At 50.5% G+C, this 58,121-nt stretch overlaps 1 protein-coding gene across 1 annotated transcript; it reads left to right on the top strand.

The window, feature by feature from the left end:
* Positions 1–20,067: 20,067 nt before the first annotated feature.
* LOC146349081 (bactericidal permeability-increasing protein-like) lies at positions 20,068–48,276 on the top strand. Its single transcript, XM_084851830.1, has 15 exons — positions 20,068–20,109; positions 20,405–20,567; positions 24,125–24,295; positions 25,790–25,904; positions 28,192–28,320; positions 28,840–29,020; positions 34,865–34,928; positions 36,866–36,962; positions 38,871–39,068; positions 39,853–39,904; positions 41,455–41,619; positions 42,112–42,282; positions 43,067–43,130; positions 47,648–47,751; positions 48,145–48,276. The coding sequence occupies exons 1-15, from the start codon at positions 20,068–20,070 to the stop codon at positions 48,274–48,276; spliced, it is 1,848 nt and encodes a 615-aa protein (XP_084707956.1).
* The last annotated feature ends 9,845 nt before the right edge of the window (positions 48,277–58,121 follow it).

Below are 58,121 nucleotides of genomic sequence, written 5' to 3'. Positions count from 1 at the left end.
AGGTGGCCCAGGCAGGAGCATCCCTTGCTGCTCCAACTGAGAGGTCAAGGCAAAGCGTGTGGGACGTGGATGGCTTTGCTGGGAAGGATGTGGAGGTAGTTCTACTAGCTCCTCTGTTTGCTGGATCGAATCCTTTCTATCTGTAATGAGGCAGAGCGAGGCGGTTTTTCTAACCACCAAGGTTTCCAGTCCCACACACTCCCTTTCCAAACAGCTGCTAATGATCTCTGCACCCCTCAGTTTCTCTTTCTCTCTTTCTCTTTCAGTGCCAAGCTTTTGTTCCCTCCGCTGGAGATGAGGAGGGCTCTTCTTCTCCTTCTCCGTGAGAAACAGAATCTTCCCTACAGACAGACTGGGAAGTGGGAACATTGGCAGGCTACAGCGCTGTTGGTCTGATACCCACGCAGTGAGACCTTGTGGTGTCACTACTGGGCCAAGACCTCTGGAGCTGTGCAAAACGCAAAGAAGAAAAAGTCCACAGCACCGCTCTACACAAATTGGGGCTGAAGCAAGCCAAATAAAGACCCAGGCAAGATATGCCTGCAGGAGCCAAAACGATACCTTTCACTGGTCAACGACAGTCTGCAAGTTGATGGGTTCCACAAGGTGCTTTGCTAGGAATGGTCAGCAGACCATTCACGTCTAATGCATATAAGTGAATGTGAGCCTATGCACTGCTAATATTTTGTCCAGGATGAAATTAGTAGTATCTATCTACAAATTCCATCCCAGAGGAATTCCATTTTTTCTTGTACTGACTTCTTAAATGGCTCAACATTTGGCCACGATGGGTAAGTCAAAACACAACAAAGCAAATGACTTTGGGAAAGATGCTTTGAGTCACTTATAACCCACTGTGCTGCAAACAGGGCTGAAGCTTTGCTACCACTCCTTTCTGCCTGATGAAGAGTATTGGGAATCCACAAGGCTACCTACAGTTATACCATCTTACCGATATCAAATTCTCTATCCTTTGGAACTACCACTTTACTCAAGTAGACCAGAGGTGAGACTATACTTGTCAACATGCATCCTCGGGGACATCCCTGGTCTGAAGCTCATTTTTTTTAAAGCTCCCTATCATTTCAGTGTCTTCAGTTTCCAGGGTAGGTTCCTTCATATTTGGCCTTTCCTTGCAGCTGCATTTAATAGCTGCTAGAAAACCAATGAAATACCCTCTCTGACTACAATAATAGCACACCTTCCCACACCTTCCGCTCTCCTATCCTTTTAAGGAGTGTATGGTTCTTAGGAAACCTGAACCTTGTTGCGGGGGGGGGGGTGTTCTATAGGACAAACACCCACAGTACTGCAAAGCTCCCAACATCTCAGAGAAAATGGACGTTCTGTTAGAAGCTCCAGTCCTCATCCTACACTAAGACGGACAGTTTGCTCTAACTTATTGCCTTGTTCCATTTTTCCTTTTTTTATTTTCCTTTTCATGGGGGGGGGGGTAAAGAAGAAAGCAGGAAGTCCACATCAGACGTCTCCCTCATTCTCAGGTGCCTTGTCCTGGGCTGCCCCACATTCGGCTGCAGAATCCAGGGCCTGAGCCATCCAGTTTGTCAACAGAGATCTGAAAGAGGGAGAGCGTACAGCGTGGCAGAGGCACAAGACAGGTACAAAATCATTCGTATTACCATGGTTCCCTCTGGAGTGACGCTGGAGAGGGCAGAGAAGCAAGGGGGGCTCTACGCCGCTCCCCTCCACAAGCAAACACCCCTTTTCTCTCCTTGGTGATCACTTGTGGGCAGACTTTCTCTTCCTGCTCCTGGATCTCCCATCACGCTGCTTCCCGGCCATTGGGACAGATGTGCTTTTCTTCTCTGCGGTGGCACCACAGCATAATCCGGGTGTATTTCTCCCCCAAGGGGACTCAGGCCAGCGTGCCCCGCTCCAGCCCCAGCAGCCCTGCCTGAGTCAAGTCCCACGGCTCCTTCGTGTGTCTTGCAAAAAAGAGCCAGCTCTCTGGCTGGGAAGGGGAGGGATTGGGGAGTGGAAAGAAGAAAAGGGGGGTGGGTGTGGGAGAGGCTGTCTGGTCTTTAAAATGCGCTCTCTCTCTCTCTCTCGCACACACACGCCTGTGCTGCGGAAGGCTTGCAGAGCAGTGCCAGACCTGAGGAACAGCAGCCCTCTTTGTATCCAGAGGCAGGCAGGCCCTGCCCAGGCCCAGACAGGCCAGGGACTGGCTCCGTGTGCAAGGAGGAGGAGGGGGCCAGCCCTGGTTTAACACGTGCCTCTTGCACCCGGGCTCAAGCACTAGGCCAGGCCTGCAAGCGGCCGCCCACCCAGCCCTGTTTTTCTAGCCGTTCTCTCCCCCCACACTCCTTCCAGTCTCACAGAAGTTTCTTCCCCTTGCTGCTCTGAAAGGAGACCGCCCGCTGCAGGCTCCAGTCAATGGAGCCGCTCAGCTTAACGGGGGCCCTTGTTTCCTTTACAAGGTGATGACATCCCCCTCCCCAGCTCTTAGGAAATCGGCGATTCAGAACAGTTCAGGGGACTGAAGTAAGCCAGTTGGGAGAGAAGACAAAAAGGGGGGCGCTGCCTTCCTGCCCCCCCCTTCTCTTCGCATTCAGCTGGACATTTCGGTAGAAATACTGGTTTTATGCAAGACACCCAAAGCTGTTTTGGAGCTGTCCACCACCACTTGTCCACCACCAATGCCAGGCAACGTGCAGAAGAAGAATCAAAGTGTGTCCCTGCCTGTCCATAGGTGTACAGCTGCATTGCCGACAGATATAAGGGAAACATCATGGAAGCCTCCCTTGCGAAGGCACGGCAACGGTCTTGGAGGCTTTGCAAGTTTGGCAAAAGGGCCGGTCATCCTGGGGCCTTCCTGGGCCCAGCAATTCACGCGTGGCACACCCAGGTCTGGCATGGCCAGGTGTCCTGCTGTACAGAGGACCATCCTCTCTTTGCCTCTCCTTGACGGGCTGCCCAAGCCTGGTTTAAAATGAACCAAAAATAAATCCTCACATGTCCCTACTGATGGCAAACTCATGGTCCAACTGTAGATCCTTACGTAGCCAGAACAGCACTGCTTGCTAAGTAATGATACTGAAGCGTCTCTCAGCCTGTGCAAAGGGCCTTTCTCTGACAACTGAGTCCCCAGCCAGTCCCCACGCATCTGGGGCCGGATGGACCAGCTCGTGGGTCTTCCAGAAAATGCCGGTGTGCAGTTCCTAGCTCGGGGGGGGGGGTAGCCACTTTTGGCCCAGGGACTGCATTATTCCCCCAGATGAAGCTGGCGGGCTGGATGATGTCAGGAGGCAAGGAGTCGCCCCCAAAGACCTGCCCTCTCACGTGACCTCGCCGGCCTCCCTCCGCTCACTTAAAAACATTCCTCCCTACAGAGAGAGGCACGGAGCGCTGTCCCTCTCTGCATGGAGAAAGGAGCTGGTTGCCGCAAGCCCGGCCAAGTTGGGTTGATCCTTCCCACGCTGCTCTCGCACCAATCAGGCTGCAAGCAGCACATGAAGAGACTTGGCCGGGACTTGCAGGAGTCAAGCCCCTTCTTCCCACACTGCTCGCGTCCCAGTTGGGGCATGAGCGGTGCGAAGTGGCACAGGGGAATCCCCAGCTCCTCTCCGACCCCTCAGATTGGGGGTAGCCAAGGGATCCCCTTTGCGCCGCTCGCCCCTGGGGGCCTGGCTTGCAGAGGATGCTCAACCCTCCACAGCCTGGATTGGGTCCTGGCACAGGCTGGAGGTTGCCCTGCCCCGATCCAGCACTGGGAAAGATTTGTGGGGGTTATTTGAAGATGTACAGTGATAGCCAAAAGGCGCTTCTCTGCTGAGGTATATGGTTTAAAGAAGTATTTGGTTTAAAGCAGCCTTCGCCAAACTGTTGCTCTCCACATGGGTTGGACTGCAACTCCCATCGGGGGTGATGGCCAATGATTGCTGTGGCCAATGATTGCTGTGGCTGATGGGAGTTGCAGTCTAACGCATCTGAAGGGTGCTGAGTTGGAGAAGACTGGCTGAAAGTACAGGAAGGCAGATTTAGAACCATCTGCAGGTTGAACCCCCTGCCACGACTGGCATCTTCCTGTTCCTGAAGCTCAACCCCATGGTGTAATATGGAAACAGTACAGAGTTGGTAGAGGTGAGGGCACCCCTAACTGTGGGCTCCTTCATAGATTACGTGGCAGCAAAGCTGGTTTTGCCACTCTGCACGGACAAGGTTCAGACAACCTTGGCCCTGTGATGAGGCTGCCCAGGGAATACATGTGTTCGCTACATTCACATGTTACACGTTGTTAGATGTGCTCCTAAAAAAATGTAATGAGGTTACAAAGCCCTGTGAGGCCAATTCAGTAATGGAGCAGGCTGCCTCAGGAGACGGGGTGGGACCGCCCGCCCAGCAGGTTTTCCCAGAGAAAGCTGCTCAGCGACTCCAGTGCTGTGGCATTCAGCCGCTATGCTGACCCTCATCTATTTATTTGATTGTACCCCACCGTTCCACTAAAAGTGGCACTCAAGGCAGCAATTTATAAGGAGGGGCCCAGCTAGGGTGGCCATGTGCGCAGCGCCCAAAAAATAGGCCTGTGAAGGTCTGAGGCCCACAGAGGCAAAATGAAAAATGGTGAGGCTTAGAGGCCTGGAGTTTTTTTGTTGGGAGCGGTATCCCCAAGAAGAGTAGTTTAATTTCTCCGGTTAAGTTTTTGTTTCAATTCTCCTGGCAAGTTTCATTTCTTCAGGTTTGAAGCAGTACTTTTGGTTTGGGGGAGGAGGTTATAAAAAGAGAGTCAGTAAGAGCAGCAGCAGAAAGAGACCACCAGAACCTGAAGTGAGAGCAGAGTCTGAACAGTGAGCAAGAAGAAGCAGCCTAGAAAACTCAAAGGACAGCTAGGTAAAGGAACTTGCATTCTGGAGCTTTTATTTTCTTTTAATGCCTCTTGTATTGCTCACCTCTATTGTGTAAATACCTTTAGTTGTAATTTGTTTGCTTTAAATCTACTAGTAAACTGTTGTGGTTCAACCCTGTGTAGGGATGTACAAAAGTCACTTACCTTTTCGCGGATTGATTCGCGGTGGGGGGGGGCGGTGCTCCGTTCCTCCCTCTGGAATCCTTGACGGGGGGGGGGGGAGGCGATCCGGTCTTCCCCCCCGGAATCCTGCCCGGCCGGCTCCGCTCCGCAGCGGCTCCACTCCGCAGCCGGCCAGGGTCGTCCGCAGCCGGAGTTCCATAGCGGCCATCATTTCCATCCAGACAGGCTGCTGTGATAGGCTACGTAAGTATTTACGTAGCCTGTCACGGCAGGCAACCCCCCCCCCCCAGCGTATGCAAATGGCGGCAGCTACAGCAGCCGCCATTTGCATTCCCTATTTTTCGCCGTTTTAGCCTATGTAAATATATACGTAGGCTATTACAGCGGAAAAAAAGGGGAACGCAAATAGCGTAGTGGGCGCTATTTCCGTTCCCCTTTTTTTCGCCGTAATAGCCTACGTAAATATTTACGTAGACTAAAACGGCAAAAAATAGGGAACGCAAATGACGGCCGCCGTAGCCGCCGCCATTTGCGTACACTGTTGTTGTTTTTTTGCTTGCCGTGATAGGCTACGTAAATACTTACATAGCCTATCACAGCAAACAGCAGATGCAAATGGCGGCCGTGGCAGCCGGTTGAAAGACCAGCCGCCGGAGCTGCCGCCAGAGCCGCCGCCGGAGCCGCTGCCGCCAGAACATCCGCCCCAGGTAAGCTTCGTCCCGGGGGGAATCTGCAGGGGGGTGGGGGGGTGGGAGGCTGTTCTGCCACAGATTTCGGGGGGCTGAATGCCAGTGCATTCGGCCTCACCTAAATCCGTGGTGGAATTCTCCGCCATCCCTAACCCTGTGACTAGAGTGTCGGTCACCCCACGTCTACAGTCTAAACCCCATGTTACTGGGAAGGGGAAGTTTAAAAGAAGGCAAGCGGGACTCTTAAGAAGGCAAGACATCCATAAGGAGTTGCTCAGGAGGTCCAGGTCATAAGGGGAACTCTGACAAGACTAAAGGAGGATATCAGTTTTCATAATATTTGCATGTGGAGTTGCACTGGCTACCAGTTGTTTTCTGGGCCAAATTGAAGGTGTTGGTTTTGACCTTTAAAACCCTATACAGTTCTGGCCCAGCCTATCTGAAGGAGCGCCTCCAGCAACACCAGATAGGCCGCTCAACAAGATCAGCCTCGGATGGCCTTCTGTCTGTCCCATCAGCCACGACAGCTAGGCTGGTGAGGACGAGGGAGAGGGCCTTCTCTGTGGTGGCCCCGACTCTGTGGAACTCCTTCCCTAGGGAACTCCGCCATGCCCCCTCTTTAATGAGCTTCTGCCACGCACTGAAAACTTGGTTATTCAGGCAGGCATTTGGGGTGGGTTAGGGTATTTTTAAATAATGTTTAATGTGTAATTTTACTGTTTTAAATTGTACTGCCGTACATCGCCCAGAGTGGCCGGGTGACCGGCCAGATGGGCGATTAAATTTTTTAATAAATAAATAAATAAAATAAATGTGCTAATTTATATGTATAGATACAAATTTTGAACCTATAACTATAATTTACCAACATCTGTAAAGTTCTCCATATTCAGGACCAAAAGAACTTGAATGTGGGAGAAACTGAAACTGACCGATTCACCCTCCAGGCCCGGGGCTCTGGGTGCCTAGCTTTGGAAAGCCTGGGTTGGGGATGCTGCACACTCAGCCATCGTGGTGATGCTGAGTGAGGGCTGCTGCCTCTTTTTTCTGGCAGGGCCGACATCTTTAGCAGCTATGTAGCAGGCAGGTATGTCATGGTCCTCTCCGTGCCGGGAATAGCTGTGTCTATTGAATTTGGACAGTGCCAATGCAGATGGCTCAGAATTTCTGTTCGGTTCTTTTTTTATAAGAATTTACCAAAAGTTCTTCATCTTTGGGAGAGAAAGAACCTGAGATTGCAAAAATTCTAATGCTGGAGAAAGCGAAATGGACAGATTTGCCCACCTGTAGCTGTTAATATTTAGCAGCCTTCCCTAACATGGTGCCCTCTAGATGTATTGAACTACAACCCCTATCATCCCCAGCCAGCATGGCCAATGGCACCAGGTTGGTACAGAGGATATATTCCATGTCTGGGCAGCAGCATGAAATCAAGATTCTGCAAAGATGGCCTCTGGCTTAGAAGGAAAAGCTTTAGCACACAGACAGACACACTGCTCCCATCTTCTTTGACTAAAGGAAAGGGTTGAGACGAGGGTCTCTCTTACCCACCCCACTCTTCTCCCACGCCCCACCAGCTCTGCCCCCCGCCCAGCCTTTCTGTACAGCTGCAGAGGCTGATCTCCATGTGGCGTTTCATCTTTCTGGGAAGGCACAGAGTTCCCATTCACAGACCCAGAGCAGCTTCTGGGCCCATCCGGGAGAGTCTCCTAGAAGTTACCAACCCTGTGTTTTTTTTTTGGCAAGTCCACCCTAACCCAGCATTCTGGGTCTCCATTGTGTCTCAGGTTGTCCCTCCAGACATCATGATGTCACTGAGCAGAACTGCTGGAAGTGGTCAGAGAGGGGGAGAGGAAAGGGACTCAAGACGAGCCGGTGGGCAGGGGGAGAACAGTGAGGTTTTTGTGGAGGGGGCTGACCTCGCTGCATGTCACGACACACAGAAGGGGGCCTCTGAATATGCCTTTCATTGCAGAAGATATTTCTGAACTGGAGGGAGGGGCGCAACCCTATTAGAAGTGCCAGCAATGCCATCTGGAGAAAGTTTGGCAGCATTGCCTAGTGGCAAAAGTGTTGCACAGAGATGTGGGCACTCCATAGATTTGCCATAGTTTTGTGCATGAGTGTTTTAGGCTGTGCTGCTGCCCATCGGCCTGTCCGACTGGCTGATGACCCCCTGCGGGCAGGTGCATATTTGTGCTTTCGCAGGCATTTGGAATGTGAGTAGATGTCCAGATAAAGAAGGCAGCTTCTGAGGGTTCCGGAACTGCTTCCCCCCATCGCTCTGACCTATGGCCAGCCACTTCCATGCAACTAGGACAGGGGGAGCTGGGTTCCTGGGTGAAGATGTCCTGGCTCGTGGGCAGGCATGATTCCCGTTTAGGAATGTCAGCCTTCCCCACCTTTGTGCCCTCCAGATACGTTGGACTGCAACTCACGTAATTCCCAGCCAGCATGGCCACTGGCAGTCCAACTCATCTGGAGGGCACCAGGTTGGGGTGGGCTGCCCTACGCAATGCCTGAGGGCTCCTCCTGCTCTGACAGCGGGGAGGCTCAAACAGGGCCGCTGTCCTGCCCCCCCCCGTTTCCCACCTGCAACATCATCATCGTCACCTCCTCCTCCTCCTCCTCCTTTCCACAACAAAGAGTGCTCAAGTTGGCTAACAAGAATAAAATACAGATAAAATACAAAATTATAATTCAAACATTAAAACAAATCAGTCCAATAAAGACACTTCAGCTAAAAGAAGTGAAGAGCAGCGATAAACAGACCAAGGCCCCATCTACATGAGCCTTTTACTCCAGGGCGGCTGCAAGTCGAGATCCCATGGGACAGACAACGCAGTCGCCACTTTGCAGCCATCTGTGATTTTCTCCCGGAAAATGTGGATTTCCAAGGAGGCGTTTGGCTGCAATGTTTTCGGTTTGCTGCGGGCTTGCCACGGTTGCAAGCCATCTGTCCCTTCCCCAAAGCGACTGGGCATTTTGCGGTGGGCATGTTGTAGGCATGCGTAATGCTTGTGTCGTGCTGTGACGTCCCTTTATTCCCCCTGTCCCTTCGCAGCAGCGCAGTTACAGAGGCACAAAGAAGCGTTTTCATCTATTTAATCACGCTTTCGCTCATTTTTGCAGCTCCATATCTTCGCAACGGTTGCTTTTGGACTCAGTGCCCAAGGGCCGGTGGGGTCTTGGGAGAGGACCAACTTTGCTCCAGCCACCATTTTGTGGCACATACTGCTCACGCAAACCATCGTGAGAGTCTCGGGCTGGGGAACTGACAAACAGATGGCGTGGAAATGAAGTACCACAGAACACCCACTTTTCACCTAACAAGGGACGGAAAGACACAACAGAACCCCTGAAACACCAAAAAACCACTGAAGTGTCACACCCCCGTGCACACGGACTGCACAGCTGTGCATTAACATATAAAGGCAAAAAAAGGGCATGGCGGAGTCTGTTAGGGAAGCTTTCAGCAAATCGCGAGTGTCTCCTAGTAGAAGTGAATTCGAAGCTGCAAAGCTGCGCAGTCGCGACCGGGTGCGGGGTGAAAGCGGTGCCATGTAGATGGGGCCCATGCTGCAACCAGCACAATTTTGCAAGGGTTTGCCAGTTGCTTTGCCTGAGATGTCCAGGACTTCCTGTCTGCACGCTTGTTGCATCCCTGCCATCATTGTAAGGGAGCTGCTGCTGCTCTCGCTGTTGCACCCTCAGGGGGCTGGAGGGATGCAGCGCTTCTTAACAGGGCCTCATGTGTCCTCCGGGGGCAGCTCCGAGGCGGCTGTTGGACAGGACAGGGAAGCAGCCTCCACATCTGCCCCACGTGGGCATGAATGGTCTTGGACACCCTGGTTGTCCTGGCCATTGCAGGATGGCTCTAGGTGCAGAAGACCTCTGCCCTCTCTAGGCAGGATTCCCATTGCTCTGCTTGTGGTGCGGCAGCAGCACCCAGACTGGGGCGGCATGTCTGGCCAGACCTGCGAGGCAGACCTTGGTCTTCTCCTTACGGAGCCTCCCCACTCCTTGACTTTATTTATGATGTCCCCCACATGAGTTTCCTGTTCCCAATGGCCCGGCCAGCTGTTCGGGCTAGCTCTGTCCTAGCAGTCAGACTCACAGACGCCCTCCGCAGCAACGCTCTGAGCAGGTCGGGAAAAGCCCGATCCTGCAGCTGGGAAAGCAAGAGCAAGCCAGGTGCTGCTGCCCTCTCCATAAGCATCCGTAGCTGGCTGTGGCCTGGTGAATGTTTACAGCCTGCCAGAGACAGCGGAAGAATGGCTGGCAACAGCTGGCCGGGCCTGGGAGAGAGATCCGTCGGCCTTCCGCATAAATAGGGGTGGCTCCCCTCCCGCTGCGGTGCTTCTCTCCCTGGGACCCTGCGTGGTGAGCCTGCAGCTTGTTCTAGAGCGGTTCACCCAACCAGCCTTCTCGCCTTTTTAAACACTTGGCATGGAAATGCAGGCCTCACCTTCCTGTTTCTTCCTGAGATATTAAAACTATCTTTTAGGGTTTTCTTTTCCCCAGTAAAGGTACTGACTGCCAGTTCCTCCTAATTTCTCAGAGGAAGCAGAACAGTCATTTTGTAATAGAAAATTAATTTCAGGTAAAATTACTGTGTTATTTAATAAGGTTTGTGGGAGGGGAATAAGGAGTGGGGCCTCATTCCAGACCCGATGACCGGGTCCACACAGAGCCCCAGCAACGTTCTTCTTGTTAGATTTACGCGTTCACAGGAGTCAGAGGACACAGTGCAGAACCATTTCCCTCCAAAACCTGTATAGCTGACGGTGGAACTCTTGCACCTCTACCAAATCTTGCTCCATACCTGGCTGTACACGCTCACTTTCACCTAATGCTGAGGTGTGTGTGCACATGCATGGAAAAAGGTACACGTTACACGGCCTCCCGGTGATTCGTTTAATTTGTACTAACTTAGTGACTGCAAAGAAAAAACTATCCCCCCGCCACCAGAACACATCAGCACTGGTGGAGCATGTTTGTGGGTACAAGGGAGAAATATATTGCAAGATCCATGACCCTTCTGCTGTAAACAGACGAGGCTCAGCTATCGAGCGACGGGTTCCCAGCGGACAACCCACGCAAGCAAGGCCAGCGTTTGGCAATGGACATTTGCTCTTGGGGCCCCACAGAAAGCAGCAGCAGAGGCGGCAGCCCTCAGCTTCCCCTCTCCACAGACTTCCTGCCTCTTCCCCAAAAGAAGAAACAAGCGCTTCATAACCGATGAGCTGTCTTCCCATTCCATCCACTCCAACTGGTTTTCCAGGCAGCCTTTGAAATCTGTTCCTGCACAATGGAAGGCAGAAGAAGAGCAGCTCTTGAAACCTCCTGGCAAGGCACCCTTCTGTCACCAGAGCCAGGCTCTGCCCCAAGAACCGAGGTCAAACTGAGGTAGAACGGGGGCCCTCACACCTTCTGCAAGAGGAACACCGCTGTACCAGGGAAGTCCCCGAGGGTGAGGATAGGCGAGGGTTTCATTTGGTTCGCATTGGGCTAAGAACCCACCAAAATCCACAGTTTTCTTCAAAACTGGGACAGAAAGAACCTCAGATCTTAAAAAACAACTGAATGTAGGAGAAAACGAAATGGACAGATTCAGGCATCCCGACCAGAGGGATGGGAAGATCAATCAGATCTGTCCAGCATAGTGGTGACAACAAGTACCAATCGTCCTTCAACAGAGCTGCCAGGTTGCAGTCCATAGAGCATGCGCACAGCTTTGTGCTCCCTAATGCTGAGGGGAGAAGGGGGTAGCCACAGATCCCCCTCCCCGGGTCCTCTCATCCTCCTCTGCCTGCTGTGTGGGAAGCCACAAACATTTCCTCTCCTGCATCAGGAGTTGAGCCTCTACTGATGGTCTTCTCCAGGCTGGAGGATGGCCACCCTAGCCACGTAAGAAATCCATGCCATGATGGGACTTTGCTGCAGACGGGTGGAGAAGTGGGAAACCCTTACGGTTGTTCACCAGAGAAAGTCAGTATTTTTTATTGTGCTATACAAAACACAAAGCTAAGTTGTTGTTGTTGTTCAGTCGTTCAGTCGTGTCCGACTCTTCGTGACCCCATGGACCATAGCACGCCAGGCCTTCCTGTCCTGCGCTCTCTCCCGGAGCCTGCTCAAGTCCATATTCATTGCATAAAGCTAAGTTAGGGTATGCTTAAAGTTTGTTACACTTTTTCTGTCCTGTCAATGTCATTTTGTGATGTCACTGAAGTTCCTACTTCCTTGGCTTGGAATACGGCATTCAGCCCCCGACCTCTTCTCTCTTGGACAGGGTGGACGGCAGTGGAAGAAAGGCCAGAGAGCCTGCTGGCTGCCCTGTGGTGGACGGGTGGGGAGCCATCCTGCCCCCCTCCCGATCCAGCGCCTGAGACAAAGGGCTCACATTGGAAGGGCTGGCCTTGCTCTGTGAGTGTGGATGGGGAGTGTATGTGTGTGTGTGGAGAGGTCCCTGCCCTCCCTTTAATGCCACCACCAACCACCAGAGTTTGGAAGCAGCTGGAGTTTGAGGCACATTTGTCCTTAACCATCAGGCAAAGTTCCATATTTTTGAACATGTGAGTCCAGCACCACAGAACTCACCCAACAGGCACAGAGTTGTCTCCAATCTTGGTCTGACTTAAGCTGCATTCATTTCAATGGGTCCGCTCGAAGTAGGACTAACACTGGATACAACCCACTAAGTACAAACATACTTAATTTTATTACTACTGTAAAAGGCACAAGCGTTGTTTGAGTTGCACAGGGCTGAAGGGTGGCAAGGTTTCCTTCCCTTTCTCCCAGTTCAAGACGACATTGGAAACCCGCACAAATGAATGCATTTCCTAGCTAGGTTTTCAGGGCAGGGCTCTTTTCTTTGGATCCTGGTTTCGGGGCAGGATCCAATGGGGGCCTCACATGTCGGGGGGCACGATGTAGCACTTCCGGGGGCAAGCCCTGAAAAGAGCAGAAATGGCCCCAGAAGTGCTACATTGTGGCTGCCAGTGGCAGGGGCTGTGAGCGCACGAGGCTGGCAGGGCCAGGCATGTGCAGAAGGCCCTGGCTGGATCCTGCCCCGTGAAAGGAGGGAGTTCTCCTCTCACCCTTCACTCGCCCTACCCTACCCTTCTCTCTTTCCCCCCATCCCCATCCACTGCTTCTGACATTGAGATTGCAAGCCACACAGGGCGGGGATCTCTCCCTCTCTTTTCCTCATGCAAGGTCAGTGGACCCCACCCTGAAGAGCAGCTGCTCCAAGGCAAAAGCGGAGCCCACAACTTGGCCAGGCAACTCGAGGCTGGCTTGGCAGCCCACTGCTGTAGCCTCCGCTCCTCTTGCAGCCTGAGCATCCACAGTGACCCGGTCACCAGTGATCAGGGATGGGTTGCCCCGATGGGCAACAGGGGTCTCAGAGGCTCTGTCCCCAGCGCCTTTGCTGAGCAGAGGGGCAAGCGGGAGGTGGGAAGTTGGCTCTTGTGAATGGCTTTGTGCCTTTCCATCTCCGGAATTGCATGGGGCCAAGCCCACCCTGGGTTTCCAGAGATGAATGGTGGGTGCCTCTCTTGCCTGAGAACATAAGCTGAACCCTTGCAGGGCTGGTTCCATGGTCCCTCAAGCTCTGCTGGCCCCAGGACCCAGGGAGAAATGCCCACCAGCCATCCTGTGTTCAAGTCAAATCCAGCTCCCTGGAAAAGGCTCTCGCCTGCCTGCAACCTTGGTGGGCTGCAGCGCTCACAGAGAGCCGCTCTGGACATGTGCAAAGCTCTGAGCCCTGGCACTGGCTGGCAGTTCCCAGGCAGAGCCTGGTGAGCCCTGGACAACCCCAGTCCTGCCCGAAGGCTCTTCTGCCACCTCGGGGAGCGTCTGCCCACATCACCCTGCCAGGCACCATGTCCGGGGCACAGGTGACTGGCCCCTCACCTGCCGCCTTCGAAGAATGGCTCAGCAGCGCTGCGGGAGAGTCTTCCTGGGATGGGCACCTGTGCCCTCACCGGTGCCGCCCCACCCATGAGCGTGCTCCGCTTGAGGGGGCCAGACATGCGTGCTGTAGTTCTGCCTTCGCATAGCGAGGATGCGAGCCTCCATCCTGACAGAACCCCCCGTCGCTTCTGGGGAGGAGGGAGATCACCCAGCGCGCTCCCCCCGCCGCCCTCCTTCTCCCAGGCCCTGCCACGGCCCCATGGCCCCCTGGACACTGCTTTCGCCCTTGCCACTCTCAGCGGCGGGACTCTCATCGAGGCCGCCCATGCAGCTTCGTGCCCTTGTGGGGACGGATGGGCAGGATGCGCTCTCCTCCCCGGTGTGGCACTTCTGGATGAAATCAACACACCACAGAGAGTGGAAGTCAGGATGGTTGAGGAATTCTATCTTTGCAAATTCCTATACTAAATGGAGCAATATGCGGACCGGCATTTAGCTATCCTCTGGATTTTTTACTTCTCTGAATGTTATGGTGCAGTTCTTGGCAGTTTAAATATATCAAAATAGGCATTTAAAATATGCGTTTTGAGAGAAAACACACATTTAAATACATACTTTGAGAAGGATTTTTAAATGTTCACAAATTGATGCAGAAACAGAATGGAATCATGGGGGGAAGCCTGGGACAGGAAAAACACCGATTCACACATCTGCAAGTGGGAGAGAGCCTTTTATAAACGGAATGTACTTTCAGGTCTCATCAGCATTGTCCTTTCATTTGATATACAGGGGCACAAAATTCAGACATAATGCTTGCCGCCGGATCCTGTGCATGTTGATGTGAAGAAGGGCCGCACATGCAGAGCCTGCCTCGTTAAGAATCTCTCTAACTAGCTCCAGTTGGCTACAATCTCCATTCCGTGGATCCTCTTCTGTCATGTACAAAGCACCCTGGGATGGTGTTTTCTGCTTAGCGAGTCCTATCTGAGAGCCAGGAATGCCTCCCATTCACACCTGTTGCCCTACCTACCAGGGCTAATAGCCAACCTCCCTTTGTCTGTGGCTGTATTCAGGTGTGAGCATTGTGCATTAAGTACGTATGCACCCCAGCCCCTCTGCTGCTATTTTTGTCACCTTCTGCACATGGGAGAACCTGCTTTATCTGTGGAGGCCCTCCCTGTGCTTTCGAACCACCTGGCTGATGACACAGAATGCTGCCAAGAGGCCAAGGAGACTCAGCAGGGTTGTGCTCCCCCATTGCTCTCCCGGCAGAGGTCATCTCACAGGGCAGCCAGGGCTGCTTTGTCTCCATCACTGTCCCGATCCTCAAGGCAGTGACGTGTTGGGACAGCCCCGTGGTTGTCACGATGGCCATGAAGCCCTGAGCTGCCCCAGATTTGGTGGCCTCAGCATGAATGTTGAGGTCTCGCAGAACAATCAGCTGGAGCTCAACCTAGTGGGAGACCACCTTCCGCCCGAGGGCAGAATTGGCTCCGGGATGGGATGTCAGGGGCCATATCCCAAAGTGGGTGGAGCCACTGCCCATTGCGGGTGGAGCCAGTGCTGGCATGCCCCCACCCCAATGTTCACACACACAAACCATCTGCCCAGGCAGGGATGCTGCAGGGTGGCAGTGTGGGTGATACACTAGCAGAATCCTCAGTCTCTCTTGCTTTCCCAACACAAGGCACAAGCACTCCAGACCAACACTGACCTGGACAGGAAGCCGGGGGAGAGAGATGGAATTCCAGTAGATCCCAGTGAATGCTAGGTCCCCAGTCCTCGAGCCTATTCTGGTGCTGAACTGAGTCAAGGATCACATGCACAAATGACACAAACTACTGCCCTTTGTAGGTTGTCTTTGTAGTAATTTCCTGGATATGTTGGGGAAATTTGGCTTTCTGAGTGATGAGCTGCCAGCTCTTTATTTTTCAGATTTCCCCCCCAAGATAAGCAATTTACTTATGATGGATGGTGGGGAGAAACTGCTGGATGCTGAAGAGATCCAGAAGAGGGAGACATGAGACTGGTAAACAGCAGCATTCATTAGTCATAATAATACCCCATGTAACAACAATGACATCACCTCCTCTTTGTCCTAGTAACTTTTTTTTTTAAAGCAAGTAACATGTATTTTATGTGAGTGGGTTCCCATCTCGAAAGGGAACCAACAGAGCAGAAAAAAGATGAGGGTGTCTGGAACATCTTTCCTACAACAAGCTTTTTGGTTTGGAGGAAATTGATTTTGTTGTTGTTCAGTCGTTAAGTTGTGTCCGACTCTTCGTGACCCCATGGACCATAGCACGCCAGGCCTTCCTGTCCTGCGCTCTCTCCTGGAGAGTGCTCAAGTTGATATTCGTTGCATCGGTGATGCTATCTAGCCATCTCATCCTCTGCCGTCCCCTTCTCCTTTTGACTTCAGTCTTTCCCAACATCAGGGTCTTTTCCAGGGAGTTTTCTCTTCGCATTAGGTGGCCAAAATATTTGAGCTTCAGCTTCAGTATCTGTCCTTCCATTGAGCACTCAGGGTTGATTTCCTTTAGGATGGACTGATCTGACCTCCTTGCAGTCCAGGGGACTCGTAAGAGTCTTCTCCAGCACCACAGTTCGAAAGCATCAATTCTTCGGCGCTCAGCCTTCCATATAGTCCAGCTCTCACAGCCATACGTTGCTACTGGGAAAACCATAGCTTTGATTAGACGGACCTTTGTCGGCAAGGTGATGTCTCTGCTTCTTACTATGCTGTCTAGGTTTGCCATAGCTTTCCTCCCAAGGAGCAAGCGTCTTTTAATTTCATGGCTACAGTCACCGTCTGCAGTGATCTTGGAGCCCAAGAAAATAAAATCTGTCACTGCTTCCATTTCTTCCCCTTCTATATGCCAGGAAGTGATGGGGCCTGATGCCATGATCTTCATTTTTTGAATATTGAGTTTCAAACCAGCTTTTGCGCTCTCCACTTTCACCCTCAACAAGAGGCTCTTGAGATCCTCTTCGCTTTCTGCCATTAGGGTGGTATCGTCTGCGTATCTGAGGCTGTTGATAATTCTCCCGGCAATCTGAATTCCGACCTGTGATTCATCCAACCCGGCGTTTTTCATGATGTACTCTGCATATAAATTAAATAAGCAGGGTGACAATATACAGCCTTGTCGTACTCCTTTCCCAATTTTGAACCAATCAGTTGTTCCATGTCCGGTTCTTACTGTTGCTTCTTGACCCTCGTACAGGTTTCTCAGGAGACAGGTAAGGTGGTCTGGTACACCCATCTCTTTCAGAATTTGCCACAGTTTGTTGTGATCCATACAATCAAAGGCTTTAGCATAGAAAATGAAGCAGAAATAGACATTTTTCTGGAATTCTCTCGCTTTCTCCATGATCCAGCGAATGTTGGCGATTTGATCTCTAGTTCCTCTGCCTCTTGTACTTCCGGTAGTTCTTGGTTCACATACTGCTGAACTCTAGCTTGTAGGATTTTGAACATGACCTTGCTGGCATGTGAAATGAGTGCAATTGTACGGTAGTTTGAACACTCTTTGGCGTTGCCCTTCTTTGGAATTGGAATGTAAACTGACCTTTTCCAGTCTTGTGGCCACTGTTGAGTGTTCCAAATTTGTTGGCATATTGAGTGCAGCACTTTAACAGCATCATCTTTTAGGATTTTAAATAGCTCAGCTGGAATACTGTAATCTCCACTAGCTTTGTTGTTAGTAATGCTTCCTAAGGCCCACTTGACTTCACTCTTCTAGGATGTCTAGCTCAAGTTCAGTGACCGCACTATCATGGCTATCAGGGACATTAAGATCTTTCCTGTATAGTTCTTCTGTGTATTCTTTCCACCTCTTCTTAATCTCATATGCTTCCGTTAGGTCCCTGCCTTCTTTGTCCTTTATCATGCCCGTCTTTGCACAAAACGTTCCCTTGATACCTCTGATTTTCTTGAAGAGATCTCTAGTCTTTCCCATTCTATTGTTTTCCTCAATTTCTTTGCATTGTTCATTCAAGAAAGCCTTCTTGTCTCTCCTTGTTATTCTCTGGAACTCTGCATTCAGTTGGGTATATCTTCCCCTTTCTCCCTTGCTTTTCGCTTCCCTTCTTTCCTCAGCTATTTGTAAAGCCTCATCGGACAGCCACTTGGCTTTCTTGCATTTCTTTTTCTTTGGGATGGATTTCGTTGCTGCCTCCTGAACAATGTTACGGACCTCTGTCCATAGTTCCTCAGGCACTCTGTCTGTCAGGACTAATCCCTTAAATCTATTCCTCACCTCCACTGTATATTCATCAGGGATATGATTTAGGTCATACCTGAATGGTTGAGTGGTTTTCCCTACGTTCTTCAATTTAAGCTGAAATTTTGCAACAAGAAGCTCATGATCTGAGCCACAGTCAGCTCCAGGTCTTGTTTTTACTGGCTGTATAGAGCTTCTCCATCTTTGGCTGCAAAGTACATAATCAATCTGATTTCGATATTGACCATCTGGTGATGTCCATGTGTGGAGTCGCGTCTTGTGCTGTTGGAAAAGAGTGTTTGCTATGATCAGCGTGTTCTCTTGGCAAAACTCTATTAGCCTTTGTCCTGCTTCATTTTGTACACCGAGGCCATGCTTGCCTGTTATCCTGGTGATTTCTTGACTTCCTACTTTAGCATTCCAATCCCCTATGATGAAGAGGACATCTTTTTTTGGTGTCCGTTCTAGAAGGTGTTGTAGGTCTTCATAGAACCGATCAACCTCAGCTTCTTCAGCCTCAGTGGTTGGGGCAGAGACTTGAATTACTGTGATGTTGAATGGTTTGCCTTGGATTCGTACTGAGATCATTCTATCGTTTTTGAGATTGTACCCCAGTACTGCTTTTCCCACCCTTTTGTTGACTATGAGTGCTACTCCATTTCTTCTAAGGGATTCTTGCCCACAGTAGTAGATATGATGGTCACCTGAATTAAATTCGCCCATGCCTGTCCATTTTATTTCACTGATTCCCAAGATGTCGATGTTCAATCCTGCCATCTCATGTTTGACCACCTCCAGCTTACCTTGATTCATTGATCTGACATTCCAGGTTCCTAAACAATATTGTTCTTTACAGCATGGGACTTTTTTTTCACCACCAGACACATCCACAGCTGAGTGGTGTTTCAGCTTTGGCCCAGCCGCTTCACTCTTTCTGGCGCTATTTGGAAATACCCTCTGCTCTTCCCCAGTAGTATATTGGACACCTTCCGACCTGAGGGGCTCATCTTCCGGTGTCATCTCTTTTAGCCTTGTGATACGTTCCATGGGGTTTTCTTGGCAAGAATACTGGAGTGGGTTGCCATTTCCTTCTCCAGTGGACCACATTTTGAGTGAACTCTCCGCCGTGACCTGTCCGTCTTGGGTGGCCCTGCACGGCATAGCTTATGGCTTCACTGAGTTATGCAAGCCCCTTCGCCACAACAAGGCAGTGATCCATGAAGGGGAGGAAATTGATAGATATTTGAAAACATGCAAATGGCAAATTGACAGAAGATGAACCAGTGAGGGAAAGGACAAAACATATCAGTAGCTCTCCTTCAGCAATGGTATCCATTTATAACTTAGTAATCAACATTATGATATGGTAGGACTGGATCCTTTAGTAATAGAGAGCTTTAGCTATTGGGTGGTATAGAAATGTAAAAAATAAATAAAAGAGTATTTATATTGAAACAGTTTTAAAATTGTTATCCCCCTCTCGTAACATTAAAACTTGGGAGTTACCCAACAGAAGTGGATTGGCAGTAGATTCAGAACAGACAACAAAGAAAGTACAAATTTTCTTTTAGGCCAAATCAAAACAGCAAATTTACAGGAAACATGCTTAGCTTCAATCGTAGCTGACAGTGAACATTACAGAAGGTATTGGACATCATGTATACAAATGTGCAAATGTAGACAGCTAATACTTAACCACAGCAGGCTGTAGACCTCCATATGCCAAGACCCTGATGGTTGCCTACCTCTGCTCTAGGTGATCTTTTGTGCTGCTTTTGCAGAGACAGAAGGAGCCTTTTCAGAATGGCTGCTGCAGCTTCTAGTTCAACCTTCCCCGATTTGGTGCTCTCCAGATGTGTTAGACTGCAACTGGCCATGCTGGCTGGGGACTAGTATAGCTGTAATCCATCACATCTGGAGTGCACCAGGAAGGGGAAGTCTGTTCTGGTGTTTTGTACAGGAAGGGCTACCTCCTCCAAGCGGCTCCCACATTGTCTTAGCCCCAATTTGGTTTTCATAAACTCACGATTGCCTTTGCATCTCTCCATGTCCTCTGCTAGATGCATCCTTTCAGAGAGCCCTTTGCCTAGAATTCCAGTCTATCTCTAAAGGGCTCTGTTTTTGAATCGGAACATTCACAGTGTTCATCCAAGTCCCTAACAAATGACTCAGCTGTTTCTCCAGGCTGCTGAGCAATTTGATAGAAGCTGGTCCTCTCATAAACCACATTCCTCTTGGGGATGACATGGGCATCAAATGTGGCCAGGAAAATGTGCTTCCAGCTAAGGTAAAGGATTTATAAACATTGCTGGCTTCTTTCCCCATAGCAAATAGGAGTGAAGTATTTACTTGCACTATTTCTTCTGCCTTGTGGAGCTTTGCAGCTAGGCAATGCAAGCATATATTCATTTCTATCGAGGCCATGCTGTAGGATTATTTATTTACTTATTTGTTTATTACATTTCTATAGCACCCAGTAGCTGAATCTCTCTTATTAAAGCTGAAGGCCATTTTCTTTGTCTAGTTAGGAATTCTTGGGTTTAAAACTTGACTCCTGGCTCCATGTCATGGAAGGCTTATAGGAGACGCTAGTGAAGAAGCTGGACAAGAACTTTTCCATCTTTCTCCAACGAGAACAGAACAGCCCCATGGAACTCCAAACTTCCCCCAGATACAACTACGTCCAGTGCCATCTAGTGACTAAACTGTATTATGGCACTATTCACACAGAGGGCTTTGGAGAGTGTAGATGTGGAATTGGGAGGCTCACATTTTATAAAATCTTTTTTTTATTGTGAGTTTTAACTAGGGCTGTGCACTGCCTCGTTATGAAGTCTGAAAAATGAGGTGAAGCGAGCTGTTTTGGAGCAAAAGCTCGTGATACGAGGCGGTTCAGAGCAGTACTGAGGTGCCTTGGGGCGAAGCGCCTCCTCCGCCTCGTGTATTTGGAGCTCGTCTGAATGCCTTAGCAGTCCAGACAGGCTGTCTCCAAAATGTATCAGCTTCTAGGGATGTTAGAGAATTCCGCCACGAATCTCGGGGAGGCCAAATGCCAGCGCATTCGGCCCCCCAAAATCGGTGGCGGAACGGTCTGCCCCCCCCAGGACGGGACTTACCTTGGGCGGATCTTCCCTGCGGCGGTGGCTCCGGCGGCGGTGCAGCGGCGGTGTGGTGGCAGCGGCGGCTGTGGTGGCTGGTCTTCTGACCGGCTGCCGCCGCCGCCATTTCCAGTTAAAAAAAAACAAAAACAAAAAAACGTGATAGGCTACGTAAAGATTTGCATAGCCTATCACAGCTAGATTTTTAAAAAACACCGCGATAGGCTACGTAAATGTTTACGTAGCCTATCACGGCTGGTTTAAAAGAAAAAACAAACGCGCGTATTTGTTTAAAAGAAAAAACAAACGCGCGTATGCCTTATTTTGGCACGTCTTAGTCTACGTAAACATTTACATAGACTAAGATGGCAAAAATAAGGGGAACACAAATAGCGTAGATGCTACGCTATTTGCGTTCCCCTTATTTTTGCCGTCTTAGTCTACATAAACGTTTACATAGACTAAAACGGCAAAAATAAGGAACGCAAATGGCGGCGCCCATGGGTGCCGCCATTTGCGTACACGTGTTTTTTTTTTCCTTTTAAATCAGACGTGATAGGCTACTTAAACATTTACGTTGCCTATCACGGCTGACTGCAGGGACACAAACGGCGGCTGCTATGGCCGCCGCCATTTGCGTCCCTGCTAGGCAGTGGCCGGATGTCTGGCCGCTGGCGAAGCCAGCTGGCGGCTCCGCAGAATCCCTGCGGAGTGGAGCCGGCCAGCCAGAATTTCAGGGGGGAGGGACGGAACGCCTCCCCCCTGGCCAGAATTTGGGGGGGAGGGACGGAGCACCTCCCCCCCCACCTTGAATCAATTTCGCTAAAAGGTAAGTGACTTTCGTACATCCCTATCAGCTTCTCAACGCTCACGTGGTGGGGCAGGAGGAGGAGGAGCGGGGGAGGGAGGGGGAGGCGAGCGCGGGAGGAGGAGGGAGTGTGCTTTGGCGAATAGGAACCCTCAGCCAGAACCGACGCTAGCAGTCTCCAATCAGAGAGAGCGGCGGAAGAAGCAGGTCTATACTTCAGCGAAAGGCTGCGTTCAGTCACCGCGCGCGAGAGGGCTGGCGTGGGAAGATGATCGTTTGTGCATGACTGTGCGCGTGCATTCCTAGGAGTTGTTCCTTCAATTTACTCAATTTTGATCGCCATTAGGCTTTCCTCAGAATTTAAATTAAAAGGAAACTGCCTGGTTGCACTGGGAGCATTCCCTTCTCTCGCTCCATGATTGTCCATCCCCTTTGGGATGGTGTCTTTTGCAGCACCTCTTCCAACCGCTTTCTCCTATATCTTTGTACTTCCAACTCGTTTGTTATTTGTATTTGATTAGATTCTATCTGTCCTTTCCATATTTTTTCAAACTGACATAGCTTTTCCTTGCAACTTGCTGCCACGCTCCCCCTCCCCCACCAGTCCTGTGTTTGTTTATCTCGATTTTGGACTCCGGGAAAGGCTGTGTTTGTTGTGTAACGTTGGGCCTTACTTCTGCTTTCCCTGTTCTATTTTCTTGTTGTTTTTGTCAGTCAACTGTGTCTCTGTTAGATTTTTACAAACCTACTCTTATTTAGAATTTTAAAAACAAACATTGACTTCTGGGCATGTTCCTCCCCGCACCCCTTAAGTCATATTCAAACGTTCAGTTTTTTTCTTTCTTTCTAAATCCTTAAAGAAAGACATATTATAGCAGCCTATGTGTGTAGTATTTGTCCCTCCACCCCCATGCTGAAGTGAACGATCTGTATCTTCTCTGTGTTGATCCTCCCAAAACAGAAATTAAAGAAGTTTTTTTTTTTAAATTAGGGTTTGATTTGGCTGTTATCTAATCACCTGTGCTGTCGCCCTGTATTTCTTGAAGTTATCCTGCCTTCAATAAAGGAACATGAAATATAAAACAATAAATTAAAGACACCCATCATTTGCTAGGGAGTTCTGCTTTTCTTTAGCTCTTGTGTGTCTGTGTCCATGTATGTGTGCGTGCTAGGTTGTAGTTCCACCGACACTATACATCCAAATTTCAAGGCAGTGTTGAAAAAGAATGAGACACATAGTATTTATATTAATGACCTTCTTATTCCAATAACAGTCCACTGTGTGGCAAAGCAATTCAGCACAATATGAGGCATCTTCGGGGTGTTGGCAAGGGCAGAGGTGGGGAGAAGTTACAGCTCTTTGCTTTGGGAGTTTTCCTGGAAAAAAATCAAATTTCACCAGCGCCTAGCACACAAGCCAATGGGAAAAACTGCCTGGGCTTTTGGGGGTGCAATGCCCTGGAGGGGGGCTGGGAGGGGCCAAGATGTCATGTGCGTGTGTGGAAACAGGGAGAGGTTACAGCTCTTTGCTTTGAGAGTTTCTGTGGAAAACAGCAGATTTCAACTCTGTCTAGCATAAAAACTGCTGGGCCAAACTGCCTGAGATTTTGCAGGTGGCCTCCTCTCCAGGGGTGTGGAGAGGTCCCCAAATTTCATGCCTGTATCATAACAGCTAAAAAAGTTATGACCATTTGTGTTTTCCCATGCAAGTCAATGGGAAAATGCACAAAACGTACGATCTGGATATCTATCCTCATCTCGCTTCAGATTCAGATCTGAGTCAGATTGGAAGGGGTCTGAATTGGTCTGAGGCAGATCGGGGTTGCTTTGGATGATCCGAAGTGGCATCCGAAGTGGATTGGGGGGTCAGATGCCAAATACAGACGCCAAAACTGTAATCCATTGATTAGACAATATAGGATATTCCAATTCCCAATTGTGAGGCTCACGTGAACAATGTTTGCTAAATTACATCGTGTTGTTGCTATGTGGGCTTTAGAATAACAAGTTTTGGGGCAGATTGTTGGAGTGGTTTGGGAGCATTCCTCTGAAAAGGGATAGGTGGCAATTGCTGACTTTCTGATTAGCTTGGCTCCCACTCTCCATGTCAGGGCATAGTCCAGAAACATGTAAAGTGTAAAACAGTGCCTGTGTGTATGTGCAGAGTTCTCTTTCTTCACCACTGAATAGCCAGAATCAGCCCACATATATATGGAACTGGGGAGAGATGTTAGCTTGAGCACTCCTCGTTTGGGGGAACAGGAAAACACTGGCTGTTGGCAATGAGAAGTCATTTTGCAGTTGCGTGACTGACCGGGGGAACTTCATTCTGAGAATTATGATTCCTATTTCCTGCTTTCCCTTGGCTGCTCATTTTTACGCCCCCTTTCAATAAGCATTTAAGCAGCGGCTTGAGCAGAGTTTGCAGAAAGCTCCTGTGTCTGCAAGCATGGCTGAACGTAGTCTGGTCCTGCCTTGGCTGTTGGCTTGTCTTGGTTTAGTGCTGGCTGAGGAGGCCACAAGCCCAGGCTTCATGGCCAGGATCACTGCGAAGGGCCTGGATTATGGTAGGGCACCAGGGTCATTCCGCAAGTGTTCCATTTTAGGAGTTTATCTGTGTCTGCTAATTTCTCACCGGTGGCCATTAGTTGGGAGTCACACCCACTTTGCTAGGATCTTGCATTCAGCTGACTTAGAATTTCAAAGCTGCTTTATCAAAAGGAAACTAATTGTTAGGCTGTTCTTACACATGTTTGCATCTAACCTGTCCTGTACTTTATATGGGTGTGGACAGAAAAGTGATCCAGTGCATGAAAAAGTGATCCAGGACTTGTTTCAGAGCTTTGTATAGATGGGCGCCAGTTTGAAGCTTCGGTTCATTTTCTGACGTTTCCTTGCTTTGGTTGCTTCGGTTCATTTTCTGAAGTTTCGGATGTCTCTCAATGGACTATAATGGGGAAATCAACAAATAGCTATAACATTTTTATTATTTGACAGAACTGGATGACGTATGCAGGCCTTATAGCCACTTATGAGGTGATGAAGCCTGCCGAATCTTAGGCAAGTAGGTGCAGAGGTTTTGTGGAAGGAATCTTTACAGTTTGAGGGTATGTGTGTGTGTTTAAACAATTATTTAAAAAATGCAAGGACCAAGCACCTATGACTTCTTTATTCTTTGACAGACTGGGACGGCATTTGCAGACAGAGTAGCTCCTTCTGAGGGGAAGAATCCTGCCAAATTTCAGACAAATAGGTGCCTGGGGGCAGGGGGGCGGGTTGCGCAAGGGGAGCCTTTACAATTTGGTGTTTTAGAAAAGGGTTCCTGCTTTTGTGGGCAGTTTGTATGAACGTGACATCAGTTGCAGAGGCGCCCCTAGGTAGGTAACCTGTAACATTTTAGAATAGGTGCAGGGGACAGGCAGTGACGATGAATGAAAACCAGTTTGAAGCTTTTGTTTGTTCCTTTTCCGCTAAATTGGCACCAAAGTCACACAGAGGCCCAGTGTCAGGGGTTGGCATGGGCACGCAGCTGCCAAGGGTCCAGAGGCTCAGCAGCCCAGCCCTGGCCCAGCTGCTGCCAGGGTCAGACGGCAGCTGTGGCGGCAGCGGTGCCTCCTCCTCCAGTCCTCCTCCTTCTTGCCAAGCTGGGCCCACTGGCAAAAGAGAGTGCTGCAGCTGCCTTTGGGGGTACGGTGAATGAGGGCACAGCAGTGACAGGTGGCCCCTTCGGCACTCCTATGGTCTGTTTGCTACAATGGGACATAGAGTTTTATTGCTGCTCAGTTTCTTATTACTGTGTAGCTTTATTGCTGTTTTTATTGTTGTTTTGATAGTAACAATATGGTATGTTCACCGCTTTAATAACTCTGTGGAAAGTGGTGTATAGATTTGAGTAATAAATAAATAAATATTGCATGCATCTTTCCCCCAAATCTAAACTTAAGCATTTGCTGGTACAATAAAGTCCTTGCCCGCAGTGGCTTTTAAGGCTGGAGCAAACTCTTTCCAAATTACTTCTATTGTTTACAGTGTATCTTGTATATATCTTTGCTTTCCTTCAGCTCGTCAGGAGGGGGCTGCAGTCTTGCAGCAAGAGCTGACCAAGATGACGCTGCCTAATTTTGCGGGGGGCTTTGCAATCACAAACATTTTAGATGTGGACTACAGGTTCCACAGGTGAGGCCATTCGTGCAAAACAAAATAACGATAATGAATGTTACAGACGGCCGTGTCTCTGGCTGAGGGCAGGTGGGAAACAGAGCACTGTTACCCCTGGCCGTGGTTGTCCGTGCCTTGGTGTCCTCACGGCTGCGTGACTGCAGTGTGCTCGCCGTGAGGCTGCCTCCCCAAAGCGTGCGGAAATTACAGCTGACGCAGACTGTGGTGGCTGAGTTGTCAGTGGGGGTTTGCGGCTTTGATCATATCACCTCAGTGCTTAAAAGGCCTCTGCTGGCTTCCAGCTTGTTTCTCGTTGCAATTCATATATACCTCATATATGTGCCGAGTCTTATAAACTTTGGGTACCAGCTAAAGACCTGTTTGTTTACCCAGGCTTTTGACTGAATGTTTCTCTCTTTTCTTTTGCTGCATCGTATAACACTTCAGGAGGTCCAGGGGTCATTTTGCCCCCCAACTGGGCACCTCCCCATGGGCCACAGTCTGCTGAGCAACTCAAAAAAAAGTTTCAAAATATTTTTTTTAAAAAAGAAAAGTGTCTGCAGCACTACAGAATGCCAAAAATATCACAGATTCATAGATTCATAGAATAGTAGGGTTGGAAGGGGCCTACAAGGCCATCGAGTCCAACCCCCTGCTCAATGCAGGAATCCAAGTCAGAGCATTCCTGACAGATGGCTGTCCAGCCTCGTCTTGAATGCCTCCAGTGTGGGAGAGCCCACCACCTCCCCAGGTAATTGGTTCCATTGTCGTATTGCTCCAACAGTCAGGACGTTTTTCCTGATGTTCAGCTGGAATCTGGCTTCCTGTCACTTGAGCCCATTATTCCGTGTCCTGCACTCTGCGATGATCGAGAAGAGATCCTGGCCTTCCTCTCTGTGACAACCTTTCAAGTACTTGAAGAGCGCTATCATATCTCCCCTCAGTCTTCTCTTCTCAAGGCTAAACATGCCCAGTTCTTTCAGTCTCTCCTCATAGGGCTTTGTTTCCAGTCCCCTGATCATCTTTGTTGCCCTCCTCTGAACCCTCTCCAGTTTGTCTGCATCCTTCTTAAAGTGTGGTGCCCACAACTGGACACAGTACTCCAGATGAGGCCTAACCAGTGCTGAGTAGAGGGGAACTAGTACTTCCCGGGATTTGGAAGCGATGCTTCTATGAATGCAGCCCCAAATAGCATTTGCCTTTTTTGCAGCCACATCACATTGTTGGCTCATATTCAGCTTGTGATCGACAACACAAGCTGAATCTAGCTTGCTTGGAACCTAAATATGACCCTTTTAGGACTCTGTTGCTGCAGAGCCCTAAACGCAGTGGGAAAGCTCCGAAGGGCCCTTTGCTTCAGTTAAAGAAGAGACGCTTCTTCAGCTTGTCAGGAGCTGCCCCTTTTCAGCCACTGATAGACTTCTCCTGGAGGAGAAGTCTATCAAAGGCTACTAGGTATGGGGGCTATGTGCTACCTCCAGTACCTGAGGTGGCATGCCTGTGTACACCAGTGGCTGGGGAACATGGGTGGGAGGGTGCTGTTGCACTTTTGTCCTTCTTGTGGTTTCCTGGTTGACAGCTGGTTGGCCACTGTGTGAACAGAATGCTGGACTAGATGGACCCTTGGTCTGATCCAGCAGAGCTCTTCTGATGTTCTCAGTAACTCCTTTGCTGAGGGAACTGCACTGGCTGCCTATTCGCTACTGGGCAAGGCTTACGGTTTTAGGACTAGTGTACAAGCCCTAAACAACTTGGGACCAGGATACCTGAGAGAGCGCCTTCTCCCTTACCAACCTGCCTGGTCACTGAGGTCATCAGAGGGCATGTTCCTGGTGGTTCCACATGGATCCATGGACCAATTGGAGTCCACCAGGAAAAGAGTCTTCAGTGTGGTGGCCCCCTTCCTGTGGAACTCCCTGCCTTTGGAGGTCAGGCCGGTGGCAACATTGTGCTGCTTTCGGCGCCTCCTGAAAATTGTTATTACAGGAAGACTTCCTCAAGTGACTGGCCACGGTTGATCAAATTTCTGTCTCTTTTAAAACAATTCAAAATTATTTCAACGTGGTGCTTTTGTTCTTTATCATGTCTGCTGTTCACCGCTCTGAGGTCTTTGGATGTGGAATGGTATACAAATACTGTAAATAAGTAAATAAAAACTTGAGCTGCTCCCGTTGGTCAGTTGGTCCTATCCTGGAGAAGCACACTTCCAAGGCAAAGATGGAGCTCACATGCACACCAGGCAATTCTCTGACTTTCCATACCAATAACCCCCCCCCCCTTTCCTCCCTTCCTCTCTGTTTTGCAGCCTGAACACTCACAGTTCCCGGCTACCCAGCTCAGGGATTGCACCGATCCAGAATGTGGGACTCCTGGTCTCCATCTCCAAAGCCTTTGGAGGGCTCAGGGGAGAGTGGGAGGTGGACGGTTTGTTACTGTGAGTCCACAGTTGCTCTATGCCTTTTATAACCTTCAGAACGGCAAGTGGGGTCAGGATGAGTGCCCTGGGTTTCTGGAGATGAATGACCTCTCTTGCATGACAACATAAATGACAAGGTAAAGACACCAAGCCACTTCAAAAGGCTCTTTGCTTTCCCTCTGAGTGCGAAAAAGATGGCTAGCAAGGGGTGGGCAGAGCATGCTAAAAGTGTGTAAAATTAATTCTGAATGGTGTGAAGAGAGTAGATTGGGAGACAATCTTCTCCTCCCATAATACTAGAAATTGGGGTGCAACAATGATTGATCATTTGGAAGTAGATTCAGGACAGACTAAAGGCACAATCCTAAGCAGAAAAAAAGTCCTACAGTGCAGGCTGGGGAATGCTGGGAGTTGTAGGACTTTTTTCTGTCTAAACATGCATAGGGTTGCTCCCTAAGGGAAATACGTCTGGACATGTTTCAGTCTGGTTTCCAGCCTGGTTTTGGGGCTGAGCCTGCCTAGGTTGCCTGTTGGCAGATTTCTGCCAGGAACTGGATCAGAGGAGTGTTGTTCCTGCTACTTCTGCCAGGTCTCTCAGTGCCTTTTGATACCATCAACTATGATGTTCTTCTGGACTTCCTGGGTTGGGACTGGAGGGGCTGGCTTTTTTGGCTGCTTCTGGTTCTTCCTGGTGGGTCAGTTCCAGAAGGAGTACTGGGTAATGATTTGTCTTCTCCTTGGCCTTTGAATTATAGTGTTCTGCAGGGTACCAGGTTTTTGCCCATGTTGCTTAACATTTGCATCAAACTTCTGGGAGAGAGGCTAAAAAACAGACCTGATCCAGACAAGATAGAAATATGGTTGGTTGGTAAGACTGATTGAACAGCCTGTTTTAGATACAAGCAAAGAATCAGATGTGTGGGCTGGGAGTGCACCTGGACCCGGCTTTGCTCTCCAGTGGTCTCCTCATGTGGCAGGGGCACTGAAGCTCTTAATGTACAGGTAGGTTATGTGGAGACAGGCTGTCCTTCAATATTCTGTTCCTAAGCCATGAAGGACCTTAAAGATTAAAACTAGCACTTTGAATTGGACCTGGAAACTGGCTGGGAGCCAATGCAATTGGTACAGCACAGGTGTAGTAAGATCAGTCCTTGTTATATCTAGCAGCTGCATTTTGCACTGGCTGCAGTTTCCAAATAGTCTTCAAAGACAGCCCCACATATAGTGCATGGCAGTAGTCTAACCTAGAGGCTGCCAAAGCATAACTGAGTCCAGGCAGAGTTGCAGCTAGTGTAGCCTCTGTGCCATAGAAACAACTTGCGCACCCAGTCACAAAAATAGATCAAGGAGCAACCCCAAGCTCTGAGCCTGTTCCTCTGGAGGAAACCCATCTAGGACAGCATGAATACCACTGCCCTGGGTAGACATTGGTCATTACCTTTAAAGCTCTAAATGGCATGGGTATCTAAAGAATTACCTGCTCGGTAGCCTGGGTTGCAGGGTTCTGCTATGGTTTTGATCTTGAGCAGGGGTCAGGTTAGGTCAGATTTCACAAGGAAGTAGGATGGGAAGAAATCAGCAGCAGGGAAGGCTCTGAGTGGGGCTGGAAGCCTGAGAGGGTTGTCTATCTGTTGGTCCAACAAGGAACAGAGCAAGACTTGGGTTTAAATAAGAGTGTGGCTGCCTTTAGGCCAGTTGACCCCACCTTCATACTGATTTAGGCCTTGTCTCTTGAAGGGGCCTGGCCTGTTCTAGCAATCTTAGGTTGCAACAATGTTGGAGTGGCTATGGATGGTTGCATTGCCATCCTCAGATTCTGAGGACTCAGGCCATGAGGAAACTAGCACACCACAGCCACTCCCAAATTGTTGCAGCCTGAGATTGCTGGAACAGGCCAGGCCCCTTCAAGAGACAAAGGGCATCTCTATACCAGCCTAAAATCCTACATTTAAAATGGGGTTTTCTGCTTCTGTTTTAAATATAGGATCACAATGACTCTCTTTGTCACCTGCTTCCTTTTCCTCCTCCCCTTACCCCTCCTTCTCCCCGTATCTGCCTCTTCCATTATCTTTCATTGATCTCACTCCTCTTCTTGCCACTTTTACTCTTTTCATGGAGGAAGCGGAACACAACGGGGAAATTTGATAGCTCTTTATCTGCGATGTATTTAAAAATGGAACAAAGGGCATTTAGTGCAGGAGATGCCTTGGAGGTTCATGGCATCACATAGAGAGCCCGCAAACTTCCAACAGAGAGCCATCTCAATCACAAGATAAAAGCTCCGTGTGAAGAAGTGCAAAGCCTAAGTCAGTATGGAGGTGGGGCCAATCAGCCTAAAGGCAGCCACACTTATTTAAACCCCAGTCCTGCTCTGCTACTTGTTGGAGCAGGGGAGGTGAGCCCTGGGGTCTTTCTGGAGCACTGGGTCCTGGGTAGGAATGGCAGAGAATTCTGTGATGGATCTCAGTGAGGCCGAATGCCAGTGCATTCGGCCCCCCCGAACTCTGTGGCGGAACGGCCTGCCCCCCGCCCTCCCACGGATCCCCCCAGGACGGGACTTACTTGGAGTTGATCTTCCGGGCGGCGGCGGCTGCGGCGGCTGGTCTTGTGACCGGCTGCCACCGCCGCCATTTCCAGTCTTGTTAAAAAAAAAAAAAAAGACGTGATAGGCTACGTAAAGATTTACGTAGCCTATCATGGCTGGGTGGGTTTAAAAAAAAACAAAACCGCGTACGCATTCCTCATTTTTGGCCATCACTATGATGGCGAAAATAAAGCGGAACGCAAATAGCGTAGCGGGCGCTATTTGCGTCCCTTTTTGATTTGCCGTTTTAGCCTATGTAAAGATTTACGTAGGCTAAAATGGTGAATCAAAAAGGGACGCAAATAGCGCCCGCTACGCTATTTGCGTTCCCCTTTATTTTTGCCGTCATAGTCTATGTAAATATTTACGTAGATTCAGACGGCTAAAAATAAGGAACGCAAATGGCAGCGGCCGTAGCTGCCGCCATTTGCGTATGCGGTTCCCCCCCCCCCCCGAGCTCTCCGCGGCCGGAAATCCGGTTGCGGACGGCTCTGGGCTGGGCTGGGCTGGGCCTGGCCGGCTGCTCCGTGGAGCTGCCGCGGAGCACAGCCGGCCATCGAGGATTCTGGGGGGGAGGAATGGATCGCCTCCCCCCCGTCGAGGATTCCGGGGGGAGGGACGGAACGCCTCCCCACCACCATCAACATAATCCGTGAAAGGCAAGTCACATTCGTACATCCCTAGTCCTGGGGGGTGGAAGCCTCATGATGCCTTTCTGTGGCTGAGTCCATTAACTCTGGGGCCTCTTCTTCAGTGGAGAAGGGGCTGGGATCTCCTGAGGATGAAGGCTCAGGTCCTGGTCCATGACAGAAAGTCATGACAAATTCATGGAGGTCTACTCCAAAACATGGAACCTTCATGTTCAGAGGCAGTGTACCTCTTGATACAAATTGCTGGGGAGGACTCTTGCATTCACCCCTTGCTGCTCTTCTTATGTTTTTAATTTCTAAAATAAGAGTTGCTTGGCATTTGCTCTCACCATGCCTTGAAGTGTTGTGTTCTGACCGGGAAGCTTTCCCCCTTAAATCTAGATGTATCGGAATTAGTTGTGCTTTCGCAGTGGAGTGCAGAGAAAACCCCAGAATGCAATAGCTTGGCAGCAACGCTGGTTGGAATGTTGGATTGTCCAGGGAACCTGAGCAAGTGAACAGCATCCATTACAGAGCAAGAGGCTAGTGTGCAAGCCGGGCAGCCCCCCCCCCCCGCCTTTCTGCTTGATCCACCTCCAGTTCATTCCTCTTTTAACAATGTTTTGACAAATTCTGTTGGCTGATTTGTACAATCCTCTTTATGGCTCCAATACAGCCACTTCTGAGGAAATTTGGATGACTCCTGTGGCCCATCTGGATTTTATCTATTGTTCTACTCTGTCTTTTTATTACTACAAGGGCATGTCTGGGGCACAATTGGGCTTAAATGCTGCATCAAATCCCCGCAAATCCTCCCTTCTTCATTGCTGTGCCATCCCCCGCTTGTTTTTCTGCGCAGCTGAGACGGACCAAGGGCTGGCACTTTTTGGGAACACAAATTCTGTTGTCTTCTGCTGCAGATCTCCACCAGAGTGCTTCCCCGGGCAGCTGTCTGCCAAAATGGCACTTACAGCACTGTACAATAATGCAGCATAAAATAATTCATGAAAAGTTCCATAGAAGGTGAAAACTTAGTTGCAGCCTTAAAAGCCAAACCCTGATCAACTAAGCAGAAGCAGTTTAAGCCAGAGGTGCAGAACCCGAAGTTTAGGGACCAAATGTGCCCTCCTGGGGTCCTAATCTAGCCCTCCGGGGTTCCTGAGATGGCTTTGCCGGCCCACTTTCCCTGGTCAGGCCCCCGTTTCCCCAACCACTAACGGTTTGGTGATTTTGTGGCTTTTGTGCAGCCCCCCCCCCCCCACAATTCTTAAAGGTTGAAGCGGCCCTCCTAAGGCTTCGTGTCTGGTGGTAGAAGCTTTTAGCTAAAATATGCTGGTATCTTTCATATTTTGGACCCACCCCATTTGCCTTCAGCCCCGCCCACCACGGGAATGTGTCCCCCAAGAGCTCCTCTGAAATGGAATTCAGCTCTCCAGCTGGAAGAGGTTCAACTCCCCTGGTTTAAGCCCTAGAGACCAGGGAGGACTCCTGGCTGGCCCTGTTTTACCAACATTGGGTGGTAAAAGGCTTGTGGTTTATGGCTCCAGCCCCCGCAAAGCATTTTAGTTGCAGCCTTCATGTGATACCCCCAAATCCCTGTGGTTTTAAAAATTAATTAATTAGACAAAGGCTAAATTAACCATGCGAAGAGAAAACTCCCTGGAAAAGACCCTGATGCTGGGAAAGACTGAAGGCAAAAGGAGAAGGGGGCGGCAGAGGATGAGATGGCTAGATAGCATCACCGATGCAATGAATATGGACTTGAGCACGCTCCGGGAGAGGCCTGGCGTGCTGTGGTCCATGGGGTCACGAAGAGTCGGACACGACTGAATGACTGAACAACAACAACAACAACAAAATTAACCATTGAGCACAGGGGGATACCGAATAGGGATGTACGAAATGTACTTACCTTTCCACTGATTATGTTTATGGGGGGGGGAGGCGTTCTGTCCCTCCCCCTGGAATCCTCGTCGGGGGGGGGAGGCACTCCGTTCCTCCCCCCCGGAATCCTCGATGGCTGGCTGTGCTCCGCGGCGGCTCCGCAGAGCAGCCGGCCAGGCCCAGGCCAGAGCCGTCCGCAGCCGGATTTCTGGCCACGGAGGGCTCTGGGTAAAACAAAAAACAAAAACGCGTGCGCAAATGGCGGCGGCTACGGCCGCCGCCATTTGCGTTCCTTATTTTTGGCCATCTTAGCCTACATAAATATTTACGTAGACTATGACGGCAAAAATAAAGGGGAACACAAATAGCGTAGCGGGCGCTATTTGCGTTCCCCTTATTTTCGCTGTCTTAGTCTACGTAAATATTTACATAGGCTAAGATACCAAAAATAAGGAACGCGAATGGCGGCCACCGTAGCCGCCGCCATTTGCGCACGCGGTTTTTTTTTTTTTTTTTACCCAGCCATGATAGGCTACGTAAATCTTTACGTAGCCTATCATGTCTTGAAAAAAAAAAACAACCCCCCCCACAAGTCTGCAAATGGCGGCGGCGGCAGCCGGTCGGAAGACCAGCCGCCGCCGCCGGAGCCGCCGCTGCCCGGAAGATCCGCCCCAGGTAAGTCTCATCCCGGGGGGGATCCGCGGGGGGCAGGGGGGTGGCAGGCCGTTCCGCCACAGATTTCAGGGGGCCGAATGCACTGGCACTCAGCCTCACCGAGAACTGTGGCGGAATTCTCTGCCATCCCTAATTCTGAAGTCCTATCACACATGGGGGGGACCGCTCTAGCTTCCTCTACGTTCATTGATTAACTCAGTGTTAGCAAATCCACAGATGAACCCAGCTCCCAGGATTCAAAAGGGCTTCAGGGGTTTCTTTCAAGTTGGAAAGAGGCGCTTTTTGGTTTGGTTTGGTTTTTTTGCGTCCTGGGGGCAGAAATCCAAAGCCTCTGATGTTACAAGCTTTTATGAACCCCATTTTAGTGGAGTGTGTCCTTGAACACAGTGGGATCTTCTGCTCCGTGCAAAAGCTAACAGGCAGGCAGCCTGTGCCGTGGCATGCAGACAGGCTGTTAACAAGTAGTGCTACCTGGCTCTGGCTCCTCTGTCTGAGGGTGCAGGAAAGAGTGGGGACAACTGCAGGACAGCTCTGAGAGCTTCAGGCCTTACACGCCGCTCACCCCTGTTTTGGCCGTGTCTGGCGCCTCCTAGCGTAGAGAGGAGAGGCTGAAGATCAGGGGTACGAGGAGGTTTAGCAGCCATTCTATTCGTATATCCATCACACAGGCTGATTAAGCGTAGGGCCAGCCATAGCTAAAATGGGGATGTGGGAAATCCCTGCTGAGACGTGAAGCAAGCTGTAAAACAGGTCGCGAGTCTGACTTTGTCTGTCTTCTTCTTCCTCTCAGGTCTATGAAGCGGTGACGGACCTGGTGAAATTCAAACTGCAGCCCTATTTGCAAACTCTGCCAGGTATGAAGCAGCCGAGCCAGGGACAGGTAACCAGTTGAATAGGTAACCAGGCAGGAGACAAACAGCATCCCTCCTGAGCAGACGTCTCAGTCCTGCCCAATGGGTGGTGAACGGGGCTCACAGAATGGGGCTCAGAAACTGGGCTGGGGAGGCTTTGAGAGGAGGGTCTTTTGTACACTGCCTAACTGGGGTTGGGGTGGGGGGGAGCAGACCCTTTGGACTGCTTTCTGTCATTTTTATGTGTCTGTAGTACCATAAATGTGAGTGGCGTTTTGCAGGGTGAAATAAGAGACAGGGAGGGAGAGGGGAAGACGGAGGCCAGGGGAAGAACTGGTATGAGTCTAGTTTAAGTCAGGGTTGACAACTAGCTAAGGGGTTAATCCCAGGGCTTCCCAGAAAAGCTGGGTGCTGAGGAGGGACTTGAAGGAGGAGGAGAAGTGACAACATGGGTCCGGAAGCTTCAGCTGGTGCAAAACGCAGCAGTTGGCTGCTCCCCAGCGTATGGTGTCACGATTGCGTCAGCTGGATGAGTGGAAGTCACAGGCAGGGATGCGCTGGAAGGGCGGTGCAGAGAGGTGGGAGGGCGGAGCAAGGACACAGGGAGCTTTGCAGGGCGGGTGAAAAGTCTGGGCTGACATGGGAGTAGAGAGGAAGCCAGGGCAGGGATGGAAGGAGGGCATCATGTGGTTCACGGGGTGGAACTGCGGACCTGTGGGTTGGTTCTGCCCCGTGAAGCCTTCAGTTCTGGCCTGTGGCATTCCCTCCTTTAAAGCAACCACTGGAGCTTTTCCCCCAGCCTCATTGCCTTCTGGGGGGTGGGGGGAATGTTCCTGGGTAGGTGTCTGCATGTGAATAAATGAATGCGTGTCTGTGGGTATGTGGACTAATATGAGAGTGTGACCCCCCCACACCCCTTTCGGCTGTGCTCTGCCCACTGCTTGGATGCAGCTCCTAGAACCACAAGGGCACGCAGCCCTTGCACCGAAAAGGTTTCCCGACCCATGATGACATTGTTGGAAAGTGGAATTCAGGTTAGAGGTGTCTCTTGCCTGCCTCCACCTGAGCATTTTCTCCAGTTGGCAAATGCAGATGGTGGTGGTAGTGAGGAGACAGATGGACGGATGGACCTTTCAGGTCTCGCAGAACACTGATCTGATTTGCAGGGCTTGGACCAAAGCTTTCCTTTCTTATTTATTGAACACCTTCAGTGTGCATTGGTGCTTTAGAGTCCAAAATTCTCTGCCCAAGGAGCTTTCAGTCTGATTCAGCACAGGGGAAAGTTATGGAGGGAGGAGGCCGCGGAGGCAGCATTGGAGAGGGTGAACAGCCTATTGATGCAGTGGCTTTCTTGGAATGGTTGCCTCTTTTTCTCTCTTTGGGCTCTTCTGCCCACTTCATAGCATGGTCCTAACAAAGGCATTGCCCAGACCAGGATTTTGGATCCTTAGGACCTGTGGTTCCCCTTCAGCTCGTTCCCTCCACTGGTGACTCATTTTGTCCTGCTCTCCTGACAAACTATTGCAGGCTCTTTTCATTGTTGTTGTTGTTTTAAATTTGCACATGATGACCCAGTAGCCTTAATGATTGTTTTCTTTTTTGCTCACTCTCAACATAACATGTATCATCCTTCACTTGATGTTCACGCCATGACTCAGTGATTACAGCAGAGAGAAAAAATGATAATTGTTATACTTCCTGTAGCACTCTCTCTTTTAAGGCAGTTTTTACTTATGAACGTCTTTCACAAGGGCTGGCGTGCCGCCACCCGGCCCATCAAGTAGCTTTGGACCTTTCATTTTCACACTGTGAAACTCTTTGGTTAGTTGTGGCAAAAACAACCATTATCTATTTTCCTCCATCAAATATCTCTTGTCACTTTGTCATCATCCCTATGTATATTGTCCCCTCATTTTTGTTTGTTTGGTTTTTTGTCGTAGTCACGGCAAAAATTGACAACATGGCTGGTATTGATTATTCCCTGGTTGGGCCTCCTGTTACTACGAAGAATTCTGTAGACCTGAGCCTGAAGGTAGGGCAAGTGGTTCCTATGATGTTTTTATTTTTCATGAGAGCAATTGCACTGCTCCATTCTTGGTGGACGACCACTTCTTCTTACCATATGGCGGTCAAGTCGGAGGATGCTTGAAAGCATCCTGGCATAAGAGTCTAGAACCTAAGGAGAGCCCTACAGGAGCAGACTAAGGTCAATCTATTTTTAGCATCCTATTTTCCATAGAGGCCCACCAAATGCCTCTGTGCTGGGCTAGTCCTCATTTATTTATTGATATGTCTATCTGCTATTATTAGCATTTCATTTATTTATTTTTTAATTTATTGATGACATTTGCAACATCCTTCTCTGCCCAAAGGCATGCAAGGCAACCTAGAGCATCATGTACCAAAAATACAAGAACAGTAAATATGCCATACAACCATAAAAATGACAGCCCATAGACACACCATAAAACAGGAAATGGAGAAAAAGTAAAACAAAACAAAACACTGCCCTAAAAACTACTTGACAAACAATAGTCCTATTTAGGATTACTACATTAAAATTCAGTTCTTTGGGGATACCATGAAAGGCCGGATGGCCACTCTAATGCCTACCTGAACAATCCCGCATTGAACTCTGGGGCTTAAAGATGAATGGGAAGAGCAATCAGCAACTTCATAGGTAGGAAGCAGCTTCATACTGGGACACTCCATTGATCCACCTACTCAGTATTGGCTACACACCACTGTGGTCATCAGCTAGTGGACTGGTACCCGCTACTGGGTCGCAGCCTGACCTAAGTTGGGTTGTAACAGCAGCGCTGCCACCAGACAAATATATGGCAACAAATTAAGCAGTGGGTCCCAAAATGCCTGTTTGCTTTAGAGGTGGGACTACCAGCTACACCAGCCTTCCCCAACCTGGTGCCCTCCAGATGTTTGGACTACAACTCTCAGCCTCCTTGTCCTTTGGATATGCTGGCTGGGTCTGATGGGAGTTGAGATCCAGAACACCGGGAGAGCACCAGGTTGGGGAAGGCTGAGCTGGGCTGACTGACTCTTTGCCAGCCCTGCCCAGAGATGCCGGGGATCAAACGGGGACCCCCTGCAGGCAAAGTGGGGGCCCTGCTGCTGAGCTACAGCTGAACTCACTCCGTTTGAGTTGTCCCCATTTAGACAAGTTGAGAAGTAACAAAAGGTTGTTTTTAGTAGGGAAAATGGGGTCTATTTGGTGATAAGGACAGATACCACAGATACATAAGAGAATAAAGTTAAGTTATATGGTCTGTCACTCAACATATGACTATCTTACGCCCCAGCTGGATGCTGCTGGATTTGGAAAAAGAAGGTTCAAAAGCACAGAGCAACTCATTCAGGAACTTGGTTTGAAACTGTCTGAACAAATTAATAGAAATTTGGACATATAGCAGGACACTCTGAACATTGTGGCCTTAAAAGTTTCAGCAAGATTTAGGGTTTGTGTTGTTGTTTTTTCTTCAGAAGCATCTGTCCACAGAATTTTATGGACAAACATTAGTTCTAAGTCAAGCTTTAATTTCACCAGCATGAGAGGGGGAAAACCTGGAGGGTGCCCAGAGAAGAAAGTTGTTGAAGCACAAGATACCTTCACAGGGCTGAAACAACTGATCCCTTTTGGATGTGCCAACATGCAAAGACTCAAAACGGCCTTTGCATGTCTCTGGGTCTTGCTTCTATTTTTGATTTTCTTCTGTAACATTAAAAAAGGTGCTCATGCATCTTCCCACAGGGAAGATGTTTCTCCCCACAGATGATGTACATGTGCTGTTTTTTAAACAGCTCAGAAGAAGCAGGAAGTGGGACTCAGTCCTGTTTCCCATTTCAATGCTTGTTGGGTCCTTGAAAAGCATGCAAAATCACCCCTGATCTGTCTTTTCTTTCTTTTTCTTTTGCTTTGTTTCCTCCCAGGGTGAATTCCTCCCAGGGTGAATTCTTTTCCCGCTACCAACACATTGCCACTCCCTTCTCACCACCTGCCCTGAGTTTCCCCATGGAATGGAACATGACTGCATGCTTTATTTTGGGATCTCGAGTTACTTCTTCAGCATGGCTGGTGATGTACACTGCAGGGCTAGACAGCCAAACTTTGAGATTACCAGTGACATGGTAAAGAGCAGAAAGAAGATTGAAGGGCTGGCCTGGCTATGAAGGCCCATGAAGCTGTAGCTTCAGGCAGCAATGGGCCAAAGGGGGGCATTTTTGTGCCTTCAACCCCCATTTCTGGGAATAACACACACATGCACACTCAACACAGAAAAACAAGCAGGGGAGGGTGTCACTGTGGTTACTGTCCACATGTTGTGGCACTGTTTTACTAATATTTGTTTTTCCCTCCTCCCACCCTCTAAGGTGTTCATGGCGCTGTACGTAATTCTCCCCCAAGCTCCTTTTTAGTCTTTCACACAGTCCTGAGACATGGGAAGAATATGCCACTTTCAAGCCTGGTTAAAATATCCATGTTCTACGTGATCCAAGGCACAAGCCTGGCCTCACAGACAATTCCAAGGTGCAGATTAAGTCCTGCAAGCCTCCAGTGGTACAGCTTCATCCCCTTCGTTAGGCAAACCCAAGAGAGGGCAAACGTTTCCAAGTGGTGTATCACACCCAGAAAAGTGATTGTGCTGCTTTGTTGCAATGAAAGCAACAGAGAATCTTAGCGTGCAATCCTAGATTGCCCCCGCAATGATCAGAAACCCCCGAACTCAGAAGCTTCCGATCATGCAGTGCTGGGCGGGGGGAACAGCAGAGATGATCTTTGCCTCCCCGTCCTCCCGCCCTGAGAGAGAGGAGGGAAGGAGGCTGGAGAGGCCCCCAGATAGCTCATATCCTGGCCTCTCTAGTCTCCTCCCCTTCCCACCCACTGAAACACCCCCTTTCTCTGCTCTATGAGGTTGCTTTTCCGACCTCGGAGGGCAGCTGGCGTGGTTCTTTCCGCACCAGCTGTAAGGGGAAGGCAGAGGAGGAGGGATCTCCACCTCCTGAGGTTGGAGCGCTGTCTCCAACCTCGGGGGGGGGGGGAAATCCCCAGTCTCCGATGGCCCCTCGGACAATGTCTAGGGGCCAAAGGATTGCTCCCTCCAAGATTAACAGGTTTAGGCTGCAACCCTATACACGCTTACCTGGGAGTAAGTCCTATTGAATTCAGTGGTGCATATGGCTGAGTATACATGTCAAGAACCCACTCAGGCAGAGATATTAAGTTGGGTCTCCAATGTGGTGCTAACCAGCATGCCCGTGGACAACTCTCTGGGCACCCACCAGGCTCACTGCCTCTCTGGTTTTTATTTTATTTAAGCTTTTTTAATTATTGGGTTTTTTTATCTGGGGGTTGGCATGCTTCAATGTGACGTGCTGCCCTCCAGCGCCATCTTTATTTTGGTCCAAAAGTGTGGTTCTGTGTTCTGGAGCTCAGCTGCCACCCTCTGCCTTGTACTTTGGTTCTTGGGGATGTTACCTTTCTTTTAGCCTCACCATTTCCCTTCTGGGAAATGAATGTTCTGTGACTGGCCATGCCCACCCTGGCAGGCATTTTATGAGTGGGCAAGCCCCCTCCCATGGCAGCCATGTTGTGAGAGCATGACAAGCTCTCAAAATTCCAAGTGTGCCCACCAACCCAAAAAGGTTGGGAAACTCTGCTTTAAATATTATGCTTTCTACAGATACATACACACACATACACAGTATCAAGAAAAAAGTGTAAACAGTGGGACCAAAAGACCCCCCTGAAATGCAAGGAGTGGGAGGCCTGTAACATTTCTGTGCAGAGCCCAAATAGACATGACATAAGGGCAAAGTGTGACCCCTTCATAACAGCACTTACTGGTGACAGATAATACTCTCTTCCGAACTACAGTATGCAGTGTGCTAATGTGACTATTGGAATGTCAAGGATTTAACAGGTGTGGTGTTGTGGGCCCTCCCATCTATGGAAGCAGATGCCACAGCTAATCTGTAAGCCTTTAAAGTGCCACAAGACTCTTGGTTGCTCAGGCCACGAATAAAGGTCTCTTTCTCGTCTGTTGTAGCTTCCCAGAGATTTCCCAGTCTAGTTGGACACCTTATCCTCCAGAAGCTGCGTTCCACAGGTGTGTGCATGTCTAGGGTGGAGCTACTTACCTGATTCCCCTTCAGACAGGGAAAGTGGTATCATGAGTAGTCCCTGTGCAGGGTCAGGTTTGGATCTACAAGTGGAGGTTGGGGCTGGGGTCCGTGGGCATGATCCTGTTTCCTCCTCCCACCCCTCTACCAGTGGATTCTGCCTACATGGGATACTACCTTCCTTTTGTTCTTCATCCCCAAGTGCAAAAGCTGTTCCCCAACATGCTCATGAAACTCCAGATCTCGCCTTCTTCCACCCTATCTGTGACCATCACCAGTGATACCCTGTTGCTGACTCCAACGCTTGATGTCCAGCCCTCCGTCGTTCTCCCCGACGCAACGGTGGCTTCCTTGTGTCTGCTCAGTGCAGTAAATTGAGTCTTACGTTTCTTAGGAAACCGTTTGCATTAGCCAGGACTTCCCGCTGAGGGGGGCCGTGTGGCGGGGTGAGGGGGAAGACCCTCAGCTTGCCCGGCCTCCTCTTTTGCCGTTCATGGCAGCTTGGTCTGCAGCAATCAGCAGGCGACGCTTTTCACAGGGTGAAGAGAAGAGGGTCGCAGTGCTCATGCCTGCAGCTCAAGCTGGTCTAAAAGGCACATGAGCGGAAGCTAGTAACAAAAGCTGGCAACCCTAGCATTACCCGAGCCTAGCATTAGCCATGGTTTGCAAGATTTGGTGCAGTGAGTGCTGCTAACAATTTGCTCAGTGTCCAGTGCGTCCTCTTCTTAACCAAGGGCTTTTCTACATGAGGCGTTCATCGTGTGCTTGTTATTCCCTGCGCGCGGCTGTTTACGGGGTCTTTAGGTGGCATCGGGACCCTCCAGTTTTGTTTCTGTTTGTAAACAGCACTTTGGGCAAGTTTTTTTTAGAGCAGAGAAAATGCAACATTTAACTGTGGACGTGAAATAAAACGGTGTTTTTCTCTTGTGTATTTGTGCTGTTCTGCTATACGACAGCACCACTTAGAGATTATATAGCAGAAAAGTCAGAAAACAAACAATCCTTGTGTAGCGCTGCTCGGATCTCAATTCTGTGATGAAACCGAAAGTAGTGGAGCGGGCCAGCGTGGATTAACAGTGGAGGGGGCCACATCAAGGTGCAGCGGGCCAGCTCCAGGGCCCGTTTCAGCTGGGAGGCCGAGGTGGTGCTCGTCTGGTACTTCCTGTACAGGCTGGGGGTGGTGGGGGTCTTTCAGCAGACCTTTTTCGATGCTGACCACTGTGTGAACAGAATGCTGGACTAGATGAGTGTACTTATCTAAGATGAGGAGCTTATTGATCAAACCCTCAATGTACTTTTAAAAGTTAAATCTTTGAGCCAAAAGGGAAACTCGCAAGAGTGGCAGGTTTGCCTAGTGGGTTGTGACTTCTCCCCTGAGATTATCCCCCCATATCTGGCCTGAGACCTGGTTGCTTTTCATCTGGGTCCTGGTAGAGGATGCTGTTGAGACCACCTGTGGGTCTGGGCAGAGATTAGTTTCCAGACACTGTTGAGAAAATGGGTGGACAAATGCTGGGAGGGAACATCTCAGTTGTAGGATGTCCTGCTTTGGAGGGGGAAGGCAACTGGATGACCTTCCAACATCAGAGTAAGTGGGTGTCATCCCTCAAAAGCTTTCATCATATATTTGTTAGCCTACAGTTGCCTTCTCCAACCTAGTGCCCTCCAGAAATTTGGACCTCACCTCCCATCATCCCTAGCCATCATAGCCAATGGTCAGGAATGCTGGGAGCTGTACTCCAAAACATCTGGAAGGCATCAGGTTGGAGGAGGCAAGGTGCCACGGGACTCTTGCTTGTTTCCCCAGCTCTTTGATTCTGCGGGCAAGAGCAGGAGGGTGCCATTGTACTCATGTGCTGCTGGTGGGCGTCCCATAGATGCGCTGGCTGGCCACTGCAGGAACAGCACACTGGGCCAGAGAGGCCTTTGGGTGTGACAGAGCATGGCTTTTCTTAGTCTTATAATTCAGAGCTGATATTTTTCTTGCGCCTCTCCCAATCACCCAGGTACCAGTGATGCAGGCCGTCATGAACACATATGCTCCAGAAATCCTGATCCCACAAATGAATGGTGAGGACTAGGCTTCTGAATCCTATTTTGACTCCTGCCCAGGAGATCTCCCGTTGAGGCCATTTAGAGCACAGCACCCCAGTGAGGCCTTTGATGGAAGGACATCAGTGACTACATTAATACCTCCCTCCTGAACTGACTGAAGGCTGAAGCTCAGGATGCAGACCTGGGGCTAATCTGTGCAAGCGATCTAGTGTGGAGGGAGAGCAGTTTGAGGTCATTTGAGACACGTGACGCTGCCACCCATCTGCAGCCAACCAGCAGCTGCCCTCTTGAAAAGCCACATTTTGGGAAAGTCCTTCTAGTCCGTATTCTTTACTTGAAGCGGCTGCCAGGCGGTTCCGCCACAGCGTGCCCCATCCCCCCACATTAAATCCTGGGTGTGCCTCTGTGACATGGCTGTGACCTGGCTGTGAGGTGCTCAAGGGGTGGGGGCGCCTCATCCCCTCAATTCCCTCTTTCTCCCCATTCGCAGCAGGGCGCTTTGGACACAGGCTTCTTCCCATTTCGCACTGCTTCCCCTTCACAGTAGCGCAGTTGCTGCTTTCCCCGTTCACAGCAAGTAGCCTGTTTTTCCCACTGAGAAAAACACAGCAGTGCTGTTTCAAGACACGAGCTCAACATGCCTACTCTGGAGGAACACATTGGGTTTTACCCTGCAATTGAGACGGCTCCTTCATGGAAGTTTGCCGGCTTTTTACGTGACGCAGTGATTATTCCAGGCGTCTCCTGCACAAAATGCCCTTTGTTCCATTTTTAAATAGATCGCAGATAATGAGCTACCAAGTTACCCCATTGTGTTCCACTTCAGTTTCCTCCGTGAAAAAAGGAAAAGCGGCAAGAAGAGGAGCGAGATCAATGGAAGATAATGGAAGACTCAGATACGGGGAGAAGGGGGGGGAAGCGCGTGTAAAGAGAGTCAGTTGTGATCCTGCATTTAAAACAGAAAGCCCTGTTTTAAATAGAGGATTTTAGGCTGGTGTAGAAATGCCCATTGTCTTCGATTGCCCTGTAGAGTGCCAGAACGAAGAGCGGGGGGGGAGTCTTTACTTTTGAATGTCTGCTCATACCTTCCTGCGAAACGGCACATTTTAATTTTAACCGGTGTAAAGGATGATTGTCCCCAACTCTACCTCCCTCCCTCCAAGAAAGGGGAGACATGAGCTCAGCATGCCTACTCTGAAGTAACGCATTGGAGAAAGGGAGCAAAGACTGAGGGCAGGGAGAACGCCTGTAGGTTTCAATCTGCGCACATAGGGAGGTCCCCTTAAAAAACTGACCACCCCCAAATTATCCTTCCTTCCTTCCTTCCCCAGAGGAAGGGTAGGCTCAAGGAGAGGGGCCTTTCAGTGAGCATGGCAAGGAGAAAAGGGGCGAGGAGGCAGCCTGCTGTTCTCAAGATGTGTTTATACAGAAGAGCAGAACTTGGCTGATTTTTAAAGCTGATATCCGCATTTAACCCTTACTGCTGAGAGGGGGGGGCAAAGAGAGGCGCTGGGTAAACAGGCCTACTCAGAAGTAACTCGGGAAGAATGAATGGGGGGGACAACAGGAGAGCTGGGATGGCTCATTCGAGGGCTATGAGAAAGGCGGGGGCTACTCTTGAACCCAAATCATCCAGAATGAACTCTAACCCAAGGTCAGTTTGCATGATCACAGAGGGAAAATAGGCCACATAAATGGTGGCTTATTTTCCCTGCCCACACGTGCCAGTTGTGAGCTGCCTAAATAGCATGATGGGTTTCAGGGTGCTTTGTGAACCACGCCGGCCAGCCACCCTTGCCAACTTAGCATAAGCAGGCAGCGCACGCGGGGAGGGAAAGCCAGCCACTGTGGCTGGTTTTCCTTCCGTGATGACTTCACTTAGGTGCTGGGGGTTGGGAGGAGAGGGTACGATGCCCCCTTGGTGGAAAGAGTGAGGGGCGTGCCATTTGCATCTCAAAGGAGGAGAAGGAGTTGGCAGGAGAGGGGGAGGGAACACAGGGGACCCCCCCCCCGCCACATGGGCGTCCAGAGTGCGTTGCTGCCAACCCGAAATATGGGGAAATCATTTTGTGTGTGTGTTTCTGGGGGTGGAGGAGGCTGGTTTGCTAGGAACTCTGAGCTGCCTGGAAGGGAAATACTAAGGGGGAAAAGGAATGCAGCACATGCTCAACCATGCAAGCGTGTTCCAAGCCCCACTGGTCTGCTGCTCACCTGCAGACCCAGGGAGGGAGGGATGAATTCTGTAAGTGGGCATGTAGGAGCTGGGGTCCTGGGGGAGGTGGTGTGTCTGGTTGTGCAAAACGTTTGCAGTTGGAGTCATCACACACACACACACACACGTGCAGATATGAACCTGGGCACAGGTGGCCAATTCTCCCTGGGTTCTCCTTTGTTGTTGTTTATTCGGTCAGTCGCTTCCGACTCTTTGTGACTTCATGGACCAGCCCACGCCAGAGCTTCCTGTCAGCCGTCGCCACCCCCAGCTCCCCCAAGGTCGAGTCCGTCACCTCCAGAATATCCTCCATCCACCTTGCCCTTGGTCGGCCCCTCTTCCTTTTGCCTTCCACTTTCCCTAGCATCAGCATCTTCTCCAGGGTATCCTGTCTTCTCGTGATGTGGCGAAAGTACTGCGGTTTTGCCTTTCATATCATTCCCTCAAGTGAGCAGTCTGGCTTTATTTCCTGGAGGATGGACTGGTTTGATCTTCTGGCAGTCCAAGGCACTCTCAGAATTTTCCTTCAGCACCACAGTTCAAAAGCATCTCTCTTCCTTCGCTCAGCCTTCCTTAAGGGCCAGCTCTCGCTAGGGATGTCAGAGAATTCCGTGACGGATCTCGGTGAGGCCGAATGCCAGTGCATTCGGCCCCCCGAAATCCATCGAGGAACAGCCTGCCACCCCCCACGGATCCCCCCCGGGACGAGACTTACCTGGGGCGGATGTTTCAGACGGCGGTGGCTCCAGCGGCAGCTTCGGCGGTGGCGGCTGGTCTTCCGTCCGGCTGCCACCACCGCCATTTGCAGTCTGTGTCCCCCCCCCCTCCCCGACGTGATAGGCTACGTAAAGGCTTGCGTAGCCTATCACGTCTGGGTAAAAAAAAAAAAAGTGTATGCAAATGGCCACGGCTACGGCCGCCGCCATTTGTGTTCCTTATTTTTCGCCGTCTTAGTCTACGTAAATATTTACGTAGACTAAGACAAAGACAAGAAAGGGGAATGCAAATAGCGCCCAGTACGCTATTTGTGTTCCCCTTTCTTTTCTTCTTCTTAGTCTACGTAAATATTTATGTAGACTAAGATGAAGAAAAATAAGGAATGCAAATGGCGGCGGCTGTAGCCGCCACCATTTGCGTACGTGTTTTTTTTTTTTACCCAGAGCCCTCTGTGGCCGGAAATCCGGCTGTGGACGGCTCTGGCCTGGGCCTGGCCGGCTGCTCCGCGGAGCTGCCGTGGAGCACAGTTGGCTGTCGAGGATTCTGGGGGGGAGGACTGGATCGCCTCCCCCCCCCCTTGAGGATTCTGGGGGGAGGGACGGAACGCCTCCCCCCCCCATGAACAGAATCCGCGAAAAGGTAAGTGACTTTCGTACATCCCTGGCTCTCGCAGCCATAGGTTACTACGGGGAATACCATTGCTTGAACTATGCGGACCTTTGTTGTCAGTGTGATGTCTCTGCTCTTAACTATTTTATCAAGATTTGTCATTGCTGTCCTCCCAAGAAGTAAACGGCTTCTGATTTCCTGGCTGCAGTCAGCGTCTGCAGGGTTCTCCTGCCTGGAGTCAAAGTTCCCGCCTGGTTGGGAATGATGAAAGTTGCAGGAGGGCACCCGGTTGGGGAAGGCCGACCTACTAGAAGGGTGTCAGAACATAGCAGAGGAGACTCCCAATCACAGAGGGCTTCTTCAATGATGGAGCTTTTATCCGGCTATTGAGAGTGGTCACTCACGGAGGTTTGCGGGTCCTTTAGAGGATGTTGTCCACCTCCAGGGCGTCTCCTGCATTAAATGACCTTTATTCCACTGTTAAAAAGATTGGAGATAATGAGCTATCAAATTACCCCGCTGGAGTTCTGCTGGAGTTCCCCTGTGAAAAGAGGAAAACTCGCCAGAAGAGCTACACCACAGCGCCATCTAGCAGCTGTATAATGAAGCATATGGAAGCCTCAGATAAGGGGGAGAGGTGGGGGGAGGAAGTGTGTGCAAAAGGAATCTGTCGTGATCTTGCATTTAGAACGGAAGCAGAAAGCCCCATTTTAAATGTGGGATTTTAGGCTGGTGCAGAGATGCTCAGTGTGAGGGTCTGAAAAGCCAGCAGATTTATATTCTGCTCAGATTCTGTGCTGGCACTGCCCGGCCGCACCTCCAGGGACCACCCTTAACCTACCAGGGTTCTGCTTTGGTTCTTGGCTTGTTGTGGCTTTCTTTTGATCCCTTAGGGGGTTGGCAGTATTTTCAAAATAAATACAAAATGGGTGCCCCCAGCCGCCTTGATCTCTCAACCCTTCTGCTTCCTGTCCCATTTCTGTGAGTTTTCCAGCACGACTGGCAGATGGGTTCCCTCTCCCCACTCCGGACAGCCTGCAGCTGTACAACTTCGTCCTCCGGCCTCACCAGGTGGGTAATGTGTTGCAGGACAGCAGGGTGCGTCTGTGGGGAGCTTTCTGCATTTTAACAACATCGATTGCATGCGAAGTTCCCTGAAAACCCCACCTGCAGCACACAGGATGCCACATGCGACATGCCCCAAGAGGCTGCGTTGCCCAATGGGAGACGTGCATCCCAGACTCCCCTGCAATGTTGCAGAGGATGCTGGGAGAAAAAGTCCAAATCATATGGGAGGGAACACTCTCCCTTCTCCCCACAAACCACCACTGAGGCGTCCGAACAGAAAACAAACTAACAAGGCGTCCTTCTCAGGTCAATTCCTCATGGGCCGAGAGGAGCAGGGCTGCCATTTCAGGAGTGGGGAAGTTTTGAATGACTATAGCCAGCCTCCCCTGCTCAGGAGGCACCTGACGCACCCTCAAAACCCAGCACCCTGACACCGACAGCAGCGAAAATCCAAGGTGGCTATATAGGAAGCTTGGTTCTGATCCTGCAAACCTCCAGGGTTTCATAGGCACCTTGGATTTTCGTTGCTGTCAGTGTCAGGGTGCTGGGTTTTGAGGCTGCGTGTGGCGTTTGGTCTCAATCCTGCAAATCCCCATGGTATTATAGGCATCTCCCCTTTTTTGCTGCACTTGGGATTTTCACTCCCCTGGGGGATTTGTGCTGGATTTTGATGGTGGATTGGGTGCCTCCTGACTGGAGGAGGCTGTGTATGAAGCTTCATCCAGATCCTGCAAACATCCGGGGCTTTAGAGGTGAAACAGCACTACAGCTGGGGGTGGGCGGGCGAAGACTGCGCAGGACAGGGGTGCGGGGGGGGGGGAGAGTCAAATTACACCCAGTAGTTTAATAAGCTTCTCACAGCAGCTTTTAGCCCCGTCGTGTGGCAGGCGTCGTGGATTACTGAAAAAATAAGCTACTGTGAGTAGCTTATTAAGCCACCACGGGTTATGACGTCTGAATGCAGCCTTCGAAACAACTACAGGGGCCTGGGAACGAACGCCCCGAAGGTGGCCTGCTGTCTGACATGTGTCGCGTGCCGAGATTTGCTCTCATCTTTACGAGGTACCAAGAAGTAACCACAAGAAATGCTCTTGAAATAGGAAGTGACTCCTTTCCAGTTTAATACTGACTATATCGTTCAAACTTGCTCTGGATCTTTTTGTGATCCCACTGTGATGGCCGTAGTCAGGGCTGGCCCAAGACATTTTGCTGCCTGAGGTAAAGAACAAGACGGCGTGTCCCCCCCCCCCCCCCGTGTATGAAAGCCAACTGGGCTGGCAAATGAATCTTATCTCTGTGCTGGGGATCAGGCAGCACCCTCCACTGCACTGGAAGGCAGCTGCCTAATGCAGGAGGGGATGTGGGACACACCGCTCCCTCCTCCAACCCCTTGCTGCCGGCTCCCAGCATCTGTTGTCTGAGCCACTGCCTAATGGCAGGGCCGGCTCTGACTGTGGTCTTGAGCATATGGTGCAATGCTGCCTGAATGCTGCTGCCGCTGGGCCCACACACCCTGGTCCTTCCCCCTCTTACTTTGCTTCCTCTCAGCCAAAGAGGGGGCTGCAGTCTCATAGAATCACAGAACAGTAGGGTTGGAAGGGGCCTACACAAGTAGGGATGGCGGAGAATTCCGCCACGGATTTCAGTGAGGCTGAATGCACTGGCATTCGGCCCCCCCGAAACCTGTGGCGGAATGGCATCCTACCCCCCGCCCCCCTGCGGAATCCCCCTTGGGACGAAGCTTACCTGGGGCAGATGTTCCAGCGGCGGCAGCTCCGGCGGCAGCTGATCTCTTGGCTTGCTGCTGCAGACTCAAATGGTGGCTGCCATTTGCGTCCGGCCAGGCTGCCGTGATAGGCTACGTAAGTATTTGCATAGCCTATCACGGCAAAGGCAGCCACGCAAATGGCGGCCACCACGCCATTTGCGTAGCTGCCTTTGCCGTGATAGGCTACATAATTACTTACATAGCCTATCATGGCAAGCTAAAAAAAAAAGAAAACCGCGTACGCAAATGGCGGCGGCTACGACGGCCGCCATTTGCGTTCCCTTTTTTTCACTGTTTAAGCCTACGTAAATATTTAAGTAAGCTATTATGGCAAAAAAAGGGGGAACGCAAATGGCGGCCGTTGTAGCTGCCGCCATTTGCATACGCGTTTTTTTTCCCCCCGGAAGGCTGCCTAGCGGCCGGATGTCTGGCTGTGGGTGGCCCCGGCCGGCGGCTCTGTGGAATCTCCGCAGAGCGGAGCTGGCCAGATTAGGATTTCAGGGGGAGGTGTGGAGCGCCTCGCCCCCACCGCGAATCACCCCATCGAAAATGTAAGTGACTTTCGTACATCCCTACCTACAAGACCATCGAGTCCGACCCCCTGCTCAGTGCAGGAATGTAAGTCATAGTATCCCCGACAGGTGGCTGTCGAGCCTCATCTTGAATGCCTCCAGTGTGGGAGAGCCCGCCACCTCCCTAGGTCATGGGTTCCATTGTCGTATTGCTCTGACACTCAGGAGGTTTTTCCTGATGTTCAGCTGGAATCTGGCTTCCTGTTACTTGAGCCCATGATTCTGTGTCCTGCACTCTGGGGTGATAGAGAAGAGATCCTGGCCTTCCTCTCTGCGACAACCTTTCAAGTACTTGAAGAGCGCTATCCTATCTCCCCTCAGTCTTCTCTTCTCAAGGCTAAACATGCCCAGTTCTTTCAGTCTCTCTTCATAGGGCTTTGTTTCCAGTCCCCTGATCATCTTTGTTGCCCTCCTCTGAACCCTCTCCAGTTTGTCTGCATCCTTCTTAAAGTGTGGTGCCCAGAACTGGACACAGTACTCCAGATGAGGCCTAACCAGTGCTGAGTAGAGGGGAACTAGTACTTCCCGGGATTTGGAAGCGATGCTTCTATGAATGCAGCCCAAAAGAGCATTTGCCTTTTTTGCAGCCACATCACATTGTTGGCTCATATTCAGCTTGTGATCCACAACAATTCCAAGATCCTTCTTGCTTGTAGTATTGTTGAGCCACGTATCCCCCATCTTGTAACTGTGCATTTGGTTTCTTTTCCCTAGGTGCAGAACTTGGCATTTTGCCCTATTAAATGTCATTCTGTTTTCTGCCCAGCGCTCCAGTCTATCCAGATCACTTTGAATTTTGTTTCTGTCTTCCAAAGTATTAGCTATCCCGCCCAATTTGGTGTCATCTGCAAATCTGATCAGCATTCCCTGCACCTCCTCCTCCAAGTCATTAATAAGAATGTTGAAGAGCACTGGGCCCAGGACTGAGCCCTGCGGTACCCCGCTCGTTACCTCTCCCCAGTTGGAGAAGATCCCATTGATAAGCACCCTTTGAGTCCGACTCTGTAGCCAACTGTGGGTCCACCTGATCATTGTTTCATCTAGCCCACTTTGAGCTCGTTTGCTCATCAGGGTATCATGAGGCATATGCGCACGTGTTGATTCTCCCAGCCAGTAGTGGTTGCAGCCCATGGAAGCCCAGCATTTCAAAGCCGACAATGAGCAGTTAAATATTCATTCACGATTGAAATCCTTGGCTCAACTCTGGGAAAATTTTGAGAAGCTCTTCCAGAGCTAAGAGCAGCTCTGAGCTATATGACACTCCCTGGGTATGGGACTTTCCAACCTCCCCTCCCCTCCCCTCTCCACACTACTTACAGAAATAAAAAGGGGGTTATTTGGATTCATACGGAGAGGCTTGGATGCAATAATAACGGGCGGCAGGCACGCATGTCCCTCTGATGCACAGCCAGCCTCTACTCAGGGTGCCTTGTACTGTACTCACAATGCACATGCTTGGAGGAGAATCAGCGGGCAGGAGGCACTGTCCAAAACCTCAACTACTTATTATTACAATACACTGGGAAAACCCAGGGCAGGAAAACCAGACTGGAGGAAAAGAAACAAGTGACAACTGAAAATACCCCCTGGCTACTGGTCCCTTTAGACCCAGGTTTGTTCCAGCCCCTGCAGAGTGTGCGCCCAACCATTCGAAGAGGCTTCTGCTGCAAAAGTGAAACGGTGCCTTCGAGCCCAGTCACCTTGCCTGCTCACGCAGGGCCTCCTGGTTTGTCTCTTCAAGAGGCGTAGGGCAGCAGAGAGGACCAGAGTCCACGTTCCCAGATCGAAAGGTTGCTTTCCTGACACGGCAGGACAAGAGGTGTTTGTTTTTCTGTCATCAGGCAAAGGGAGTCTAGGATTTGCCTTCTGATCTCTCCCCAGGACATCCTGATCTCTGGAGCAGATATTCTCTGCAGTCCATGGAGAGGCAGAGCAAGAGTGAAGAACGTACAGAGCCAAAGCCAAACGTGTTCTTCCTGTTCGGCTTTTGCGTTTTGGGTTTGGGGGCTGGAAGGTAGTCTCCCTAGGAGGAGTCTCCTTCCTTAATATTAGCGAGATGCCCTTTTATGAAAATATATGTACTATGCATAAAGCAGTAACAAAAATATGCTGTTTTGGTACCCACACTTTCAAAGCAGTATTCCAGTAATGGGCAAAGCAATCCTATATTCCTGTGATGGCGGGAGGGAGATGCACCATATCCGATGAGAGAAAAACACACAACCCCGAACTACAAAAAAGGCAGGAAAAACACTAGATGGGCCACAGTGTCTGTGGGACTGGCCCCAAGGCCCACAAGGTAGGGACTGTGCCGGTGGCGCTGCCGCCCATACCCAGGCGCAGCCCGCATGCATCTTCCTCTGCTGCATCAGCCCCTGAGCACAGCCGGCAAGGGCCCTGCCGCTGCCGCCATGTCCCAGGCACCCCTGCAGGAGCGGCGTGAGTCCCCTTATTGGGGTGGAGAACCTCAGGGCTGGGGGCCAATCCCAGCCCCGCTGCAATCCCAGTCTGGCCCTCGGGGGTTCCCCAGGCAGCCAGGCCCTGCCCCTTTCCCCTGGGCTGGTTTCCTGGCTTTTGTGCGCCCCCCACCCCCTTGAAAAGGTTGAAACGCCTCTTCCAAGGCTTCGCTACAGGCAGAAAGAGCGCTAAGCTGAAACAGGTGGGCGTGTGGGCATGTTCTGGCCCCACCCCGTCTGCCTTTGGCTCCACCGGTCTGGCCCACTGCTGGAACGCGGTGCCCGGGAGCACGCAGGAATCCGCCCCCCGCCTCTGTGCCCCTCATGACCGGCCGCTGTTACGTGAGCGCTGCACGGCAGCCACAGGTCTCCCTGGGCAGGGGCCCTGCAGAGCGCATATGCGGCCCTCCTGGTTCAAGTTTTCAAGGCCCCCCGGGAGGGAAAAGCCGCTCTTGCCCCGCAGCCTGGGCAGGGCAGGACACGCCAGGAGGACAGGCCCAGCTGACAGGCCCCAGCAGGGTGCACGGTGGGGATGTGAGGCAGCTGCACTAGCATGCCTGGCGAGGAAACCAAGACACCCACGCCAGGAGGCAGCAGGGAGGAAGCTCCTGGTGCCCCGACCCACCCTGCACGCTCCAGAGCAGCTCCCTGTCCTCCCAGCCCCTGCAGCACATGGGCATCAGGAGTGTTCGTCTTCCCCTTGGCCGCCCATCACGGCCAGCGGGAGCACAGGGGGTGTGGGCTGCCGGGGGAAACAGCTCATATTGTACACGCTGGAGGTCCTTGGTTTGATTCCAGGGGGTAACCCAATATCAGGAAAGAAAGAATACCCCCCCACACACACAGAAGCACGCGGGAGCCAACCGGCAAGAGCGCTGCGTGGGCCAGTTATCCCCTTTGGGCCGCTGCCTGCTCTGGCAGCCCGTGGGACAGTCCCCTCCCCTCCATGCTCCCTGCCAGGACACGGCTCCCTCCTCCCGCACCAACGGACTGCCTCAGCAGCAGCAGCCCCCCTCCTGCACCCCGAGGCGTCTGCCCCCCATGGTCCAGAGAAGCTGAGTGCACAGAGGGGGGAGGGCCCGCTGCCCCCTGAGCCCATCAAGTTCTGTGCCCCAGCCCTATCCCCAAGCCAGCTGTGGACAGCCTGTCTCCAGAACACACAGGGGAACAGGAGCGCATGCTTCCCCCTTTGAAGCCTCAGGGGACCTTAGGCCCTTGGGACCCCAGACTCAAACACCCACCCCATCCAGTCCAACTAGGGGTGCCAGGACAGAGCACCCCCCACGGGAAAATGGGAAGAAGGCGTTCATGCTGCAATGCAGGGCTGGGGGACCTTTAAAAAAAAGTCACCCTCCACTTTCCCTCAGGGGGAGCGGTCGGGAGGCAGAGATATCCCTTTTTCTGCCACCCCATTTTCTCCCCCCTCCCCCCCACACACACTCCCATCCATCCTGCCTCTGCTGCTTTTTCGCAAAGCCTTGTTTCCCTATCCACACCACATTCTCCCCCTCGGGTCTTTGCTTGCTCTTCGTACGTATTCTCTTAGTACACATTATCATTTCATCTGTGTACAATTTCAGTCCATTTTCCCGTCCTGACTGTATCACGAATTTTCCTGCACCCCTCCGAGATGGGAGGTCTATCGCCTCTTTTCCAATAGATTGCCCACTTATTGGGCTGTTAGTAATGGATTTGCTAAAAGCATTTCTCGGCTGCTGCAAACAAATCATCCGTTACATTAGCCAGACCACTGAACGGTCAAAAGAGTCAAGAGTTATTTATTACATAGTCAAAAATCAGATTAAGCATTCCCAGGACAGCTTGTTGTGTTTTTACAGTTTTATCACGGAAGGAAAAAACCACACCGGCTCAATCAACTTGACATGTCTAACATCTGGACATATTTGTGTGATTTGGCCTATTAAGTTCTGATGGATTCAAACACCTCGTGTGCAGCCCTTTATATTGGGCTTCTCTCAAAGTCAAGCAAAGTGACCTATGATAATATAAACTATTGATCCATTCCCCTACACTCCGAGAACCACGCTGACGCTGGCAGCCATGTTTAGTCGCTCGTGTCTGCCCTGTTCACGCAGAAATAAAAAGTGGGCTGAGGGGAGGGTCTGATTTTCTGACATTCAGTGGGCGCCTGGTGGGAGCATCTGAACACTCCCCCCTCCCCCGCCTTGCTTCCTCAAAGTCATCCACACACTGTCCCCCAGGCAAGGCTGGCGTCGAGGGTGGGCATGGTTGGGCCCCTGCCGAGGGCCCACACCCCAGCAGGGCCTGCTGACAAGAGCCCCCTGGACTCGTTCCTCCTCTTCCCCAGGGCACCCTGCTCATTCCTCTGCCTCCCTCTGGCCCAGACAACAGTGGCGGTGAGGAGGAGGGGGAGCAGGCACCGCACCTCCTTGCCCATCAGCTCCCTGCCTGTCAAGCAAGCAAGCGGGAGCCCTGATGAGAAACAGGACGAGGAGCGAGGGCAGCTGGCGACAAGGGCGGTGAGACGGCGGAGTCACTGAGGGAGAGGGGCCGCTGAGGGTGCCTTGCCCAAGGGCCCCCCAAACCTGGATCCAGCACTGCCCCCCCAGCCTGGCTCCACTGCTACAAATGAGTTCGGGTGGGTGAGAAGTGCTGGGGCAACAGTGGCGCCACCCAACTCGTTTTCTTGCCTGAAGGAGATCCAGATGGCAGCCCCCCACCGCCATTTTCTAGGGCTAACACTTCAACAAGACTCGCTGCGCCAGACCCCAATTTTTGCCTTTATCTCAGACGACGCTGCCTGAAGCAGGTCACTTCACCCTGTGGCACGGCAGGGCCGGCCCTGGACAATGGACTGCACCGGTCAGGAACGGTTCGGCTTCTCTCAGTTCTGCACCCTGTTAAAGTGAGACCCCCCCTCACTTTTTACATGACTCTGGATTAAACCATTTTGGCTGCTGCCCCCATATCTAATTAGGCCCTTGGGAAATCTCGATTCCTAAATCCTTGCTACAGTGGAACAGGAACACAGGAAGCTGCCTTATCCCAAGTCAGACCCTTGATCCATCTAGCCCAGTACTGTCAGCACTGACTGGCAGCAGCGGCTCTCCAGGGCTTCAGTCGGGGTTCTTTCCTCACCCTGCCTGGAGAGACACTGAATCTCAACAACTCTCTGAGCATGATGGCACATCCAGTCCATCAACAACCATAGATCTTTGAGAGCCGGCCTTTGATTCCCATTCACTGTTGGTGAGAGGGCAGTGGTTTTGATTGGAACATAAATATCATTTTCTGTGATCACAACTGAAACGTTTTTTCCCTTATTTGATCCGAAGTAACCAAACACCTGTCAAAAAGAACAGAAGTTTATATCCACACAAAGAAATACCCAAGAATATTTTCAGACAAAGGGTGCAATCCTGTACATGTTTAGACACAAAAGGTCTTCCATTTCCCAGCCTGTATGGCTGGCTGGAGGGTTGCTGGGAGTTGTATCTTGGTTTGAAAGGCGGGGTATAAATGAATAAAATAAACAAATAAGATACTTGTTAAAATTTTGCTTTTCATGCAGTTGTTTTAACGCAGAGCAACCCTACGCGGAAAACAGTTGGCAACTGTGTGTAACTCATAAGGTACAGTCATCTGATTTTGAATCAGTCCGTTAAATTTAGCCTTCCTTGCTTCTCTTCAGCCCTTCCTATCAGCCACGCACAACTCCTCCAGATGAAGGGCTTGGTGGGAGCTCGTTTTCCCCTTCCATCCTCCAGCTGCCTTGTTCCGTTCCTGTTCCTCCCCGGCTCCCAGCCTCCTGCCCCCACCTGCACAATCTTCCTGTTTTCTCCCACAAAACACACAGACCCTCCCGCCTTGCCCACGTATTCCGTGTGAAGCAGTTCTCCTTCCCTTGCTCCCTGCTATTTCCATGGCTGCCTCAGCTCTCTGGCACATTGCAGGTGGCGCTCATCCCATGCTTGCAAAGACTGGTAAATGGGATTCCTTTGACAGATCCTTTACGCCTAACAAGAATTTGCTTCCAATCGATCATCAGCTTCTGTTCTGATTTGAAGCATCATCAATCAGAGTGCAGCTGTTATCTATATTTATTCTGCTCCAGGAATATCCTTTCCAGAAAGGTAGCCATAAACGGCTGACACGTTCTCAAGAATAATTGGGCCATCTGCAGTGATGGAGTGCAACATATTTCCAGCATGCATGATACAATGCGAGCATTCTCTTGAAAGCTGCCAAGCTGAGTCCACAGGGGATACAGAGGGCCTAAGCACAAACCGCGCGTGCTCTTTGTCCAGGCGCCTCCAGTCCAAAACTTTTCACAATGCATCACTGTGATGTGATCAGCAGCCTTGAGCTCCCCGACAGGAAGTGCTGATGTCTGACTAGTTTATGAGCACCTAGACCAAAGCAGCAAAAGAGGAGGGTTGGCTGGCAGAGCAGTACAGCATGTTGGGGAATGCTGGGAGTTGTGGGACTTTTTTTCTGTCTAAACCTGCATAGGATTGCACCCTTAGTTGTCTAAACTTCCTAGGCCAAGCCTCCGTTTGAATTGCTGTTTTTTGGCCTTCTTTTGAATTGCTGTTTTTTAATTAATGAAGTCTGCTGAAACCATGACTAGTATTCTGAAACACAAAAGATCCATCCATCAGTGCCTGCCAAGTTTGTCTTTCTATTAAGGCTGAAACGTTGACCGATTGGCGCAATTACAAAGTGGGACCTGATGATCCAGATCTGGTAGCCAGCAATCTGGCCTTAGAGCTAGGAGAATGGCTTCAAGACCCAGCTCAGCTCTGAGCCCATTTTGTGGCCTTGGCTAAGGACTCAGAGTTCTATCTGTAAAATGGGAATTGGAGTGGCTAAACTCAAGTGATTGTTCTAAGGGTCAACATAGCAAGGTTTGTAAAGCACACCAGAAGTTGAAATAAAAAGCTGTATAAGTAATGATCAGTAGAAATAATTTAAAATTTGCAAATGAAAAATGCAGGTGCCTTACTCTGCATCAGACTGATGGTCTATCCAGCCGAGCCTTGTCAACTCCAACTGGCAGTGTCTTTCCAGGATTTTTCCTAGGATTGTTGAGATCCTTTAAAGTTCCAGGCTTCTCCAATTGGGCATCCTTCAGATGTGTTGGACTACAACTCCCATAATTTCTAGCCAGCATGACCTTCGCATCTGGAGGGTGCCCGGTTGGGAATGGCTGTGAAGTTTTCACTGAAGATACCACACACTGAACCTGGCACCTATGAAAGGATGTTTTGCACGACTGACAGCATTGTTTTAACAACCAAATTGCATATTTTGGTTCAGGAAGCTCATTTATGACTGTTCCCAAAAGCAGACTTGAATTTGTGCTAAGCAAGTGAGATAACCTTATGCTCATTAAAAGGTTTCAATATGTTCTACCTGCAGAGACTTTAAGTTGTTTAATGTTACAGAGAAAGTGATGGGCATGTTTCATCTTCCATGAACAATACGATAATGGGATCGCTATATTGCTGGGAATGGTTTCTTTTCTCTTATCATTTGACTGGGGATCACTGCAACAATGTGGTCAATGTATTACACGTTTCTGGAGAGAAAAAGTTGTGTGTGTGCGTGTTTTTTTAAGTA

Source organism: Heloderma suspectum, chromosome 4, assembly GCF_057233095.1.
Source record: "Heloderma suspectum isolate Gila_16-S chromosome 4, 16-S_ref, whole genome shotgun sequence".
NCBI lineage: Eukaryota > Metazoa > Chordata > Lepidosauria > Squamata > Helodermatidae > Heloderma > Heloderma suspectum.
The sequence above is the reverse complement of the archived record's forward strand: the minus strand, read 5'-3'. Positions and strand labels throughout refer to the sequence as shown.

Excerpts from the sequence above, each read along its gene's own strand:
- LOC146349081 (XM_084851830.1), top strand. The coding sequence starts at position 20,068 with ATGGGCATCAAATGTGGCCAGGAAAATGTGCTTCCAGCTAAG. Across the intron at positions 24,296-25,789 it reads TGCGAAGGGCCTGGATTATG|CTCGTCAGGAGGGGGCTGCA; the intron begins GTAGGGCACCAG and ends GCTTTCCTTCAG. Across the intron at positions 39,905-41,454 it reads TGGTTCTTTCCGCACCAGCT|GAAACCGTTTGCATTAGCCA; the intron begins GTAAGGGGAAGG and ends TACGTTTCTTAG.